General features: G+C 36.2%; 5 protein-coding genes and 1 long non-coding RNA gene across 9 annotated transcripts; 2 read left to right on the top strand and 4 right to left on the bottom strand.

Moving 5' to 3' along the window:
• Window positions 1-4,109: 4,109 nt before the first annotated feature.
• Window positions 4,110-5,861, bottom strand: LOC148869356 (MAPK kinase substrate protein At1g80180-like). Its single transcript, XM_088967641.1, has 2 exons — window positions 5,401-5,861; window positions 4,110-4,453 (listed from the first exon to the last, which is right to left on the bottom strand). The coding sequence occupies exons 1-2, from the start codon at window positions 5,717-5,719 to the stop codon at window positions 4,449-4,451; spliced, it is 324 nt and encodes a 107-aa protein (XP_088823767.1). The 5' UTR covers window positions 5,720-5,861; the 3' UTR covers window positions 4,110-4,448.
• A 1,134-nt stretch (window positions 5,862-6,995) lies between these two features.
• LOC148869355 (uncharacterized) lies at window positions 6,996-18,192 on the bottom strand. 4 transcript variants are annotated; one of them, XR_016106597.1, is made up of 6 exons: window positions 17,783-18,191; window positions 17,098-17,643; window positions 15,241-16,998; window positions 10,619-12,446; window positions 8,742-10,121; window positions 6,996-7,526 (listed from the first exon to the last, which is right to left on the bottom strand). It is a non-coding gene; the product is annotated as an uncharacterized LOC148869355 (long non-coding RNA). The 4 variants fall into 4 exon arrangements; XR_016106598.1 differs by lacking the exon at window positions 6,996-7,526 and having other exon boundaries at window positions 8,411-8,839; window positions 8,935-10,121; XR_016106595.1 differs by lacking the exon at window positions 6,996-7,526 and having other exon boundaries at window positions 8,411-10,121; window positions 17,783-18,192.
• Window positions 18,193-33,749: 15,557 nt separating this feature from the next.
• On the bottom strand, window positions 33,750-35,275 carry LOC148869354 (protein UNUSUAL FLORAL ORGANS-like). Its single transcript, XM_088968312.1, has one exon. It carries the CDS (start codon window positions 34,955-34,957, stop codon window positions 33,827-33,829), a length of 1,131 nt encoding a protein of 376 aa, XP_088824438.1. The 5' UTR covers window positions 34,958-35,275; the 3' UTR covers window positions 33,750-33,826.
• Window positions 35,276-42,687: 7,412 nt separating this feature from the next.
• Window positions 42,688-45,854, top strand: LOC148869353 (uncharacterized). Its single transcript, XM_088970912.1, has 3 exons — window positions 42,688-42,942; window positions 44,102-44,333; window positions 45,370-45,854. The coding sequence occupies exons 1-3, from the start codon at window positions 42,851-42,853 to the stop codon at window positions 45,664-45,666; spliced, it is 621 nt and encodes a 206-aa protein (XP_088827038.1). The 5' UTR covers window positions 42,688-42,850; the 3' UTR covers window positions 45,667-45,854.
• An 8,104-nt stretch (window positions 45,855-53,958) lies between these two features.
• On the top strand, window positions 53,959-59,886 carry LOC148869352 (uncharacterized). Its single transcript, XM_088970910.1, has 2 exons — window positions 53,959-55,360; window positions 59,353-59,886. The coding sequence occupies exons 1-2, from the start codon at window positions 54,635-54,637 to the stop codon at window positions 59,656-59,658; spliced, it is 1,032 nt and encodes a 343-aa protein (XP_088827036.1). The 5' UTR covers window positions 53,959-54,634; the 3' UTR covers window positions 59,659-59,886.
• Window positions 59,887-60,713: 827 nt separating this feature from the next.
• Window positions 60,714-62,810, bottom strand: LOC148869351 (exosome complex exonuclease). Its single transcript, XM_088970909.1, has one exon. The coding sequence runs from the start codon at window positions 62,177-62,179 to the stop codon at window positions 60,842-60,844; it is 1,338 nt and encodes a 445-aa protein (XP_088827035.1). The 5' UTR covers window positions 62,180-62,810; the 3' UTR covers window positions 60,714-60,841.
• Window positions 62,811-72,089: the final 9,279 nt, after the last annotated feature.

Raw genomic sequence — 72,089 nt, 5'->3', positions numbered from 1 at the left:
CTTAAATGCAATTATCCATGTTCTTTCTTTCACGCTTTCTTCAATTGACTCCAGATCTGCTGCTATCACAATCATGCACAATAGGTTACATTTTATATCCATGGTGAATTGTGATGAGGGGTGATTTGGCTCTCCATTGATATGATGACACATGATATTTCAAAATAGTCAGATGACATCTCAGTACCATGTAAGCAAATCTCAGGAGTGTCTCAAACACCTCACACCTGCCCTAATGACCTCGATGGACCGAATTGCGAACAACTCAGTAAGACATCAAGTTGGCATAAGAGCTGACATGCTTCCACCGATTTGACCCGAGTTCAGCTAGCGACCTGCCTGACGTGTCGGGCGACCTCCTTGTTCAGTGGATTATCATCTCTGACTTCCTCGGGATCATGACACCACATCGGAAGAGCCAGTTATCACCCTGCCCACTTCGGACGCAACTAGATAGACACCACCCACTTACGTGCAGTCCATCTCTGGGCGTGAAACCACCTCTGAACTAGATGGGTCAGAGATCTCGGACATACTTCGTGAGCCTTGTGACAACTAACCTATATAAAGGCATCCCCATTCACAGAAAAAGTACGCGCGATTTAACTCTCACATTTCACTAGTTCTCTTGCTTTTAGCTCTCTCAAAGCTCTTCGTTGATTTAAACATCAGCTCACCTCAAATAAAGCAACCCGGACATTGTGATCATCACTTTCTTGCAACTTGACCAAGCGACCTACTTAGTCTGGTGTCTAAGTTATCTGCCAACAGGGAGCACCAAACCACACACCATCACATGGAACTAACATAGACCCCACCACATGTGGGTTCTATGTATATGGAATGCTAGTGTGTTCATTTTTTATTGATTACATTATTATACATGTCTATCTTTGTTACAAATCCCAATGCTCTTCAATTCTACTCTTTTCCAAGATTGGCTTCAATAAGTGCAAGATCCATCCGAGCACTGTTCAAACAACCTTATTTACAACCTTACATTGAGAATATACTTATGTGCTTTATTTCATGGGGAGATATTCCCAATGCAAGGCTATAAAGGCTGTTTGAATGGGACTTGCACTAAATGAATCCGGTTTCTTCCACGAGGGATGCAAGCATAAAAATCCCAAAATGAGTAGAATGGTCTCTCCTAATGTAACGGGACCCAATAGAAATTCACTTTTGAGCATGTAAATACAGACCACATACTATATTTTATGGGAATTTGTATAATTGTATTTACACACTTGAAGGTGAATTCCTATCAAGTAGAGGTGTCAATTGAATTGGATTTGGACCAACCCGATCCAGTCCAATGTGAGTCCACTTACAAATGGACTGAACCCAATTCATCCAAATCCAATCCAAACCATTAAAATGTAAATGGACTATATTGGATCCAATCCAAACCGAATGAAATATAAAAAATTATATGTAAAAAACAGAATATATAAAATTTATAAAAATATATTAAAATAAAGAAATATGAAAATTACAAAAATATACCCTTTTTGTATTGAAAAAGCACTTTTGTAAAAATGCTTGTGTAAAAGTACTTTTATAAAAGTGCTTTATAAAAGTACTTCCATAGAAGTGCATATGGAAGTACTTTTATAAAAGTACTTCCGTATAAGTGCTTTTTTCAAAATGCTTTCGCAAAAGTACTTTTAAGTACTTTTGTTTAAGTGCTTTTATAAAAGTACTTTCGTAAAAGTTCTTTTGTAAAAGTGCTTTTATAAAAGTACTCATAAAAGTGCTTTTGTAAAAGTGCTTTTATAAAAGTACTGTCATAAAAGTGCTTTTATAAAAATGATTTTATAGTTCTTTCACAAAAGTGCTTTCGTAAAAGTACTTTTATAAAAATACTTCCATAAAAGTGCTTTTGTAAAAGTACTTTTATTAAAGTGCTTTTGTAAAAATGCTTTTATAAAACTGCTTCTATAAAAGTGCTTTTACACTTGTGAAAGTACTTTCGTAAAAGTACTTTTCATAAAATTACTTTTATAAAAGTGTTTTCATAAAATTATTTTCATAAAAGTGATTTTTATGCCACCTTCAATTTTGATCGGTTTCAAATTGGACAAGGGTTTGGCCTCATGATTGGATTATTGGAAATTTGGTTTAGGTCCAATTTAATCCAATAAGAATATGGAACAATTTATTTTGGATTGGTCGAATCCAATAATTATATGGACCATCCAAATCTGATTTGATAAGATTTGGACCGGATCGGATCCAACCCAAAACTAGCCAATTGACACCCCTACTAATGGAGCGCAATCCAGCCGGTCCTAGCTGTCAACGATCTTGCCTCTGGCTGGAGCAAAAGGTGACTGAAACGTGGAAGAAAGCGAGTATCTCCGGGGAGGAACCTAGTGAGAGTGCTCCGAAGCTCAAGTTAGTTATCTTCTCAAAGGCAAGATAATAAACCAGATGGCGCAAAGTTATCACATACCTCCTTCTGGGGGGAAGAGAGCCTTTTATAACCACTTCACGCATTCACTCCCAAGCTCCTATTAGGTCGGGTATCATTACTTCTGCACTTCTGCCAATTCGGGTGCCATCACCTCTGCTAAGGCAGGCAACCGCCACTGCTCTCTTTGTCGGAGTTGTCTCTGTGACTGGAAGTGGCCGTGGCAGGTGGCAGGTGGCCGTTGAAGTGCGGTTGTCAAGCGTCAGATCCTAAGTCAGTCAGGTGCATTGCCTCAGGATACAGACTCCTTTGGTGTCAGGTATGGTTGTTCAGTTTGACGGCTTGGAGACGAAGTGCTAGAGTGGTGTGCGAGGTGAAGTATTGAGTTCAGGTAGAGGTGTGGCCTGAACTGCTCTGGGGCGGGTCAATTCTGGTTGTTGCCCTTTGCGCTCCTCGTAAGGCTCGGGGTTAAAGGGAGAGTTTGGACTCCTTTTGGGGAGCTCGGACCGCTGGTTCCTTCTCTCGAAGCTCACGCCTTGAGCGTATTGCCGTGTCGAGCTGTTGCTTCTGCCACATGTGTGGTCAAGAAGTCGGGCCAAATCTTCCTTCATCACCTACTATCGGGCATCTAGCAAAGGATGCCACTGATAGGTCATCAACAAATCCGGGGTGATAATGACTTCAGATATCATTCCCCAAAAGTGCATCATCTTCATCATCATCATCATCATCGTCTAACTTCGTAACCATGTGGAGTCAGCTGCATGAATCTTGTTCCACCATTCTGTTCTATTTAATGCCATATCCATTGTTTGGATGGAGAGAGTTTCGAGCCATAAATAGATATTGCCATGGTATTAGGGTGAGAATCTGATAAATAATTCCAAAATGATCCAAACACAATGGTTTTCTTTAGAACTTGCTATTAGGGGTGAGCAAATGTTGTTGAGTATGGGTCTAATTATTGGAACCAACCCCCACTTGGGCTGGTTCTAGGGCCTAGGGGTACCCTACCCAAACGGACCCAAAGAACTGGCATTGGGACCAAGATTGCTTTTAAATAAATCTTAAAATACTTTAAGGGCATAAAGATATTAACCCAAGCACTTATGATTACAAAGACCTTGGTCTCACTTAATCATTGAATCAGTTAAGTGGTTTGATCATTTCTCTTTAATTTAATATTTGAATGTATATAATATGTAAAAAATAATATTTACAAATTTTAATTTATATTAAGTTTTGAACTATATATTATTGATAATCAAGTTTTTAAATAACATGTTGATTTTTTTTTGGGTGGGTAAAGAAAGAACAAATTGTACGGATATAGCTTAAAACCAATCTTAATTTTGATTCCAAACTGAATTGACACATACTTACCTCTACTTGCTATCGTCTAATTATTGCTTGGACTGAAGCAAGTCAAGGGGCAACCAGAGCCCGTCGTTTGGGAGGGTTGAATCTTTGGTTGAGTTGCTTTGAAGAATAAACCTTCAACAGAAAGAGAAAGCCATTTTTGGCTGAAAAACAGCTAATTTGACTTTAGGTTTTCGCCACAGGCTGTCTGGATGGGCCCAGCATCGCAATATCCAAAAGCTGCCGCGTGAAATCCCTCTCGAACGGGCACTCAACCAAGCCTTCCACACTCCATACCATACACTCGGATTTAAATGGGTCAACCCACGCTTAATGTGAAACTAGTAAAGTCAGGTTGAATGGGGTGGGCTTGTTAGGTTTGAATGGGCCCCTTTTTTAGCACAATGAGCTGTTGCAGCCCTCTAAAGTAGCCCAAGTGGACCACAGGTGTTCTTCTGGGTCAGCCCGGGCCCGATCCCAAACCCGCAAGACATAAACAAATTGAATTTACAGAGAATGAGAGAATTCAGAATTGCAGTCAATTTGGGTGCCAAGTTGACCCGATCCACGGACGGCCCAACAACCAGGGTCCCCAGTTCGATGCACAAGTCGGCTTCCTCCTGGCATCTTGCCTTTTCATGAGTATGATAGGTTGTTCGAAGGGTCCATCTTCTCAGCCTGAATATTTAAATCAATTACTTAATCAAATTATAGACCACTAACTAATCAAATGCATAAACCAAAGTTAGACGGAACCTCATGAGACCTTAAGACCACAGATTTGCTTCAAACAAGAAATGAAACCATAGACCCTACTAAACTACAGACCTGAACCATGGAGATCAGTGATCATCTTCTGCATGGCCCACATATTGACTAATTCAAAAGTTTTCCCATGATCAGATGGTTAAGATTCTTCCAACTTCTAGATTAGATAACCAACCAAAAGGGCAACTGGGTTTGATGAGTTGGTGGGCTACATAAACGGCAAGAGATGCTTGATGGGTGGCAGCTATTTGTGGGACTCTTAATGTGAAAGAAATATAATTATGAAAAGGAAGAATTTGGATGAAGACAAAAGGGGTTGACAACATCAAACCGTCACTGTGACAAATGCAAGCCACTTGTTTATTGTTTCCAATTTATAAGCTTTATTCATAAATTATGATTGTTATCAAATATCAACTCTCTCATTCACATTATCTAAAAAGTTCTTATATCCAAGAAGCTAATATGCGCCGGTGGCATTAATATAGTCAAACCCACAAGGAGAGAGAGAGAGAGAGAGAGGAAGGTAGGTCTAAACAGAGGCAGAATTGAGGTTTTTCTTTATACATGAAATAATTCTGAGGAACCCATAACAAAACATCAATATGAACAAGAGTTGCATGCAAACAAACTGTAAGAGAGCAAGAATTTGGAAGGAAATTCATATATGTATGTAAATTTGTATAAACTCTCCTGCATCTCCTTTGATGGAGATGGATTAACTAAACTAAAAGTTTATCTATGGATCATCCGGCATAGCTTGACAAGAAGATAAAAGAGGGAAGATATGTTAAGCCCATCCAGCCTGAGCCTTGAAAACACGGATGGAGGTATGGAACACTAGGACTTGCGCTTACTCGATTTGGGTCGACGGGTATTCGCTGGTTTTTTGAAAGCGCCACAGAAACCGCAGGCAGACATCTTGGGGGAAGGTGGGTCGATGGCTGGAGACACCTTTCCAGTCCGGTAACCCCGTCCTCCGTTGGACCTGCTACGTTCCATCGTCGCGGTTGATCCGACGCTCTTGCTTCTGGTCAGCTCTCTTGTTTCTACGCCTGCTTCCTCTTCCTTTTGCTTCATTTGATTCAAGTCCCCTGACAAGAACCTGTCCTCCCATACCAGGCCTGATGAACCTTGCCTTCTGAAAGAAATTGTAGACCTCTGCAGACCAGCCATGCTCCTCTCTCTCTCTCTCTCTCTCTCCTTCTTTGATGAAAATTGAATCTTAAATCCACATGTTTATCGTTTAGACTTGGCTGTACATATATATAGAGGTGGGGAGAGAGAGAGAGAGACAAAGGATGAATAAAGCGAGAGGCTATATTATAAGACGGCATCATGGCATTATATGGTTATAATTAAAGAAGAAAGCATAGAAAAGAAAAATGAGAAGCATATATGAGGAAGGTAGGAAGCATGTTCAAAAGTCAATTTCGAGACAAATATTATTATATTTTGTTGTTTTACTAATCTCTTGTCTTGTACTAGTTTCGTTTGTTACCCCATGTCTCCTCAGTCCTGACTGGTTACGCTAGCTGTGATAAACTAAAAAGCTTGAAATTTACTAGAATTTCTGAGTAAACGTGGTTGATTAACTGAGAAACCCAGAAGAAAAAATTTCAAGCAAATTCACTTTCAAACGATCCTTTCTTGGTTCTCCAATACAAAGTTGCAACTACTGTACGGTTTCCACCCAAGCATGGGAATGCCCATCTCATTCATAAAATTTGATAATAAATCAAAGTCATAGCTTTGAAATTTGAGAGATTTGAAACTCTCCACGCTTTCAATGCTCCGAAACCGGCGTACCAAGATACATGATTGTGTTTATTCACTTTTGGCCCAGTGTTTGAAGTCTCAGACATCATCCACTGCCACTATTAATTTGTAGTTCCATTTCTACTCTCTCATTTTCTGCTATTTCATTAAATTTCCAGATTTATTAGATATTACAGAAATAATGCCAGAACATCATAGAAAACTGAAAAATGGGTATGGGTCATCACAGAAGAAATAGTGATCCAGATAACGAGATAATTATCTGAAACCAAACTCTATGGTCTGTCATCTGTGGACGGGTCCATTCTCCATTCCATACCTTCATTTCATAACACCTGCATTAACAAACAGTTGCCATCCCTTGGAAATTGGAATGGTCTTTCCTACAACTACTCATTATTAATTAGTTAGATACAATGCCAAATAAGAAGAGCTATTAAGGCTCTTATTGGAACAATAGAACAAAGTCCACTGGTCCAGTATGTGACGGTCATCAAAATGAACAAAAAAAAAAAAAGGAAATGAAACCCTCTTCTTGAACAAATAGTTTGGTTGACTTCAGTATCGCATTGGTTGCTGTTTCTTAACTTATTCTTTGGCATATTCTAGGTTTTTAGATTATTAACTTGTTCAATTTGCTTATTATATTCAGAGGGCAAGGGTGGATCATAAGTTTTCTAATGAAGTTCCTTTTATTTAGACCAGTATCCTAGCACCCAATATCCAACGTGAAGTGTCCAAATCAGAATCATTATCTTGGAAATAGACAAGATGGCCTAAGAATTTTGAGCTCCAACTTGGTAATATCTTAAAAAAAAGGCCATTACCAAATGTTACTCGTCTTGAGAGGAGTTGACTGATGTATACTAACCTAACCTTCGCATTTTCTTGCATGAAATGACTCCTCCTCGGACTCAGATTCCATGTTCTCATGCTTGTTATCCCAGTACTTAACCATTTTACCAAGCAATGGGAGCAAAAGGTACACCATACTCACAAAAGTAATGTACCAAAAAGCACATTAGAACAGATTTTACAGTATTTTAGTTAACTAGTAAAGACCGTCTCAGGAGTAAACAGCTGGAACGGCAGGTGGTGATCAGGAACCCCATCTTCTGCATGTCTATCTTCAAAGTTCAAACCATTTCACCACTCTCTTGCGTGGCAGGTTGGTGACATGCACCATGCTGATGATCATGGCATTCTGCAAATATACATTTACAAACAATAAATACTTTAACAGAAGAAATGTTAAATTGTGCTCATACATGAATGTCAAGATGCATGAATGCAAATATGTGATATATCACATCCTAAAAGTAGATGTTTAACTGTATCTTTTACATTAGGTAGGTAAGTTAGTGATAAGTCGGTTTGGTATGAAAGTACAAATATATGGAAGGGATTGACCACACAGAATAAGTGAATAAGGACCAGAACAAACCTCGAAAATTCTATCCAAAAGGTTGGGTTTATATTTCCAAACATAACGATCTTCTCAGTAGACATACCATTAACAAATAGATTGATCAAAGTAATAATAGCTCATACTTAAGTTACTAGAATTTTTCTGCCTAAAAAATCCACCATAGTAGTTACTAGTTAGAAATGGCCACCGGGCGGGGCACCCCCTCCTCGTCCTGCCCCATCCCTATTGGCAGTGTGGGGCACTCACTCCCCAAGGAATTTCTGGATTTTTCCCACTCCGAAGTAATTACCTAAAAATTATGGAAATTTGGGAATATTTTAGGAATTGATTTACGACACTTAGGAAATACTTTAGAAATAAAATTATAGGATCCTAAGATTTTAAGAATTTAGGAAAATCTTGGAGAAATTTTAAAAACCAATCTTAAATCTAGAGCTATTTTACTAATTTACCATTGAGTTCGGAGAATTATATACAAAATCCGTCCCTACTACTTTGTCTCTGGTTTGGGGCAAAAATATTTTCTCCATCCCCACCTTGTCCCCATTTAAGGTTAGGGGCAAGGTGGGGCCCTGGTTTTACAGGAAAAGTTGCCACCCCTAATAGTAGAGTGATTATTTTAACATTAAAACTAACAATTAAACAAAATATTAGAAATGTTGGACAAAAAACTTAAAGGATTTAGAATTCATCCATGCAAAGAGCACAATATTAAATAGGGTAAATTACAAAGGCTCCCCCTGTACTATGGGGTCAGTGACAAAGATCTCCAGTACTTGAATTTGTGACAAAAGCCCCCCTGAACTTTAGCCATTAGACAAACACTCCCCTCCATTAACGTTCCTTCAGTTAACTTCGAAAAAGATTATTATCTGGTTGTTTAAAATTTTCTAAATACCCAAACTACCCTTTTCTAATTTATTTTACGCTTTTCATTAATTTATAAAATCATCATAAAACGTAATGGAGGGATTACGCCTTTCCTTGCACCTTTGTACTAGAGATGTATGCCTCGTGTTTCTGCATCTCTACACAGTATGCGTCCGGGCATCTTCCAAGTGCACGCTTGGGCACCTCCAGGCATTCACCTTCAATGCTTTCTAATACACTGATTAGAAGCACAATCCAGAAAGAAACCAAGTTCATGACAAAGGCAATTTCCATTAGGTTAAACGACGCTTACCATTACCATCTCTAGAAGATAATAGTGATCTGTCACTTCTAACTCCCCCTTTTCCACTTGCTTGAACCAGCTCGTGTCCGAGGTGACACTGAACTCAGTTTTCCATTAGTGGAGGATGGTAGAGAATGCCACTTGGTGAACCCATTCTTCTCAGCCCCATTATGACCAAACCTTGGGGAACCTTGTGCCCTGACCTTTGCCTTGGCAGATTCAGTTGTTGCTATTCTTTAAGCCATTCTCTGGGTAATCCTGCTTTGCTAGGAAAGAGGCTCTCCTGCTAGTTTCCCGGTTCTTATTGTTAGCTGGTTCCTCTTTAGAGATTAAGTGCTCATTTGTCAGATGAACATTCTCATCTTTCCTGTTGCTCTGTAAAAGTTCTAACTCAACCACAGGATGATCATTGTTTAGTACAGATGTTGGTCCATCTGGTGTCAATGGTTTCGGGCTTGTTTCTACATCCAGCTTTTTGGACTCTGGAACCATTGTATCTTTCTTTGTTTTCTCAGAAGATTTACTCATGCATTGATCTGAAACCTCAGGAGGCATAGAGCTTGGTGCCTTTCTCACACTGTGCTTTGGCTTTTCATTCTCAACCTCCATGTGATCAGGAACCTCTACCACGGAAGAGAAGCAGGCATTGTCTTCTCTGGTTTTGAGCTCTTTGGCTATTGCTCTCCTGCTAGTAATTTTGACCAAGATTTCAACATCACATGGGGCGGTTGTTGAACAAAGATATTCAACAATGGGGAGCTTCTGACTCTGTCCCTTGACAAGGCCTCTGGCTCTGGCTTCCAATCCAAGAACGAGTACTTCTTTGGTAAGATAGACATGCAGCTCAAGCGCGCCCCTTGAAACTTAGCCAGAACAGTCACAGTTTACTACTTATCATCTCAAGAGCAAACCCATGACGAGATTGACTCCAAATTCCTTGGCAACCTGAGCGGTGACCCATATAATTTTTTGATCATCAACACAAATTTATTCATTAAATTAAAGAGAAACAGGGAACAACAATTCTATCTCTTGTTCGATCCTACAGCAGACTTCCACACTTGATTCCATCTTTTGGAACCCCCAACACATCATCTTTTCTGTAGATGGAACACCCATCATAGAATTCAAGAACTTAGAATGCAATGGAGTTCCATTCTGGCGACGGTCACTGGTGAGATGGCAGAAACATTTCCCTGTGAGAAGCAATGAAGGTATTTTTGGGTCAGTTAGGTTTTAAGAGAAAATGGGCAAGAAAAAGAAAATAGAGAAAGTTTAGTGGGGTATTTTGGTAATTTAATGCTTTCCATCGTCTGACTTAATGGCTGACGGGGTATTTTTTGCAACATAAAAGTTCAGGGGGGGATTTGTTGAAAATTAAAGTACAGGGGGGTCTTTGTAATTTACCTTATTAAATATTCAACTAAGAATTCAGTATAAAACTTAGTCTAACAGCAACTGTTAGAAGAGTAGAAGCAATCATATCCACGACCAATCAAAACACAGTATATATGTGCATGTGTACAGATAGATGGGTAAGAAAGTGTGCATTTGTTCCATAATATCTATTAAAAAAAATAATTCTTTAACAATGAGTCAGTGACAATTGAAAATATTCATTAAATATAAACAAAAGAAAAGGAGGATATACATGATTAGAAAAAAGCAAATAAAAAAAACCATCAAAACTTACAAAAAGAACACTATGCATGAGGTCTCCCCTTATTGACCCTCAATCGCACTAATCCATCTGCAATGGTATTTAAGTCCCTAGCATCCATCTTGGATTTGATGTGCAGGAGCCCAGAAGAAATTCTTGTTTAGCTTATCTGAGAACAGCCATAATCTTCTCTCATAACTTTCCCCCATCTAATGGCCTCTTGGGAAAAAGTTACTTAGTAATAAGGGAAAGAAAAGAATGCAATCTCAGAGTCTAATTTGAAAACACCCCCCTCAATTGGAATGGTATAATCACATTTGAAAAAAAAAATGATATTTGTTCCCAAATAAGTACTGAGTTTTAATGGTTTGTAAGCAAATAGCTTGGAAAAGCTAAAGATTCATCTAAATAAGTAATTATCTCATAAGAATAATACCATTCTGGTTGCATACTCCTGTACTGAACAGAATTTGTCTAATGCACATTGCATATGAAACTGAAAAAAAAAAATTACTGTGGAACGCTTTGTCCCACTATAAACTCTTTCATGAGTTTCAGTTTGCACTTTCTTCAGCCTCATATGCATAGACCATCTGCTTTGCATGATATGGGACTGGCAATTTTGCCTTGGGCTCAGGTTCTGCAGCATCAATTCTTGTTCCTTCAGAAGGATCCACGGGATTGGTTTCTGGCACTGAGGTTGCTGGTACAACCTTATCTGACAAAGCAAGTTATGGACGCATTCCTCGGAAAGACGTACCATCACCGCCGGCAGCAACAGGAACCTGACCCACCGCCAGACTAGATTAGATCATCTTGCTTGTTCTTATCTTATTCTATTGCTCTTATCTTATCTTGTTAGTAAGTTATCAGATTAGGATTAGTTTATCTTATTATCAGATTAGGATTAGTTTATCTTGTTATCAGATTAGGATTAGTTTATCTTATCCTTAGCAAGATAGAATTGGAAGTCTCCCTATTCAGCAAGGAGACTCCCTAAGATTAGGACTCTTGTAATCTCCTATTTAAGGAGACACCATTATTGAATGAGGATATCGAATATTCAGCCAAGAAAGAGAGTAAAGGAGAGTTGGGTGATCTCTTGGACAAATCACCCACGAGATAATCAAAATAGGGCCTGTACGCAAGGCCAAGGGCAAGGAAAGATCTGAGGTTCCTGCGGGGGAGCGACCCATGACGCGATCCTACGCTCGAGCCCATAACAAAGCAGAAGACATCAATAGAAGATTTGGAGGGGGATAATGAAACAATTCAAGGACCACAACCCTATCAAGACAAATCTCGGCTGCAAGATTTTTTATCTGCAATAAAAAAGAAGAATGGACTTTTAGAAACTATAAAATCATAGCGAGGAAAACTGGATGACAAAACTACGAGTTTGTCCACATAACAAAGGACAAGTGATTTATGAATTATTACCATTTTTTTTAAAGGTAAAGTAATTTTATTGAATATTGAAAGAAGCTACAGACATAGTCAGTCCACAAAAGGACTGGCCAGAAAACAACAAGAGCTACAGACACCAAAGGATTGAGTCCTGAGTTGCTGGAATACATTTGTATGGTTAAATACTGGATTAACAGCAACCCAAGAAACTGATTTACTGACTGCATACTGCACAATTTCATCTGGACTTTTACTTTTTGTTACAGAATATTCTGTTATTCCTTTCAGTCCAAATGGACCAGAGTACAGCTGCTGGGATTGTCTTCCACACCAACTTTCCTTTTTTCCTTCAGACCCCTAATCTTCCAACAACATAAGAGCTCTTTAACAGACTTCGGCATAGCCCAGGAGATACCCACAGCAGTAAAAAAGCGAGACCACACCTCAGCAGAAACTGGACAATATAAAAACAGATGGTTAGTAGTTTCAGGCTGCTGTCCACACAAGCCACAAGAAGTGTCAACAGCATTGAGACTAGGGTGGGAGAAAATTTTTCTTGTTTTTGACTAAAGGCAGTAAATTGTGAACCATTAATCTTCTACCCTAATCCTTATAAATCAAAGCTTCAGAAACATATTTCCCCAAATTATCAGATAACTACAAAAAGAAATGCAAGTTGTCCCTAGCCCATGATGTAACAAGCCTGCTGTACACTTGCTAGCTGCTTCAACATGTAAGATGCATGAAGTCAGTAAAACACTACCTGATGATTGTTTCAGTCATGCATGATATCCTATTGAGCAGTTTCTAATCCTTCTGCAACATGGATATTGCACCGCATGGAAGATTAACCTATAGTGGTGCTATTCAGACACCTCAAACCGGAACACCAGCTTGTGTATCTGTGTAGGATATTTCAATTTTCAGTGTAAGTTACATATCCATGACTTGTCTGGATAGCATAGTTATCCATTTGGTTAACTTTTAGAATAGCTCTTTCCATATTGTATTTTTTACTGATTAGCTTTGTCTATATTATCCTTGTTGACCTCAGCTTCACATCCCACCATTTATTGCACTGCCCCCCCCCCCTAAATAACAGCCCTTAATTTCCTTGAATTTCCTATAAAGAACAAAGGCAAGAAAAACTTATCCATTTGTCATATATAATATAAGATGGCTATTGTCTTGAAAGCTGAGCAATGGCTAAAGCAACTATGGGAGGATATATTGGGTATCAATAACAGAAATTTATTAACTTCAATTTATGTTACATTTACAAGCAATACATTATAGTATAGGGGAATCATTTCCCCATCCATTAGAGACCCCCCAGATTACATTACAATTTTGCCCAAAACAACTGTTCCCTTTGAACACCCTGCTTAGCCAATGCATCAGCCATTCCATTGGCAGATCTCTTAACCTACCTAAAAGTTGCTCCCAATTCCTTAGCTAGGCTGCCACTGCCAATCTCCCTTAAAGTTTGACTGTATGACCAAACACCTTAACTGTTATTGCTCATCCAGGATATTACTACCTTAGAATTCCCTTCCACCTCCAAATGTTGGAAGCCAAGTTGTTCAGCTATTCTAGGTTGTTTAGTGAATCTAAATTATCCAAAAACTCTAAAATATGGGAAGATAGTTAGAACTCAAAAGGAATCCCTGAATTCCTCTCATCATCCCAAATTCATGCCACGGTTCAAAGTATCGACGCGTATCGGCTGATACACATTGTTCCGGCACCCCTCTGGTACGCCCCTACAGTGGGTGTATCGGGGGTCTGACTGGTCCAGGGGATGGAGGAGACCTAAACTGGCCCCCCTGAACCGGTTGCAGAAAAAAAAAGAAAAACATATAAAAAAGGGTATCGATTCGCCTGATACGCCCATACCGGCGTATCGGGCGTATTGATATTTTGAGGCGTATCAGGCGAATCGATATTTTGAACCTTAATTCATGCAAAATATTTCAATGCAAAAAACAGCATCATGTGTTCTAGATCAATGTTTTAGAATGCGGAGGTGTGATGCGAGGCGTTCCACTACCTAGAGGCGTGAGGCGTATAGTTTAGAACATAAGAGGCGTAAGCCTCCTTATGAGGGGGAGGAGGAGGAGGAAGAAGAGGAAGGGGGATCTCATTTTTCTTTATTTTTAATAAAAATCTTTTATACTAAAAAGAATGAAGATGAATATCACTAGTTGAAATTTCCACTAACCTATTCTTCCCTTCCCTTTTCTTTTTTTTTCTTCCCTTTTCTTTCTTTTTCTTTCCCTTCCCTTTCCCTTTCCCTTTTTTTCTTTTTTCTTTCTTTTGTCTTTTTTTATGAGGAGTGCATGAGGCGTATGCCTCTAGCACGCCTCATGAAAAGAGCATATGAGGCGTACACCTCAGAAGTGTCAGTGCCTCAGGCCTGCACCTTAGGGCATTTTGGGGGCCTCGCCTGGAGGTGCACCTCTAGGCGTATGCATCCCACAACTTTTAAAACATTGTTCTAGATAAGGACTCTTTTGTAGGAAACTTTTAAATAAAAATAATTGAAAAAATTAAAAGTCCATTATTTATCAAACAAAACTCCAATTCAAGGTTGGAATAGGGATAGAGTAGACTCTAGGATTCAACACATTGCCAATCTAGAGAGACCCCTATTTGATGAACAGTATGGATTGGCCATAGGATTTTTCCACATGACTAAAAAGGAGTAGGAAGTATAGGTAAGCTCCCTACTCAACCCAATTAGAAAACCTTTTTTTTCCTATGCGTTTGTGTTTATGGAAATGTAGGGAAGCTCCCTACTTGACTCAATTAGGAAACCTTTTTGTGTATTTGTGTTACAGAAATACATGCAGAAAAGCATGTGTGAATGTGTGTCCGTGTGATTCTTTGTCTTATAGATTGAATGGTCCATATCATCTGATTTCTTTAACCATTGGCTTCAGATATCTTAGAGGTGTGGGTAGCCACTCAATGGCAGAGCCAACTCAATTCATCTACACTTTGTCCCAACTATATGGGGTCAGTGTAATTGTATTAACTTTCAAAGATACACTATGCAGCCATGTTGAAAGGAGAACGCCTATCTGGTTGACAGAGTCTTTGTGTTTTTCATGCAACTGTATGGAGGTCCCAGGTCATCAGTTCTCTGACACAGCTACAGTTGGCACCAATGTGTGTAATTTTGAACGCTGAACACCAAAACACATTATTCTTGACTAGTACATAGATCAATATAAAAGCAAACTTACCCCAGTAACCAGCCTTTAAAGCTAAACCAACCGTCTAAGTGGCAATTTTTACGCTTTAATGATTCCTCTTCTTCTCCTTCTTCCCCCTCCTCATCAGACTCAACATCATTTTCTGTACTATCTTGAATTGAGTTAAGAATTCCTGAAAACTCATCATCACCCCCAAGTGCCTCTTACAACTCAAGTTCGAGTCTTGCAAGGTTTTCCTCACTTATCTCTTCATAATTGTCATCCACAGATAGATCATCATCTTTTAGATTTTCTTCCATCTGTTTAAAGAGTGCTTCAATAGAAAAGTTAGGTAGAGCAGCATGGAAAATACAGTTAGGTGACAAGCAATAAAGAGTACACCAATATTTGTGAGTTTCAGTTCTGTTCTAATCCAACTTAGACCAGCTCTAAGTTTGCATAGAGTAGGAGAAAGAAGCTGCAATAGAAAAGTTAGGTAGAGCAGCATGGAAAATACAGTCTAAGGCCCAAAGGTACAGCTACATGTTCCAACAAAAACTGGAGGCAACTGGAGCTTCTCCCAAGTACCAGTATTCATTATTGATTTGGCAGGGGATCACCACACTCACAAAGGAATTGGATGTAATTAGCAATTTAGCATTGCATTTGCACACATGGAGCATTGAGTACAAGAAAAACACCCTGAGAGAAGAGCTGATAGGGATGAGCTCCAGATCAAATAGCCAATTTTAAAGCAGTAGATTGGAGTATCCATAAAACAATTCTAAACTCTTAAGAAAATTTTTAATACTTATTTTGTGAATCATCATCGTATAAAAATTTTATATGATATATCCATGTACAATCAATCTAGAAATTCAATTACAGTTGGTTTGCAAATTGTAGTTCTCTTATGGAGGTTATCAAGTTGAAACTGGCTTAAAACTTGGAGGATTACACTAAACTACAGAACTCTTATGAGTTGGAGAGAGAAATAAGGTGCTTGAGTCTTTTCTTAAAATTCGAGGGAGCATATGGAGGGGGGAAATGACAGAAAGAAGAAGGAAAGGCTGCAGAACCTGAGTTTTGCATTACAAAGCAACACGACATATTCTTACTTCTTAGTGTAAGCTGCCTCTTGAACCATATCTATTTGGAGCATCTCCCCTCAGTTTCTGTGCATCTCGCAGTATGTTATATCACATGCTTCACAAAGCAAATTTGTGTCCAAAGTTTTGGCAAAAGAACTAAACCACAGTATTCATTTATTATCAGTTCAAACATATGAAACGTAGGGGAGGAAGAAATACCTAGATTTCAAGTATAGAGCCAATGGGAATTACATTCATGTAAATGTCATGGTTACTGGAGTATGAAACACCTCAGTTTGTGAGAATGAATAACACCAATGATGAACAAGAGAAATCATTGGAAAAAAAATAAACAGAGGGGGGGGGGGGGGAGGAGATGAAAACTCTTAGCATTTTAATCCCATTTTCAATGCTTCTAAAGCAGGTTCAATTATACTCAACATCAACAAGACAAATGATAACAAATAACAACCCACGGACAGAGAGAAAATCAAAACATTCTCCATCTTGTAGGGAGAAACCAAAAAACAAGACCAACCCAGACCAAATCCGAGTAATTGAATAACATAAGGTAATAGCTTCAAGAGATCCCACTGACAAGTTGCACTGTAAACAACGACCAAGATCATCAAATTTACTAAAACACTGTTTACTCAAGACAGATGGACCCAGCTACTTATGGTCAAACTTCGTTCCAACCACCTCCCGCAAACGAAACCTGAAATTGGATATTCCAAGTTCAAGAGGTGAGGCTCTTATTGAAAGATAAACCAAAATTTCCTTACTTTCTTATACATTTCTGTTGCGTAAATCTTACGTTGTGGTTTGAGGAAGGAAAATTTCAAGAAGCTATAGCCCGTTGAAAATGCCACTGAAATGCTCGTTGTAAAACTACACCTCTGGATATTTCCTCGGTCAGAGACCTCACCCCATCACAGATTCAGGCTACGGTAGCTAGGTATGTCCACTAGGTTCTAATAGCACCGGAGGAGGTACGGCCCGGGAGGATGATGGTAGCCACGAAGACTACGATGGTGGGTTCAATGTCGATGGCGGGTGGGGAAGGGAGATGCGAGAGGATAGAATCGTTGACGTTCTTGTCGGAAAACAAACACGGTTATGATGATTCGTCATTTGATGGGTTCCTGACGCATTATTACTTCCCGGCGGAAGAAGTGAGAGGAGGTGCGGGGCCGGGGGTGGAGGAAACTTTCTTGGGTGGCGCCATCGTCACATTTTATCGTAGAAGCTTCAGACGGAAAGTTCGATGAAAATGCCACTACAAAATACGATTACTTCCTCTTGGATCCCCAAATTACCCGAGAAAGCAACGAAACCAATAATTACGACTCTTCGTTGTTTGCTGCATATGAAATAAGCACTTAAAAAAGACGATTGTCAAATATAAATAAGTGTTTATTAATTGCTATTAGCCCTATTTTATCGTAGGATTCAAAATGCCACTGAAAATACGATTACTTCCTCTTTGATCCCCAAATTACCTGTGAAAGCAATGAAACCTCTGATTATGACTCTTCTGTGTTTGCTTCATGTGATAAAAGGGCACACACAGAGACCACCACCCATAAACTAAAAGCATATTTTGAAATTTTGAAAAAAAAAATGAAGGATAAAAGAATTACAAATGTTTATTGAAGAAAAAGATCACCAAACGCTCAATATAAAATAACTGCTTATTCTTTAAAGTAAATACTTGAAAAAGATGGGTATCAAATGCAAATAAATACTTATTTGAACAAAAGCACTTGAATAAACACTTATTTTAAATATAAACACTCTCATGATCATAAACCTCTAATGGATAAACTAATCACTATGTATCAAAATGCATTCACACCAAGTAAACAAATTCTTGACAATAGAGTGATCATTGCTTGAGAAGCTATGAATGCACTTTACCACATGAAAGGAAAACAGGGAGGTTCCATTCTTAACCCCGGTCTTGCCAAGGCATATGACAAGATATAACAGAGTTTCTTGACTTGGTCTCCACAACAAAGATGTTATTCTTCCCATTTCTGTAATCTGATTATGCTTCAAGATTCACACCGGAGGCGGAGAGGGGACTTGGTCAAGGTCGCTCCTTTTCCTGTACCTCTTTATCTTATGTAGTGTTTTATGTAGGACGTTGGATATACAACTTCAGGATGGAGAGCCCAACAACCTCAAATTAAGCCACTCATGTTCGTGGATGATCTACACTTAATACACACTTCATCAAAGTTAAAACAAAGTAAAAAAGACAATTGAGATCTATTGCAATTAGTTGGGTGAAGAGGTCATCTTTGAGAAATCGTCCATACACACTTTAGTCAAAACCTCCATCGTAGACAGATGGAATGAGAAGTATCTTGAAAGAACTTTTGATGCAGTACAAGAAAGTAGAGGATTGGTGGTTTCTGGTAGAAAAAAAGTCACAAACAAATTAAAGGGTTGGAAACTACAATGCCTATCCCATCACATGTAGACCATCAAAATTTGCAATCTATATAATGGATAAAATCGCAAGCAGTACATGGGACTTTGGTGGGGTATATTCAGGCCCGTTTGATTTGCGCGGAATAGGAATAAGGGTTTGGAATCTGAATTTGAGTGGGCTATTCCAATTCTAACTGTTTGATTGGATAGAATTGGAGTTTCATTTTCATTCCCGTTGAATGACATTCCCCCATTTGAGGGAATAGCCATTCCCTGCCCTTTCCTTGGAAATGAAAACATATTCTGCTGATTTTAATTCTCATTCTCATTTAAACACATGTGGATTTATGAGAGCAAAGAGCATGGGTGGCCTAGGGTTCAAAAAGTGCCTAATGATGAAACTGGCACGAGGTTTTTGGAGGAAAGAGAGAAAAATGTCCCAGGTTCTCTTGTCCAAAGCTCTTTCTAGAATGGGAAGGGTAACTCAAATAAATCAATTATTTGAAATTGTTTACCTGACTTGCTAAAAGGGATAAAAATTTTAGTAGGTGATGGTTGGGATACTCATGTTTTCAATGACCCGTGGATACACCCACACCCACCCTCGGCACAGTTATGCGACGATGATTCAGAAATTGAAATGGCTTATGATGAAGGAAGATTTGGCCTCACCTCATAGTTATGCGACACGTGGCAAAAACAACAGCTCGGCACAAAAGCAAGCTTAAGGCACGAACACCAAGGGGACACCAGCGGACCGAACTCCCTACTGGGGGCCCGAACTCACCCTTGGCCCCAAACCAGAAAGTAATCCGAACTGGCCTACCTTGTAACAGTTCGGGATACACCTCGTCGAACTGGCCAACCTTGTAACAGTTCGGGATACACCTCGCCGAACTGGGCAACCTTGTAACAATTCGGGATACATGCCGAACTGGCCTACCTTATAACAGTTCGGGATACACCTCGTCGAACTGGGCAACCTTGTAACAGTTTGGGATACACGCTGAACTGCCCTACCTTATCAGTTCGGGATATACCTCGCCGAACTGGCCAACCTTGTAACAGTTCGGGGTACACCTCGCCGAACTGGCCCGCCCTATACATACCTCTGAACTCAAGACTTCGCCTCGCTCACCACTCCGCATCACCTTCTGGGCACCAAAACCAAACAAGTCGTACCATGCCTGACATTGAGGAATTCCGTACCCGAGGGCGCCGCACCTGACTGACTTGGGATCTGATGCTTGACGGCCGCACTCTAAACGGCCACCTGCCACCGCCATCTCCAGTTAGAGAGACGGTTAGGTAGTGACGATTCTGTCCCAGCAGAAAGGACGACGACCGAATTGACAGATGCAAGGGTAATCATACCCGACCTGACAAGGGCCTCGGAGCGAGTGCGCGAAGTGATTATAAGAGCCCCTTGCCCCCAACGAACAAGGTATGTAAACTTTGCGCCATCTAGTCTACACTTTTGCCTTTGAGAGGTTACTGACTTGAGCTTCGGAGTTATCACACCGGGTTCCCCTCGGAGTTCTCTCATTTTTCCCATTTCAGCCTCCCCGGTGCTCTAACTCAGAGGCGAGTTCATTGACAGCTAAGACCGATCGAATTGCGCTCCATCAATTGGTGTCGTCTGTGGAAATGCTTCTAAAAGCCTCCCTCTAAATCTCTTTTACCTAACCCTTTTTTCAAAAACTCCAACACCGAAATGGCCTCCTCCAGCAGTGCCGGACGTGGAACCGAAACAGCCACTACCGGAGAGCAACTTCATGTTCCGGCGGTGTGCATTGGGCAATTCACCATCCCCTTTCAGTGGATGGGATCCCGAGTTTGAATGTGCCACATGCGGTGGCACCTCTTAACACTCCCTCGCTGAACATCCCTCTCCCACTCCCCATTGAAACGAACTTCGCAGAACCAACTGTTGTCCCACTGGCAGCCCGCTAAAACCATATAGATGATCTGATGCAATGCATGTGGGCAATTCAGGCCCAAATGCAGCAATTCCAGCAGCACCAACTCTAGCAACACCAGGTGTTGCACCACCTCTCCCAACACCATTATCAACAACAATTCCCTTAGCTACCCTTAAACCAGCCACTTCCCCTCCGGCACCCTGTTTCAAAGCCGGTCAAGGCCTCCCCGCAAGGTGGACGACCTCACCAAGGAGAGGCTTCCTGACCGCAGAACCCCCCTAACAGTCAGGCCTCATCCCTGTGCCGAAAGCAAAGAAAGATCACCCCCGCCTCGTAGCCCGCGGGTGGGTCAAGAACCTTGCCAACAAAGTCACCTCGGCGCTCCAAGCCCGAGTTCCCACTCACGGAGAACCGCTTCAGCGCCTTAGCAGCAGGCCAGCAATCCGGGCCCATCGAGCTCGGCAACACGGAGGCAAGCTGCGCCAGCACTAGGCCCACTCAAAGAAGGCGCCGACGAAGTTGCCGAACTGCTACTCGCGTGCTACCCGAGCTCAGAGGCAAGGAAGAAACGAGCTCGGGCGAGCTAAAAACCGTCCCCATTCTCTCAGTTCCTTCCCCCCTTTCAGCAAAACTTTTGGCAGTCCCCTTGCCTAGAGATTTCAAACTCCCTTCTCTGGACAAGTATGATGGGTCCTTCGACCCCAACGACCACGTCGACGCATTTCAGTCGCAAATGCACCTCGCTAGGGCAAGCGAGTCGTGCATGTGCATGGTCTTCGCCACCACCTTCAGAGGGGTGGTCCGCACCTGGTACCGGAACCTAGCTTCCGGGTCAATAAAAAGCTGGCCCCAGTTCGTGCAGATCTTCATTGCGCACTTTGTCACCAGCAAAAGGTGTCCCAGAACCGAGGAAAGTATCTTTGGGGTAATCCAAAGAGAAGGAGAACCCATCCGGAGCTACATCAAATGGTTCAATGAAGCATGTTTGCTGATCCCTCGGTTAGACCCTGCGGTACAGCTCGCCACGGCCAAAAAAGGGGTGACGCATAAAGATTTCAAATGGCACATGGTGGCCAGCCAGCTAGCAACCGTGGCCGACTTCCTCAAGCTCGCGGACAAGTTTATGAGAACAGAGGAAGAGATCAACCAGAGAAACGAAGGCGAGGTTGAAAAAAGAAAAAGAGAGGGCGAGCAGCCCTCCAACCCCGGTGACAGAAGAGGCCATAACCGAGAGGCGAAGCCAAGCCAGTCGTCTCGAGCTCCCTTAGCAGTTCGGATGGATTACACGCCATTGAACACAAGGCGGACCGAGATTCTGATGACGATCAAGGACGCGCCTTACGTAAAGTGGCTACCTCGCCTGAAGAGCAACCCCAACGAAAGGAACAAAAATTTATATTGTAGTTTTCATAAAGATCACGGTCATAGCACCGAGCAGTGTAATAATCTCCGCTACGAGATAGAAGGACTCATCCATTGCGGGTATTTAAGAAATTTTGTACATTACGACAATAGTAATAAAGCAGATCGGCAAGGGGAACACGGGAAGGATGTCCCCAAGCCGAGCAACAGACCGGCCAAAGCCTTGCAGCGACCTCCCCCAGAAGAAAGGCCAGTTCGGGAAACCATCCACGTGATAGTGGGTGGTAGGATGCACTTCGACGGTAGCAAGGATGTCAGCTCGTGAAGCAGCTCGAGAGGAGCAGAACCCTCCCAAGAGGCCGAAGAAGGAAGAACTGATCTTTTTTACAGAAGACGACGCGCGAGGTGTTCACTACCCCCACTACGACACACTCGTCATAAAGCTAAGGATCAGTGACTTCAAAGTCCGGCGCGTGCTGGTAGACTCAGGCAGTTCGGCGGGCATACTATTCAAATCGGCATTCGACCAATTGTAGTTGCAGAAAAGCGATTTGAAACCCGCTCACACTCCTCTGGTAGGCTTCAGCGGAGAGGAAGTCAGGCCCTTGGGAAAAATAACAGTACCTGTGGAGGTCGGCACATGGCCGTGCGCGGTAAGACTCAACCACGATTTCCTGGTGGTCGCGACCCCCTCCCCATACAACGCCATAATAGGGCAACCAATTATGCATATTCTACGTGCGGTGGTCTCCATCTATTATCTGGCAATGAAGTTCCCCACGGACTTCGGTGTGGGGGAAACGCGGGGTTTATGACTTTGACGAGAAGGGGGTTTATGACACCGAAGTGGTTTATGACTTTGAGGAGAAGGGGGTGGAAAGGAAGTCGCAACCTCGCAGCGAGCTGCTCACGAAAAATCACGATCTCATTAGGGCCATGTTCCCAAGGAAAGCTACCCGAAGGAATAAAATATGTATACCCCTCAGGCAGATTGTAAGACATAAGTATAGATTGAAGCCCCTTAGGCATCATGGTCGATGGACCAAACCTGTCTAGCATCCGACCTCGGCGAGAGGTAGACGCCAAATTGCCTGAAGAGGCTCGACCTACTGGTTCATAGTCCTCGAGTTCCACTCAGGATCACTGAGGCAGTCAGGGGATACGGCTCGGTTTGTAGAACCTACATCAGTCCTACTTGAAGAGTCGTCTGAGCTATCAAAACTAGACATTGAGAAAAAGAGGTGGATTCAGGAAAGCACTCACCGGAAGAAAGTTTTGAAGGCTCTGGAGACAGGAATAAGCCAAAAAAACCTTGGAGGCTATGTAACAGCCTAAACGCGAGCTGAAAAAACTTGGACCCGAGCTGAAAAGTTGGACGTGAGCTCAATAGGCAAACCACAGAAGTGGCAAATCGACTAGGGTCCCCCACTATTTATAGCTACAGTAACCAAGAACCGACCGTGCAGATCAAAGACGATCCGACGGCCCACATTCGCGCTGACCGCACATCCCCTGAGGTCGAGACGTGATTGGCACACGTCTTTCCGAAAAAAGCAAAACGTTAGCGCACGTCTTTTTGAAACCGACGTCGCGTTAACGCACGTCTTTCTGAAACTGACCGCGCCGCACGTCTCCCTAACAAATGCCAACGCACGTCTAGCAGTGGCGCGCTTTTTTCAAGTTTGAATGACCCGTTGTCACGTCCCAGCGGTGCGAACTTTTGAAATTCAAAACGCGCGCTGCACAACCATCAACATTTATGAGTAGTAGGCACGTTTCCCACCTTCTCGGAAACCGAAGAACCCTCGCAAAAGCAACTTGCGCAGTCAAGATTCAAAGGACGGGACAAATCCACCTACCACCTCGCAAAACTCCCCGCACCAGGGCAAGACCCTTGGCATGAGGAGTGGGGGGCAATTGATGAAGGAAGATTTGGCCCGACCTCACAGTTATGCGACACGTGGAAAAAACAACAGCTCAGAACAAAAGCAAGCCTAAGGTGCGAACACCAAGGGGACACCAGCGGATCGAACTCCCTACTGGGGGCCCGAACTCACCCTTGGCCCCAAACCAGAAAGTAATCCGAACTGGCCTACCTTGTAACAGTTCGGGATACACCTCGCCGAACTGGCCTACCTTGTAACAGTTCGGGATACACCTCGCCGAACTGGCCAACCTTGTAACAGTTCGGGATACACCTCGCCGAACTGGGCAACCTTGTAACAGTTCGGGATACACGCCGAACTGGCCTACCTTATAACAGTTCGGGATACACCTCGCCGAACTGGGCAACCTTGTAACAATTCGGGATACATGCCGAACTGGCCTACCTTATCAGTTCGGGATATACCTCACCAAACTGGCCAACCTTGTAACAGTTCGGGGTACACCTCGCCAAACTGGCCCACCCTATACATACCTCCGAACTCAAGACTTCACACCTCGCTCACCACTCCGCATCACCTTCTGGGCACCAAAACCAAACAAGTCGTACCATGCCTGACATTGAGGAATTCCGTACCCGAGGGCGCCGCACCTGACTGACTTGGGATCTGACGCTTGACGGCCGCACTCTAAACGGCCACCTGCCACCGCCATCTCCAGTTAGAGAGACGGTTAGGCAGTGACGGTTCTGTCCCAGTAGAAAGGACGACGACTGAATTGACAGACGCAAGGGTAATCATACCCGACCTGACAAGGGCCTTGGAGCGAGTGCGCGAAGTGATTATAAGAGCCCCTTGCCCCCAACGAACAAGGTATGTAAACTTTGCGCCATCTAGTCTACACTTTTGCCTTTGAGAGGTTACTGACTTGAGCTTCGGAGTTATCACACCGGGTTCCCCCCGGAGTTCTCTCATTTTTCTCGTTTCAGGCTCCCCGACGCTCCAGCTCAGAGGCGAGTTCGTTGACAGCTAAGATCGACCGGGTTGCGCTCCATTAGCTTACATTATTGAACAATAAATGGAAAGTGGAGGACAGATCTTGTCTCTCAGTGGCTGAATAAGGGCATCTTAGATATCATCACGCACATATCAATACGTATAAACTAGTTTGTTGTGTCTGACTCTGTCCAAATGTTCCTAGGGTGATACATGAATAGATTCATCCTCTTAAGCCCCCATTAGTTTTTTTTTTTTTCATTTATTTTGAAGGGGGGAAGCTGTTAATGAGATTATACGTGGTTTTCATTGACCAATTTATTTATATTCTTATTTTAAAAACATGTGGGATCTATGGTAAAATTGATTTTTCCACCCTTTTAAGACTTGGCTAAGTTGAATTTCCCAAGTAAAAGATAAATGAAAAAAAATTGTCAAAAATGTCTTTACAAGATTTATTTATCCGAATAAATTAAACAAAAAGGAACATTGGTATCTAAAAAACACTTATTCGGATAAGTGAATTAAAATGGAAAAATAGATTCGTGAAAAACAAACAAGACTTAAGAGGTAAGGTTGCAAAACAGATTTGAACAGTTAATCCAGCCAACATGTTGTATTTGCTAGGAAGTTGATGAAACAATGCAACATGAATTCATCATGTGTCCCGCGACGAGAGCTATATGGTTTGGGATCCTAGTATGTACCTCTAGTTGAAGCAGATTCTCCATGAGGGTTGCATGATTGGTTAGCTCTTTGGTGGAACAAATCAAAACAGTCACCCAAGGATTCCTTTTCCTTGTTTGCTGCCCCACCACCACCTCTCATTAACCTCTTGAAGTGATAAAAAAAAAAATGATAGTAACAGATTTTTATCCATACCTTGCATCTCTATATTGAAAAAGTGAAACTGCCAAGTTCAATCATTTTTGAATGGGGAAATTTTGTCTCAAAAGCTTATTCAATAAGGAAAAGGAAATGGGTGCAAAATAAAAATCATCATAATCTCTCATGCTTGATCTTATCTCCAATGGAATGTGTGACCCGAAAGACCTACATAGCTGAAAATAAAGATCCTGTATGGCACGTCTTTCCGTGCAATTTCTCGGCTGTTTACAAGTCAAGTAAATCGATTTTCGATCTATTCCTATTTGGTTTGCAAAAGACTTAACCGCCAAAGCCCAAAAGTTAGAGCATCGAAAAGACGCAAGAAGCCTATTTTGGGCTGATTTCGGGAAACTCTAAATGAAACTTTTTGCATCTTTCACGTTTTATTCTCGCACGGAAAGACATGAAAAGATGCATGAAAATACGCGATACTATCAAACTAACTTTGGACTGCTCAGATTTTCATGCAAAAGCTTAATGTGTCTTTTAACTGTTAGAGTTAACAAAAGATCTTCTCGAAGCCCATTTTGGACTGATTTCGGGAAATTCCAAATGAAGTTTTTTGCATCTTTCACATTTTATTCTCGTACGGAAAGTCATAAAAAGATGCATGGAAATACATGATACTACCAAACTAACTTTGGACTGCTCAAATTTTAATGCAAAAGCTTAATGTGTCTTTTTAACCGTTAGAGTTAAAAGAAGATCTTCTCAGAAAAGACACACCAAACGGGCCCAAAGTTAGAAATTGGCTAGTTAGAAAAAAAGAGAGGAAAGACGGGAAAAAGTTCTGACCTATTAAGTTACCTGATTGGAAGAGAGAGTCTATTGGCGGTCGAGGTTGATATATATAATTAATTCCTATAAACAGGATGTAACATATGTGGTAACTATATACTAAGTGGATTGGGATTTTTGAGGGTGTAAGTGTAACGGAAGGAAAGAGGAGGTGGTGTTATTTTGGTAACAATATATGGAAGTAGGTGGGTTGTGATCTAGGCGCACATGGCCCGAACCAATAGCACATGTGGCAGGTGGCAGCGTTCAGCGTGGACCCAATGGAGGCACGCGTAGAGTGAAGGTCGGCACATGATGCAGGGCCAATGGTGTGGCCACATGTAGCAACCTCGGATGACCATGCTCTTTAAGGCCAGACCACATCCTACCTGTCCGAGCCCACCTACCTCCAGGTGGCTTCAAATATAAATAGGGGCAACCCTCTCAAGGTAAGGATATAGAATCTAGACCCAAGACTGTTAAGAATTCTCTAGTTTCCTTTGTGGCATCGTCTGAGTTCTCTCGTTTTAGGCCTCGCAAACTTGGTGTTGCACCCATACTAATTTGATCGTCGGAGTCCTCGCCTCGGGTTAGCACCCGAGGCCTCTGACATTCTCTCTCTCACCGTAGGTCCAACCTACCAGTCCTCAGCCATAGCAGATCTCAAACTCCTCAGCCCACCCTCGGCTCCAAAGCGAAATTATAGTGTTGCCCTTAGCCTATTCTGACCCCCAATAGGTTGTAATGACGATTACTTTAAGGGCCATTTACTAGAACATCCTCTATAGTTTAATGGATTTACTTAAACCTACCCTATAGTTTTCATTTTACTAAAACACTCCCTACAATTTAAAACCTATTTACTTAATCGGTCTTTCACTAAGAAGTGTTTGTTTTGCCATATGAAAATAGTTATATGATCAACTAGACTAAGTGGAAAATATTCATGGGCATGGGCCCATGATTGTTTATTCCAAAAGTATCCCTAACACTTCATATAGAAAATAAAATTGACCAAATAAATTGGATGCTCATGTCTTATTAAGGGCAAATATGGTACTTTCATTTTCATTTGATTAAATTTATTCAAATAGATGTTAGGGTCCAAATTGTTATTTTCTATTATCATCTAATGAAAGGTCGATTGAGTAAATCAATTGCAAACTATAAGGAGTGTTTTAGTAAGGTTGTGTTTGGTTGCAATGCGAATTTATTTGCACTAATGCAAAATCATGATAGTGCAAATGATTTTGGTTCAAATTATGATTTACTTTTATTTCAAATTTACCTTATTTTGTTTGATTTCAGAATAAGTGAAGTAAAATTGGACCTAAAGAAGAATAAAGTAAAACCCTAAACAAAATCAAACCAGAATTTGCATTCTTTTCATTTGGACTCCCATGCATTTGGACTAGTTTAAATAAAATTGTACTGCAACCAAACACATTCTAAACAACAAAATTCAATATAGGTTTTAGTAAATCCATGAAACTATAGGGGTGTTTTGGTAAAGCAGAAACCTATTTTAGACACTAATGTTAGAAAAAAGTCCAAAATATCCCTTTTAGTTATTTAGGTCTATTCTATGTTGAGGATAGTATTGTAATTTTGATAATAAAAAAAAATAGTACAATTTTATCAAAGTGAGAAGTTTATATATCAAAGATCCAGGGGCATTGTTGCCTTTTAACTAAAAATATCCACACGCATGAGAAGTGAGAAGCAAGACTCCTTGTAACAAAACACTAGCGGGGACCCGTGCGATGCACTAGATTTATTAAGAGAAAGCTAAATAATAAAAATGGTCATACACTAAAATACCCCTTATAGTTTTATGGATTTACTAAAATCTACCCTATAGTTAGCATTTTACTAAAACATCACTTATAATTTGGAATGGATTTAATCAATCTTCCATTAAATGATAGTGGAAATGACAATGTTGACCCTAATGTTCATTTAAATAAATTTAATCAAAAGAAAATAAAAATAAAAATACCAATTTTGCCCTTAATAAGACATGGGCAACCACTCCTTAATGAAATTGTAGGCCTAAGGCCCCGACCTTGATTATGAAATTAACTCCTATCCTTGATCCCTGACGGGGATGGATTCCCCGTAGGGACCCGAATCCCCAAAATGTTTTCAGGTAATAGTATTTTTAAAATAAATAAAAATTTTAAATTATAAATAATGTTTTGATATATATAATATAAATAATATAATAGTATATTTAATATAAATAACATTTAATACACACATTCCCATTCCCAACCTTGACCTCAATCGGGGATTCCTATTAATCCTCGTCCCCGCTCTCGCCCCACCAAAACAATCCCCATCCCCAGCCCCATTGGGTCAGGGAAGTCAGGTCCCCATCAGGGATGGGAAAAATTGCCATCCCTAAAAGTGTGTTCTAATAAATGACCATAATAGAAACACATAAGAGTATACAATTGTTTTATATTTTTAACTTTCTAAATAATTAATAATTATTCATATTTTATATACTACTTTTAATAAATTTTTTATAATACAAAAATAACAATAATTAATTTCAATTAGGTTTATTTGTCAAACTGATGAAACCAACCAACCCAATTAACTCGACCCAAGTTAGTCGGTTTTCTAGTATTAATATTTTATATTTTAAATATAATTTTTAATATGAAAATGTGGGAATTTTTTCATATTTCTTAGTCTAAAATGTTTTATATCATGAATCTAATTTTTAAATTTATTACTTAATAATTGCACTATAATTTTTTAAATCAAATTAAATTTTTAAGTTTAAGTCTTTTGAACACACTAACCAAACCAAAAAATCAACCAAAACCAATACAACTTGAATGGGTCGGTTTTCACAAAAGGTTAGTCGGTTTCAACTAACAAACTCCCTAACCTGACCAAGTCAATTTGGTTGGCTAAATAGCCTATGACCGCACCGAACCAATTCATGAATACTCATAATTTCAGATAAATTAATAGTCTTATATCTAATAAATAACAATAGTTTAATCTCCCATATTATTGTAAATTTATAGCAAAAATACACAACTATTGAAAATATATTGATAATGAAAACTACAATAATTACAGAAATTACAAAAATACAATAAGTACTAAAAATATATTATTAACTTACTCAATAAATAGTATAATATCAAATGATAGTTTAATCTCTACTAAATATTAATCAATAACTTATAATAAAAACACAATAAATACAATAAGTACAATAAAATAAATTTAAAATTTTCAATAATAGTAATTTAATCTCCAATAAATATTGAAAGTTTTCTATTAAATAACTTAACAAAATATATTTATACATACTTATTGAAAATACATTTATCACAAAAAGGCAATAAATATTAATTTTAGTATATATAATTATATAATAAATATAGATTAAGAGTTTAAAATTATTAATAATAAATATTATTTTTTGAATTATTACTTGATATAAGTGAAATTAATTATTTACAATAGTATGTAAAAATATTAAATTATTATTAATTTCAATATTATGTTATAATTATTTTTCTACTTTTTAGATTTTTTTTATTTAATACATAATTTATTTATTTTGACTATTTAAAATCTATTTATGTTAAATATTTTTTATTTAAAATATTTAGTAGTTTAAATACTTAAATAATATGTAAAATATTTAAATTTTAAAATATTAATTATTTATTGAATTTAATTTCCATAAAATCATAATTTATACTATGATTACATAATTTCATTATTAAATTTGTAATATATTAAATTATTAATTTAAATGTTATGTTATAATTATTTTCTACTTTGATGAAATTTTTTAAATTTATTACATAATTTCGTTATTTTAACAATTTTTAATCTAGTTATGATAAATATTTAGTTAGTTAAATAATCTATAAAATATTTAAATTTTTTTGTTATTTGAATTTTATTTATTTAAATCTATTACATATTATTAAATATTTAAAAAACATTTAAATTGATAATCCAGAAAAAACATAATTTAAATTGTTAGTACATAATTTTGTGACATATTTTGTATAAATATAAAATCATTTTTTGTGTTTTAATAAATATTTTAAAGTTATTTATTTAATTTTGTTAGAATATTTAAATAATTCTTAACTTTTTTAATCCAAACTTTCTTTAGATAGATATAGATAAAAAGTATGGGAGATGATAAATAGGAATTAGAGATAATTTTGGAGAAAATGGGGGAGTGTGGGGGAGATAGTTTAGGAGTAATTTTAGGAGAAGAGATTATTTAGGTTATTGGGAAAGTGCATCTCATTGGTTGTTTAAAAAATGACATGGAATTAAAAAAATAAAAATTTCAAAAAAATGAGAAAATAGATAAATAGCTTCTCTCAAAGGAGAGACATGCTGACATGATAGGATCAGTTATATATATATAGATATATTTAGATATGAACCATCTCTCTCTCTGGGTTTCTAGAGTTTCTCTCTCTACTCTAAGAGAGCCTTAGTCTCAAGGTTTCCTTGATTATTTCTCATCGTCCACCCTCTATTGTCCTTCCATCTTGGATCGTTTTTGGGGTGACTCCCCGAGGGAGTTACCCCCATCCCCTTTCTTTTCTTCTCCCTCTCCCTTCTCTTCTTCGTTCTTCTCCACTTCTCCCTTTCCCTCACTCCTCTCTCTCTCCTTGATTTTCTTGTTCCACTTCTCATTCTTTCCTCTCACGCATTCTTCTCCTTTATCTTTTGTTTTTTCTTTATGTTCTTTTATGCAGGAATTTTGATACAAGAGGTTGACTCTTAAAGAATTTGGTATTGGGGGTGGCCTTCATCACTTCTTTGGGTTTCACCATTAGTGGCTGTTTCCAGAGTGTATTTCACTAGTGGTAACAGTTCTAGATGATTATAGTTCCGACAGTTAAAGTTCCGGCAGGTACAGTTCTAGCAGTTATAGTTCCAAGTGGCTCCAGTTTCTTGGCGCGAGTCGCTAATATCTTTATCCCTCACTTTCAGTGGTTGGAGATGTGCTCAGTTGTTTCTTCTATTGATGATCATGCTTCACCTTATGTCGGTTGTAGAAGTTTTCTTTTATTCTCTTTTATCCACAATTTATATTTTGTTCTTTCTAAGGATTTGTATTTACGCTTTTTTGCTTGGTATGAAATATGATTCTTCCCCATTGGTATTGGGCGGTGGCCTTCATCACTTCTTTGGGTTTCACCATTAGTGGCTGTTTCCAGAGTGTATTTCACTAGTGGTAACAGTTCTAGATGATTATAGTTCCGACAGTTAAAGTTCCAGCAGATATAGTTCTAGCAGTTATAGTTCCAAGTGGCTCCAGTTTCTTGGCACGAGTCGCTACTATCTTTATCCCTCACTTTCAGTGGTTGGAGATGTGCTCAGTTGTTTCTTCTATTGATGATAATGCTTCACCTTATGTCGGTTGTAGAAGTTTTCTTTTATTCTCTTTTATCCACAATTTATATTTTGTTCTTTCTAAGGATTTGTATTTGCGCTTTTTTGCTTGGTATGAAATATGATTCTTCCCCCTCCCCCCCCTTCTTGTGAGACTTGTGGTGAGAAACCCCTAAACTCCCATGCATTCCTTTTCTATTATATATAGATAGATTAACAAATAATATACAAATATACGTACATAATAGTATAAAATCCGCATTATACTGTGGATTAAATTGATTCTCTCGCAATTTATCGTTCATATTTAAATTTCATGGATCAGTTTACATTATTATAATAGATGCAATTATTTATATAAAGTATTGTAATAAATTCTCAATGTACTTTATAGATTTTTTTAGGATTTTTAGATTTACAATAATTCAATTTATAAATACCTCCACCTATAACACCCATACCCGCCCCTAAATTAACATCAATTCCGATCTGACACCTACTATTCCAATTATCTGATGAACTAAAATTTTAAAGGTGGACTGAACGGTAAAAACCTTTTTTTTTTTACAAAATTATATTTTTCAGTTTCAACCACTCCACAGTGGGGGCCTAGTAGCTAGATTGAGTGTGAATGGTGGAGTAATAATGGAATCATCAACTTGAATTTAAGCTTAAATAGCAAAAAGAAATTTGAATTTGAATTTCAAAAGTAAACAGCTTGTATCGCCTACTGTGCAAGGCCAATACAAAACCGTCATGGGAAAATGCTATCAGTATAGGTCATTCCACCAGTGCCGTGTACCGTCTATCAGGACATATCGTGTGATCAGTTGGGTTGGGTTGGGTTGAACCCGATTTTTGCCCACCCAATCAGGTTGAGTCAGGTTAACTCAACCAAAAATTGAGAAACCTTAACCCTTATTTGATTGCATCTTCTTGTACAAAACACAACTTTGTTCTTATATAGCAAGTATGAAACAATTCATCATGCAGTTTCAAAACTCTTAAATTAAAACCCTCTAATTTTCAACAATTATTTTAGAATTAATGAGATAACTTTTAATATTACATGATCACAGACTTTGTCATACCAGAGTGCGGCTATTTGTAAGACAAGTTTCAGCTCATACTGTTCACTCAGAGTGTCTGCAATATGGGACAAGAAAGTTTATTTCTCATCTGGGCAGTTTTGTTTTTTGTTGAAGAGTTACAACTTCAAGGCTTTGTTCTCTTCTGAATAGAAAATTTCAAGTTGTTGGATCCCAGCAGATATGGCCCGGTGGCCATTATTCTGAGGTCCCTACCACATTACTGGTTTACAAATGAAACAGCTTTTGAATATAAAAGCAGCAAGCTCAATGAAATTAAAGATATCTTTTAAAATGAAGATAGCTTCACTGCTACAGGTCCATGAAGATTTGGGTAAGCTTGAAATCAACTCAGTGTAATCACTCACAACAATTATGATACCCTCCTTAATTACAGTATTTCTGCCATTACTACAGTACAGCTTATCTATGGAATTTGGTTTGGGGAGAAGTTGATATTAGTACATTTTACAGGAAATAACCTGGAACGATCGAGCTCATCAAGCTTAACCAAGAGAGCTCTGAAATCTGAATTTTCTCCACCTTAATTATATTAACCCAGAATTCACCCTCTGAATGAGTGCTAGCAAGCTAGCTCTTGCTTTCTTTTTAATTTTTTAATACTTGAAATTCAACCCCACATGAAAAGCCTTAATTCTTAACCATCCAACCTGTGATGCCGAGGGTACACCAATCATGTCAGACAAATAGCCATGGAAAGAATATTTGAACAGTATTTGAAAGCTGAAAAGAATGTAAGACGGAACAGTACATTGATTAACTGGTATTTGTCAATGATCAAGAATGTAAGACGGATTTAGACTTGGTTGCAGAAGCATTCCTTTAATTGGGAATTTTGGAACTTCTTCTCCCCTGATAGAACCACAACCTTCAATCCAATCCCACTCCCATCTACCCTTCACTGCAACTTCTCTCCAGACCAACATTTCAGACCCAAGATCTCTATACAAGTAGACAGCCTCATCAATCCCCACACACTTAGTACTGCACCAATTTCGCTTGCCCCCTAAAAACCTCATTCCCAATTCCACCGGCACCATTTCCAGCAACATCCATTGATCCCCAACTCCAAGCTCCCATATGCAAGCTTCTCCCTTACAGTCTCCTCCCACAAGCGCTAGCCTTCCCTTCCGCCTGACCAGAGAGGCGAACTCGAGTTGATCTGCCTTAGGCACCTTCACCTCCTTCCACAGGCCTGTGCTCACTTGAAAGCCCATCACGCTATAGGCTCGAGCAGATGTCATCCAGTATAGGACCCCATCAGAGTATACACTCTCACTGGGAGTCCAGACAGTCAGTCTCACTGCAAATTCAATTGGCATCCATCCTAGGCTCTGCCATTTATCAACTCGTGAATCATACATCTCCAGTGTTGCTTCATAGGTGGTACCCCGGCGTGGGGTCGTGGACATGCCCCCGGCCACGTAAACTCTGAAGGAAGAAGGCGAGGCGTCATCTCGGGTCTTGTCCACACCAACCACGCCCACCGCCGGATTGGTGCGTGGGGTGGTTAAGCTGGGAAGAACTCTGTAATGTCTGGTGAAGAGGTTGCAGAGGCCCAGTTGGAGGGGAGAGGAGACGGCGGGCCTGTAGAGGAGGAGGCTGCCAATTGGAGCAACCGGGCGAATTGGGTCTGGAAGGAAGTCGAGAGGGAGCAAATGCCATCGATCAAGACTTGGGTTGTGAACATAGAATGAGAGCCCACAGTGGTTACGCGTATGTATGGCTAGGAACCATGGAGGGTGGCAGCAGCAGTCGGTCTCCACGGAGACTGTGTAGGAGGAGAAGGTCCTGGCGCAGGCACGCCAATGCTTGCAGGCTGCTGTGGCCCGAGCTAAGGAGTCTGGCGAGAGGAAGGAGAAGACCCTGGCAAGGAGATCCAAGGGGAGGTTGTTCCACATAGCAGATCAGCCACTGAAGAAATCTGTTGGGGTGGGGTTGAGACTTGAGAGATGTATACCGTAATGTAATGGTGAGGTGAATTATTGGAGGTGTATGGGATTGGGCTGTGTGCCCCACATAAACTATATCTGACCCACATGTGATTAGGATTTGTTTATATTTTCTGAAACCAAAATTTTGCAAAATTTTAATGATTTATTTTGGCAATAAAGAAAAGCATATAGAAATTAATTGGGAATAGAGGCGAGTTTAGTTAGTTTATTTGGGAAACGGCATTGTACTGAAGTATTGATTAAAAAAAAAAAAACTAAAGGATAAGATAGCATCAGATGCTGTAGTTCTATTTTGAACTTTGATAAAATAAATGATGATATTGAGGTCATGGTTATCATGGTGAACAAACAGTACAGTGAACAGATGACCTAAAAAATAGCGACATGTTATGCTGACAAATGGAGCTTGATTGAGACATTTCATCGAAAAGATGACATGGACGGTAATTTGTCATCAGCCTATAAGTTGTTGGTTTCGCTTGTGACAAGTTATTGTATTTCTTGTACGTGCTATTTGGCGATACCCAAATTTGAACCAGCTTCAATTTGGAAACAATTTGACCTAGAATGGCGGATTTCCCTAGTGCTAACTAAAGGGGCTTGAGTGGACCCATTAGGTTGCAAACCACAAGTGAAGCTCAGCTGAAGTTGACGCAGTTCACGAGTAAGAAAATCCTGAAAACAACACCAAGGAAATTAGCATTTGGTTTTGGGTGGGTTGGTTTAAAAACACTAATCAGCTATGAACAAAGCAAACCACTAGCCCTAATTCGAACGGAAGCTGGGTTGTGACTTATGAGTATGATCCAGAGAAAGAATAAAGGCTGAACAATCAAGAAATTTGCCAGGTGGCAAACTAATTTTAGGCCTAAAATGATTCAACACTCTATTCTTTATTAATGAGACAGTTGAGAGCAAGCCCAGAAACTATAACCACGCACCTTAACATAAAACATTTGATGGCCAAAATTACTTGTAGAACACACTCATATAAAAGGTGGGATATAGAGTTAATGCGGATAGGAGGATTGCATAGATAACCAATCCAGAGGCTCCACTATTGGTAGATGGCTTGTATTGGCCACATCATCCCTCCATGTGGCAAAAGTATGGCAGTTTGTGTAGAGAATTAGCTTCCTATTTCACCCGATTAGAGAATCTTTTTCCTAAAATTAAAGAAAGAAGCTAATCCCAATACCTTGTATTAATTCATCAATCTCTAAGCGGCTTGTTTTTAAATCAAATGATATATATTACTTTATAAAATTCTTCTGGGATGTGCACAAAATGTGTAAATATATCTGTCATGTTATAAACAATTGCAAGTATTAAGATAACAAACACATAGCAGTCATGGTGGGGGACCTGAAAGTTGGTTATTTGCCATTAAAATATTCCTAAAGGTTCCATAACTGATAGTCAATGAGGGAAGCTCAACAACCCTATTAAAAGCTGCCAGCTAACTTGCTTATACTGTTATTTTTATGGGTAAATCTTGCTTGCAAAGTCTGGCTGGTTATAGTAGCAAATATCTGGCTAGTCAGCTTTACAGTTTGGGTTGGCTTTAGCTTCACATTACCCATCTAAACAAGATTAGTTAGCCAATTGTGGCTCAATGCCCATTTTCCTTTCCTGCTGCATTTGGCTGTAGTGCAAATCTTGACCGGGTGCAAAATTTGCATCGAGTTCAATTTGCTTTTGTATGTTTGTACTTATGATCAGCATTCCTATTTGATACAATATTTGTACCTTTTATCTCCTTTGCACTCATTGGCAGTGCAAATTTTATATCTAAAAATTAATGCAAAAGTTATTCCACTTTCCTCTTACCTCAATTGTCTTGTATTTTTACCTTATTTCAAGACAGATAACCCTCTATAAAAGTGTAAATCACTTCAATTTACATCCCACAAAAAAATATAACAAATATTAAATTTGAAGCAAAATATACCTTTTTGCACTCTCGTGCATTTAGACCAGTGCAAATAAAATTTTTACAGCAACCAGATGCAGCCTTAAGCACATAAATTCCTTTTTCTTTTCTTTCAGCTCCATCTTTATCAAAGAGGCAAAATCTGGTCTTGAAGCCAAAAACAAACTGATTTTTTTTTTTCCGAGTTAAAACGTTGGATTGTCCATTTCTCATTCTTCCAGTGCAGTGCAGATTCTAGAAAAAATGGGGTTCATTTCATATAGATTTGTCAGACCTACTTATGCATAAAAACATCTATGCCCCAAAACTTGGCTGGTTGGTTTATCCTATAATTCTTCTTGATCAAATTCATGTCCTCCTTGGTCAGCTCAAAATAGAAAATTTTTAGGGATTGATAACTGTATTCCTTCAGATCCCTTAGTGAACAATCTGAGATTTTTTATTTTATTTTATTTTTATTTTTAAGCAAGACCTTTGAGTTTGAGGACTGGAAATTCAAAAAAGAGAATGAATCAAACCAGTGAAGATTGTCAACTGAACTCCATTTTTTATGAAAATTTTTTCTGTTGAGAGGGAGGGAAATAGAAGTAGGTAGAGCAAGAAATAAATTAAGAATGGTTGGGAAAATAAAGAAAGTGGAGAGAGAGAGAGAGAGAGAGAGGGAAATGGTTATAAAATTTGGGAAAGGATTGCTCAAGGGCGAGAAGATCATAAGTTTGTAATTGATCTTTGGAGGACAAGGAAGGGATTAGGGTAAAAAAATTAAAAAAAAAATAAAAGAGAGGAACAACATTATGATTTTATTTCTTTAATATTTTTGATAAATTAATAAAAGAGATCAAAGGCAAGACAACTGATGAACAATTTCATCCCTTCAATATGCTAAGCAGTTAGATGACGTGGCAAACAATGAATGAAAAAATGGTCCTTCTTCAATGCATCCGCATCCAACTTTCTCTGATTAAATTACCCTCGGTCAGATGGCATTTTTTTCCGGCTTAGTTTGGAATGAGTACAAATACAAATATGTAGAGTGCAAAACCTTGTATTTTGTATTATTTTGTAGGTATTTGTACTGTACATATTTGTATTTGTACTCCTTCCAAACTGAGCCCAAACACATGGCTTGCCTCTCACTTAAAAAGAAGGATATATAATTTTGTTGGTAGATAAGGGAGATATAAATAAATTTTAGTTCAAAATAGTCCAGCCCTAACTCAAAAATCATGTCTCTCCTTGCTTCATACCCCCTTCCTAATTTTTTGTTTTTTCTTTAAATTTTTTATTTTTTTGATTCCATATAATTATTCATCAAACCAATAAGGAAACGACATAAGCTTAACTATTTCTAACAACCATAAAGAAGCAGGGGCTTTCTTTTCTAATGTTTAGCCAAGTGGTACCACTTTCCTCCACTTCTCCTAAATTGTCTCTAATTCCTATTAATCTCCTAAATTATCTCTACCTCCTATTTATCTCTTAAATTATCTCTAATTTAGTAGAGAGATTCCCTCCTAAACTATTTCTAAATCCTGTTTATCCTCTCTCCCACTTTTTATCTACATCCATCTAAAGAAAGTTTCAATTAAAAATTTCAGAATTATTTAAATATTATGACGAAGTTATAAACTAACTTTAAAATATTTATTCAAAACTCAAAAATTAATTATAATAGATTTAATAATATTCATATTATTAATAATTCTATATTTTTACAAAATTCTTAATGAAATTATGTAGTAACAATATAAGCTATAATTTTATAAATTATTCAATTTAAATTTTATTCAAATAACAAAAATTTAAATACTTCAATAACTAAATATCTTAAATAAAAAATAAAAAAATAGCTAAATAATTATATAACAAAATATTTAATATTACATAATAACATTAAAATAAATAAAATTCAAATAATGAATATTCTCAAATGTATTACATATTATTTAAATATTTAAATAACAAAATATTAAACATGACTAAATTTTATATAGTCAAAATAACGAAATTATATAATAAATTAAAAAAATCTTAAAAGTAGAAAATAATTATAATAGATTTCATAATATTCATATTAATAATAATTTAATATTTTACAAAATTAATGAATAATTATGTAATAATAGTACTAATTATAATTTTATAGATTATTAAATTCAATAAAAAATAATATTTTAAAATTTTAAATAAATAATAATATTGTAGATAACTAACTTCACTTATATCAATTAATAATTATAGAAAATAGATTTCAAAAAAATAATATTTATTAGTATTAATTTTACAATAATAGTGTACATTCATTATATATTCATGTATATACTAAAATTATTAGTTATTTTATTTTCAGTAATTATTTATTGTATTTTTGATAAATATGTTTTCAATAATTATTTATAAATCTATTTTTATTTTGTTATTTAATAGTAAATTTTCAATAATTATTGGAGATTAAACAATTATTATTTAACTTTTGAAATTCAATATATTGTATTTATTGTATTTTAGTTATAAATTTATTTTTAGTAATTATGTACTTTTATAATTTATTGATTAATACTTATTAGATATTAAACTATTATTTGAGATTACACTATTTATTATATATTTTTAGTATCTTGTTTTTTGTAATTATTGTATTTATATTAATTATCTATTGTATTTTTATTATAAATTTATTTTTAATAATTGTCTATTTTTGCTATAAATTTTCAGTAATTATAGGAGATTAAACTATTGTTGTCTATTAGTGATTAGACTATTAATTTAGTTGAAATTAGGAGTGTTCAAGGATTGGTTCAATTCGGTTGTAGGCTATTTCACCAACCAAATTGACTTGGTTTGGTCATGAGTTTGTCAGCCGAAATGATTGACCATTATTGAAAATGTGCCAACTTTAATTGTATCGGTTTGGATCTATTTTTAGTTTGGTTTGTTTATTTAAAATATTTAAACTTAAAATTTAAATTTAAATTTAATAAATTATAGTGGTATTATTAAAAAAATTAAATTTATGATATAAAATATTTTAGACTAAGAAATATGAGATTTTTTTCACTTTTTTGAATTAAAAAATTTATATTTAAAACATAAAATATTAATATATATCTACGGTTGGGTCGGTTCAGTTTTGATCAGTTTACTAATGGCCAAATCAAAGCTAACCTTACTTGGTCGAGTTGGAAAATTGCTAAACTAAAGTGGATCAGAAATACTAGAAAAACAACCAATTTAGGTTGAGTTCGGTCGGATTGATTTAAAATATAAAACAATTATATACTCCTATGTATTTCTATTTTTTAACTTTTGCTTAATAAAGCCCGTGCATCACATGGGTCCCCACTAATTATTCTATAAATAAGTACTTCTATTAGAAAGGATCAAATGCTACAAGGAGTTTGATACTTTGATCATATATTAATTCTCAATGAAAAAGTTTCGGCTATGAAAAAATCAGTTCATATCCTAAATTGTTTGGCCCTAGATATCATCTTCTACATGTAGGACTATCTATAAGTTGATGGGAATAATCACATGATTGATAGAGTATTTGCTCTATGTGAACTAGCTTGTATAAACTATCAACACATTTTCTTCATTATTATTATTATTATTATTATTATTATTATTATTATTATCTTACTTAAAATAAAATTTGTTTATACTTATCTCTTTTTGAACTTGGTCCCTAGAGTAGTTATTGATTGAGAAAAAAAAAATCTAAACTACAAGAACATGTGTCCCATCCTATTTTTTAGAGCACTCAACTTTCCACATGTTGCCAAAAAACAAACAAGAACAAAAAAAAAAAAAAAAAAAAAACAAAAAAAACAAAAACTTTCAATAACGTTTAACTGGAAATCTCTATGAGTATATCTACAAAAAGTTGTGTACATGCACAACACATTGAGAAGATAATTTCATAACTAGTTTCCTTATCTAATTATCTAAAAGCAAGGATTAAAGTAATGGTATCTAGTGGTATCAGAAAACTCATATACGGATATGAATATGGATATGCTTTGAAAATACATCAATACGAACGAAAGATATATGAATTAAATGGTTGGATACACTGAAGAAATGCATACAAATCACATAAATATATTATTAACACTAAATCTAAAATTAAATTATATCTTTATTTCATTTTTTTTATAATTACAAATTTCAATTTTTGTTAACTTTGTTGGGAAAATTTATTTATTTGATATTTTATATAAATAATAAATCTATTTTTCAAATAATAAATATGCTTTCATTTTTAACATATAATTTATATGTAAAATAAAGCATATAATGTATATGTAAAATAAAGCATATACATCATTTAAGGTAGACGGATAAATTATTTCTATAATTGTTAATTTTTATTGAATTTTTACGGAAAATCAAAATTTAAATTATTTAAGTTTTTATATTTATTAAAGTAAAAAGTGATTCGAAAGCATTGAATATACAATTTCATCAATCTATTGGACCATATCCATTTGATACGACTTGATACAAGGCATATCATGCCAATACACACGATGCATGAGATACATACTTAGTTGCGATATATCACATATCGATGGTATACATACCTTCTATTAGGAATATCGTTTCGATTAAACATTATCTAAAGAAAAAAGATGTCATGTAAAACAAAGTGTCAAGATTCTAAATTGCTGCCCACTAGGACCTGGTGGTCCTTAAAGACCCTCTATTTTCCATTATGCATGTGTTGAACATTGATGAATGATGAGTGAATTGCCTACGGGTGATCCACTGATGCCCTATGTGTGAATTACCAATGGGCGTAGCCCATCTATCTCATCGGAAATCGGTGCTTGTTTGACTCCTTAGTTCAGAGAAAAGAGAGGGTTGCGCCTGGTGATTGCCAGCCGCCAATAAAACTAAAACCTTTTTCAACTCCGTCGTGTATTGGGAACATCTCCCGGTGATAGTATCAGAACCGGTGATATCATCATTGGGACATGTTCCCAATACACGGCGGGGATGTGTTATGGGACATCGTGGGGCACGGATGTGAACTCCTTTGGTAGAACTGACCTTAGAATTGAACTTACTTTGAAATAAATCTCAAAATATTTTTTAGGATGTGAAGATTTAAGCCCAAGCATTTATAATTATAAAAGCCATGGTCTCACTTGACCATCAAGTTACTTAAGTGATTTGATCATTTGTTTTCATTTTAATATTTGTATGTGTATAATAAATAATGTAAAATGTTTAATATTTATAAAATTTAAATTATAATGACAAAATTCCAACCATATATTAATATATTATGATAATCTATATATTAAATTGTTCAATTTAATCAATAAAAATAATAGGGTTTGACTATGGTATTGAAAAGATATGATATTTGAAATTTTTTTACCAATCAATTGGTATCACAAACATGCCGGTTAGGGGGGTTCGTCTATGATATGAAAAAGATATAATATCTGAAAAACAACTAATCAATAAACAAAAACCATAAACGTGATAGGGAATATGGTGTTATTTATCAAAATTCATGAATGGGGTTTAATTGGTCAAAACTCTTTCCACACTATATCTTTTCTGCATCATAGATTTTCCCATTATCATTATTAAAAATTAAGTTTTTGAATAACATGTTTCATTTTTTAATGGAGAGAGTAAAAAAAAAACAGATTCTATGGATAGACCATGGAGCTGATCCCGCGAACCGCCAAGACTAAAACCAACTTTCATAGGTTCGAGTTCCCATAACCCGAACCGACCCATGCGGTATAGCTCCCCTCTCTATCTATCTTTCTTAGTCTGTATTTTGGACTTTGGATTTTATTTACGACTTTAACCGTGAAGGTATACTTCCGCAGTCCCATCCCTTGTCTCCCTCCATCTCTGTCTCGATCTCCCTCACTCTCCGGATGGCTTCACCAAAGGGTTGGGCGAGCAATATTACCTCAATCGCTTCTCGCATTTATTTCCTCCTCATCATCCTTCAGATTCCTCTTTTCAGGTGAGTCTCGCTCGAAACCCCAAGAAAAAAAATGATGGATTATTTATTTAACACAGTATTTCATGAAATCTTTGGTATTGAAATCTGTTGGATTTCTACAAATGGGTACTCAAATCTATGAAACCGCTCTTACTCTTCTTAATTTTGTCCATGAAGCACTAAGATTCAATTGTGCAAATGGTTTCGATCATGTTTTAGCATCTTTGTTTACCCTTTTCTTTATTATTCTTCTTTTGATTTTTGCTTCTCTGAGCTTAAGCTCATCCAAGATTGCAGTGTAACAAGTAGTTAAGTTCAACTATGCAGACAATTGGTCTTCAATTTTAGTAGTTAAGTACAACTGTCATGCGTTGTCATTTGACCATAAATTTGCTTTACTTCATTCCATATGATATGGCTTTGCATTTGTTGGAAAATCCCACTTCTGTTGTTCTTATATTGATCCTGGAACTGACCAAAAAAGTGCTTATGCATGAAACAAAACCATCCATTTCGTTTCCCTCCATTTAAGGCATGCATTTTCTTTGATGTTGACATGTCCATCTGTAGTTAGTTCTTAATTTGATTGAACAAGTAGCTCTGAAAATATTTTTCACAAGACAACAGATTTTGCTTTTCCTGGTTGATCTAGGTTCCATGTTACACATCTTGGAATTTAACTCAAGAATATCTGATGAAACCTATGAATGGTGGTCCTTATTGATAAGCTTAGAAGCACACAACATAGTTGTGAACTTAGGCCATGTTTGGTTTGATGGAAAATAAGAAATTCTATAAGAAATTTCCCTCAATTTTCTCTCTCTCTTTTATTTTCTATCAAAACCAATCACAGCCTTAATGTTCGCAGAACTGTTTCTATCAAAACCAAGCACTTCCTCAATTAAGATGAAAAAAAAAAACTGTTTGTTGAACAATTCACATGCCTGCACTGTTTCTGTTCTTGTTACATGGGCTCAGTTTGGAAAGAGTACAAATACAAATATGTAGAGTGCAAAACCTTGTATTTTGCATGTATTTTCACTGTACATAATTACATATTTGTGTTTGTATTCTTTCCAAACTGAGCCATTGGTTGCAAATGTCAGGTGCAAAAATCATACAACAAGGTTCTGCTTATTTAGACTATAAATGAAATTCAGTTTTCTCTTCAATTTCACAGGGTCCCATGCCGATCTGGGATGTGCACAACACCAATAGAGGTGACTTCTTCCCAGTTGATTTCAAGTGAAATCTTCCCTGTTGTGGTGGTGAAGGCCTTTCTCTACCCTGGAGCAATTGCAAATGGTCTCATCAAGAACATGACAATTCCTCGCTGGGATAATCTCTTGGACATCTATAACTTAACTGATGTGAAAGAAGCCTCGGCAATGACTGATCTCCAGCGCCTGGAGGTACTGCATCTCAATTGCTCCTCTCCTTTTTTCTCCAATTTTGGGAATCTAAGGTACAGACTATACAAGAAAAGTAGCAAGGTGTTGCACACAAGTCAGGTTTTCCTATCGCATAATGGTCTGATTTTGGTCATCCTTTTCATTGAGAATTTTCACTATGTCCTAATAATGGTTGATTGCAATCATTTCAAATTACTGTTTTCCTTGGCCTAAGAGACCCAACAGATTAATAGGGGCCCTATTAATTTAAGATCTAGTTAGGGGCATTAGGCTTTTAGGGGTGAACAAGGGGCTGTGGGTGATTAGAGATGAAGAATGAACAAGAAAATATAAGAGAGAGAGAGAGAGAGAGGAACTCTTGATGTTAGGCTAAACAGCAAAGAGACAAATCACTTAGTAAGAACAAATGAGAGAGAGAGAGAGAGAGAGAGAGAGAGAGAGAGAGAGAGAGAGAGAGAGAGGAAGGAAAAGAGAAAAACTTCTGGAAACAACCAAAATTTACTAAACCAATCTTTATTTCATCAAATCAACTTTCCTTAAACTCTGCTTTAACTAAGACAAATCCATAAGTAACTCACAACAACACTTAAAGAAATTCAACCTCCTAAGCAACTCTCATAACACATTCCCAATCCTACTAAAGCTAACTTACTTTAAAGACATCAAAAATTACTAAAAAAAGTAACAAGTTTACTAAAAATAGAAATTACGATAATTATTATAAATGGTAAGTTTGAGAGTTACCATAAATAATGTTTTCAAAATAGTAAACAAAACCACATTCTTAAGACACCACCAACTAAAAATCTGAAACGGTATGATATCATATAACCCAAAAATTCTGAAATTGGTATAGGAATTGGAAAACTGACTTAATTCTCCATTGATTTTTTCCTTGCTTCCATATCTGTGTTAACTACAAGTGCAGTTTTGCCATTGGTAAACAGATTTTACTGTCTTACCTAACAGTATCTTAAAGTTCCTCTTTTTAATTCTCTGTCAGGTCATTTTATCTTTACTATGGTCTTCTTTCCAGGTTCTTGCAGGGAGCTACTTTTCTGTTGCAGGTTCACTCGTGGGACTCCTGAAACCGGGAAGGATGAGCATGTTTGGGATGCTTCTGGTCATTTGGGGCCTTGTCAAGGAAGGGATTCTTGGAAAACCTCTCAACACAGATCCTGCAAAAGCCATTTATGTCTACCCAACAATGTTTCTTGCACTGATATGTGCTTTCTCATCTGTAAAGTACGATGTAAAGAAGGTTGTCAGGAGTAGCCAAGCACGACCCATTGCCAAACCTCTACAAAGCTCTTCAAAATCAAAGCTGAAATAAGATGTGGATGTCACAATATGTAATGGGTTTTAATTTTATTGAAAAATATTCCTTTATTTAATCTCTCGTTTTTTAGCTCAAAGTTTGAACTGTTTTCTGAAAATCATCCATTACATTTGAGGGGTTTTTCTAATTTTCTTGTGTTAGGACACAAATTCAAGTTGAAAATGACAGAGCAAGTTGTTTTCTTTGAGCAGGTCCATTACATCCCTAAACTGTACTCAATAAAGCGTGTAAAAGAGGAAATAACATCTGCTGCAATACTCCCTTGCAACCCTCCAATGAAACATGGGCATTGCCCTCAATGGAAATTAAAAAAAAGTTAATGTGATGTTTCGAATTTATTTCCACTGCTGACATGTGTGTTTGCTTAGGGGTTGCAAGGGAGTGCTGCTGCCGCGGTTGGCAGCAGATTTGCAGTACATTCAGACAGTCTAGATCATCTGCATGACCCTTTCACATGGCAGAAATTGGTGGGTTGTGGAGGGAAGCTCCTTACTTGGCCTGGTTGGTAAACTTTTTTCCATGTATTTCTGGTAGGAGAGACTAAGCATCTACTTGGGCAGTCTTGCTCCCCCAACCTTCCAAGGTGTTTTTTTCAAAGCTAGTTCAGGGTTCAAGTTCACAAGATATGGATGAATGATTGGGAGTGTAATATAGTATTTTGTTCTGATGTGGCAGTTATTTTTGTTTGTAAATCAAAACCATGCATACTGGCCAACACCCTCTAAATACAAGGACTTTTGGCTATCCATGTTTGACGGCATGTGCTGTCCACAGGCTCTCTCCTAGTCTACACAGTCATGCTTTCAGCACTGTTATTATTGCATGAAATTTGTATTAACCAACATGTCATGCAGAGAGCCCCATTGACACAGCAAATGTGACACATTAGTTTTATACAATCATGCATTCATGCGATCAGCACTGTTACTGTTGCATGGAGATCATATATTCATATGAACAAACGAGCCTTGCAGAGAGAGCCTTATGGACAGCATAGGCTGTCAAATATAAACAGCCAATAATTTTCTCCCAAGTATATATTAAAAAATCGCTAATAATGAGAAAAGAACCCACTTGATATAACTTATTTATGCAGGCTAAACTTGAACTGATTTATCTGAAACTCCATTCAATGACATTTCTATACTTGCTACACTTCAAAATTTTAACTTATAAGTGGGAGACCTAGATGCATGTGTTTGATAAAGTAGAACACAATAACTAAGAAAGGAAATTAGGTAGAAAAATGTTTTTTTTTTTCATAAAATTAAAAGTGAATATCCTTAAACTTGATCAATTTACAAGTAATTTGAACAAGATTTGTCTTTACCATTAAACTTGTATTTTATTACTGACGTCCATTAGAGGTAAAAGAAAAGCTCAAATTACTACAATGCCATTGTAGGTAAAAGAAAAGGGTTGATAAGTTCTTATCACTATTCATTTTTTTTTTATACTAGTAATTAAACATGTGCATTGCACATGAGAAATTTTTTTCATATTAATTATTGAATTTTAGATATATCATAATAAAAATAAAAATTAAAAATTAACAAAAGTAACAATATGATTAAAAATAAACTAAAATACTTATAATAAATGTGCATGTGCATTGCATGTGGAAATTTTAAATTACAATAACAATTACTATTATTATTATTAAATTATGTATTCCATTAATTTTTTCCATAAATAAAAATAAATTTTATTTTAAAAATCATTTTTATTTATTATGATGAATATATAACATTATAAATGCTACCAAATGCGATAGAATTTTGTACATTTTCATTGTTTGTGTTCTATCTTTTTTAAATATTTATTATTCAATTATGACATCATGAGTTTCTTTGAAAAGTAGGATCATTGACCCACAATTTAGATAAAAAATAGCTTTATTTTTGGATTTATTTTAAATTATATATCATCTACATTATATAAATAATATTTATTTATTGTACTTAATTTTTGTTTGACATAATTAATATATATTTTTTATATATTATTTTGATTACTTGTACTTTTTATTTTTTAAAGATTTATTATTTAACTATCATATCATCGGTTAATCCATTTGACCCAAACCACTAACCCACAACCCAAAAAGGAAAATAATTTGATTTCTAGGTTGATACTAAATTTTATATTACATTTCCATCATTGATAATGAATGTATAACATTAGAGATGTACCCAATATTTATTTTTATGAATATGTAACATTAGATATGTGCCCAATTTTTTTCTATTTTTTGTTATTATTTATATTTTCTATTTTTAAAATTTTATTATTTTAGTATGACATCATTTCATTTATAGGTTGATTTTCACTTTGGCATTCCATTTTCATCATTAATAAAACTACTTTACATTTCATATGTATTTTTATTTAGTATAATGAATATGCAATATTAGAGATTTGCCTCATTCTTTTTTTTGTATTATATATTTTAATTTTTTATTATTAAATATGACATTATTTATTAACCCATTTGATCCAAGAAAATAGTTTTGTTTTCAAATTATTTTTTAAAATATTTATTTTTATAATATTAAAATTAATTTTATGGATTTAATGAGAGAATATACCTTAAATTTTATATTTGATTTCCATCATTAATATAAAAGTATTTCTTATTTATCATACTTATTATTGTTTAATATGTTGAATATATGATGTTAAAAATGTTTCCAATTTTTTAATTTCTATATTTTTTGTATTTTATCTATTTTTGAATTTCATTATTTAATTGTGACAACATGGATTGACCCATTTGGCCTAAAATGGTTTAATTTCTTATCACCGCCTAGATGAATTTTTTTTTTTCAGGTAGATTTTAAAATTATGTTTTTATGTTATTGGACTTATTAATTTATTATGTATGGATTTAATTAATAGAATTTAATGATGAGAAAAAATAAAGATGCCTTAAATATATGATTCAATGAAGGCTAATGCAAATTAATACCTTAAGTGTTGGATTTAATGAGAGGAAAGGGTAAATTTTATCAATAAATTTAAAATTGATTACTCTTTTGCCACCATTTTTTATCAATAAATTTAAATATGAAAGGGTAAATTTTATCCTCAAATAATTCCAAAAATATCAGTGAAACTATTCATGCTTTTAAAATAGTATAGATCTTTTGAAGGGCTACACAGCGGGGTAGTCCATCCCCCAACCCATAACCCCCCAAATCCAGGTGCAGGTGGGATTCAATCCCATGGCTTTTTATACGACCAACAGAAGATCTTACTAACCAGCTGGTTGGCACCTTGCAAAGAGAATATATGCGTTTGCGGAGAGTCGAACCCAATCACTTTTTTAGAACATAGAAAAGTATCAATTGATCTTTGACTCTTGGCAACAGCGCAAAACTGCAAATTGAAAATAAAAAGATGAAGAAAATAAAGGAAAAGAAAACCATTTGATAACTGTAAGCTTAGCTAGCATATAAAAATTAGATGAATTTGTTACTGTTTGAATGTTAGCGTGGTCATCTATTTTGATTTTGGAATTGAGGGACCCTTTATTAAGTTTATGGCCTACAGCAGATCCAAAGAATGAACATAACCATTTGATGGATGGAACTTCATGTTTATCTCTTCAGTTCTTCACCCATAAAAATAACCATAATAAAGATTCAAGTACAGGCAAATTATGCAGCTAGCCCTAGATTGGAGAAGACTGGAAAGGTTTAATTAGCCAACCATAGAACCACTTTATGAATCACCATCTCTCAAATATTCAATATTTTAATGATCTTCCGCCCTTATTGTTTGATATATAATATAAGCCCCATCAATACATCCTTAAAGCAGCCAAAACAAACACAAGGAGAAACAACAAAAATAGCCCTCCCATGTCCCATCCATCTTTTCCTCCTTGTTTTTGACTTGCTTTCTACATTTTGACTGGACAATTCAAGAAGCTGAAGAGCTTATCAGTTTTGCTTACAATTAAAGTATTGATTTGGAAAAAAAAAATCTCATCTGAAGCACATAGAAAGTCCAAATCGTATTATAGATGGATGACTAATATAATTATATAAAGAAAGAGCCAGCTAGCAAACTAAGTAGGTTGAGAATGACATGGTTTTGTAGCTACCCCATATTATTCTTGCTAGGTCATTTGTTTTTGGATTTCTATTGGTGGGCTGTCTTGGATTAGCCTGATTGGTTCCACTCCTCTTTGTCTCTAGAGAAATCAACTTGATCAATAATGGGGTTTAATAGTTTAGGTCATTAGCATGAAATGAAGACGACGACAAAGTGTACCATTGAAACTATCACAATCCAGGCATTAAAATAATGGCCAAGCTATAAGCTTATCATAAAACGTGATTCGATACAAAAGTTTGTTGGTTGTGAGACAATCTAATAATTAAGTGCCTATTAGGCGTGTCTTTCTATGCGGTCTTTCATTATTTATAAGTTGGGAAGATTGATTTTTGGTCTATTCTTGTTTGGCTTACGGAAGATCTAATCGCCAAAAGACAATGCGTCGAAAAGACATGAAAAGCCCATTTTAGACCGATTTCAGGAAGCTTCAAATGAAGCTTTCCGCATCTTTCACATTTTAATCTCGCATGGAAAGACGCAAATAGACACATAGAAAGATGCACGTCTACCAAACTGTCTTCGGGCTGCCCAGATCTTTGTCAAAAGCTCAATGCATCTTTTGACTGTCAGAACTACAAGAAGATCTTCTCAAAAAGACACACAAATAGGCCCTAAGCTTTTTCACTTTACATAGCTGTTTTATTTTGATTCTTACATAATTGCCGGCTTGGGGCTTGGCAGGTCCAAGCACAAAGTGCTACCCTCTATGACCAGGTTTGTATGGATCGAAACCTAAAAAGCTGGATGCTTTTAGGCAAGTTAATCAAAACTAGTTGGATGCTTGGATCGCATGATAACTTATTCACACCTACAGAGAAGTTAATTAAGCTTCAGATTGAATGATGCATCAAACTCTCTTGTCTTCTCCCAACTCTCAAATTTTGTACTATCTCCCTCCCTAAAGTTTTATTGTTTTTCTGTGCTAATGAGTCTTGGGGCTAAGCCACCCCCACCTTGTGTAGCTCATCCTCCTGTTTCTTGAAAAAAAAAAAAGAAAGAAAAAGAAAAAGAAAATCCCTAAAAAGCTAATTCTCTGGACTTGACAAGCATCTCTAGTCTTCAATTGTATGGGGCAAATTTCAATATAATGATACTCAATATTGGAAAAATAAGAGTATTTACCCAAAACCCATCAAGTATTTATTTCTTTTTTTATGCATTTTTTGAACACAATCAGTTTAGTTTTATGAACTAATTATATTTTATATTATTATCATCATCCAAGCCTTTTCTTAACTATATGATTACATGAATTCTGTTTAGTGTTATATTCACATTGTTGTGGTGGATCACTTTCTGAGTGAAGGCTCTAGCATATATAATCACAAAAACGCAAATAAAAATTCTTGATCATAAGAGTTTGGCAAAAGTTTGTGTTAGTTGTGAATCTGATGCAATTTACCTCTTTTATCTGAATTTGTAACCAGCAGTATAAGACAAAGTCACACTGGTAGGCTTTGATTATATTATTAATTCAATAGATTGTATTGCTCTTTCGGATGTATTGTAATTTATAAACAAATTTGTACCTATCAATTTAAAAATACTATATAGAAGGTTTTGCATCTTACATATTTGCATTTACACTCTTCTCAAGCTGATCAGCCTAAAAGACGCTACGAGTACAATTTCAAACTCATCACTACTCCTTTTTAACAGTAAGTTAATCTCTTTCATCATGTAACTATTGAACTAAGAAGGTGGTTGCTAGGGCAAGAAAGGAGTGGGTCAGACCTGAGATTAGGCCTGCTCCATATTTTAAGATGGATTGGGTGGGTATAATTCAAAGCTGGGAATCCTAACCAGATTTTGGGTAGGATCTGAATCCACTAGGCAGGTATATAAATATCCAAACTAAATGGTTGGATATGAACCACCTTCTTGGTCCCGAACCAGATCCTGTAAGGGCTTTGCCCATCGGAATCTGCACCTGGAACTAGCCATCTAGATCCTTCCAAAGCCTCCCATTTCACGGCTCCAGACCAAGCTTGATGGTCATAAAGCCTCCCATTTGTTTGTTTGTCTGTATGTTTGGTGGAGGGCCACTTCTACAGTACAGGTCCTAATGAAGGAAGATTTGGCCCGGTCTCTCTATTACGTGACACGTGGCAGAAATAACAGTTCGGCAAAAGGGGTCAAACTTAGGCGGGAACAAGGGGATACAAGTGGACTGAACTCCCTACCGGGGCCCGAACTGATCCACCTTGTAACAGTTCGGGATACACTTCGCCGAACTGACCCACCTTGTAACAGCTCGGGATACACTTCGCCGAACTGACCTGCCCTATAGATACCTCCGAGCTCAAGACCGCCTCGCTCAACACTTCGCATCACTTGGCACCCTAAACGGCCACCTGCCACCGCCACTGACACCGCCATCTCCGGTTAGATGACGGTTAGGTAGTGATGGTTCTGTCTCAGTAGAAAGGACGACGACCGAATTGACAAGCACAAGGGTAATCATACTTGACCTGACAAGGGCCCCGGGACGAGTGCACGAAGTGACTATAAGAGCCCCCTGCCCCCCGACAACGGACGTAGGCAAACTTTGCGCTATCTGGTATTACCTTATTTTTGAAGGATTCTAACTTGAGCTTCAGAGCCTCTACACCGGGTTCCCCCCGGAGCTTTCCCATCTCCTCCGTTTCAGGTTCCCTGCTACCCCGTTCGGAAGCAAGGCAGCGGACAGCTAAGACCGACCGGATCACGCTCCATCAGGTCCCATCCAAACGGATTGCAAAATTTGGACCGAAAAACTCCTCCAAAAAAAAAAAAACGTTTATAGGTTAAATGCAGTAAAATGTAATACCTAGCAAAAAGTCGATTCAAAGCCCAAATCCAACCTGACCCAACCCAAAAAAATAAGGTTAGGGTCTCCAACCTAGTGACCCGAATTAGAAGACAACAATACAACATGATCCAAACCGATTCTAAATTCTTTTTGGGTCAGGTCGGGTTGAGTCACAGGATATCGTCGAGTCACCTCATTTCATTCCAACATTTTCAAACTTGTTCACCTGGAGGGTTGAACTGTTTAAATTAGATGATTAAACCCGTATTTTTTTTGTAAAAAATTAATTATTGACTTGGTCAAAGACCAATTGAGCTGGTGGTTGAACCATTGATCCACTTAACCTGTGGGTCAACCCTAACATGAATATTTAAGATTAGGGCATTGCCTTTGACAATCTAACCCAAAACTTGGACCAACACGAACCCGGCCCGGCTTGACCCGATTGCAGGTCTAGCTAAATTCTAAGGGTTATAAATTATAATTTTTCGTGCATGCTCACTGCTGGCCCAGATGATCTGCCTATGGGGTCCGGTCCATCCACTGGTGGATTCAAATAGTTTAAACGTGGAACAGGTGGCAAATTATGGGTCCCCAGACGGCCAGACTCATTTACACTTCCTGTGTCCCCACATCCAGGCTTTGCAAATATTGGGTCATGCCTTTGTCGTTTGTACTATCCAGTATCCACAACCCAGAAAACACACCTTAATTTGGATGGACTGACTGGCCAATGGGAACTATGTATTTTTACTGTTCTAAGCCCTTCTTGGGGACAAGTCTTGCAGTACTGGTCCAAACAGAACCCCTTAAAAAAAGTTAATATGGAAATGGATATTTTTTTGGTGAAGTTGAACCGACAGAAGATGTTCCAGATCTGTGGTCTAAAGTCATGCAAGAAAACAAATTTGTATGCTTGAAATCTAACTAAAGGCTGCCACTTGAGCGTATCAACAAATTTGTATTGCAAAAGATTAGGTGCTAGTGGTCATTATCACACTGATCAGATATTTCAGACGACAATCCTGTCATCCAGAATGAAAATCATGTGTGTCTTGTCTCAGAACTGTACTGTTGAATGTTTATCAAGTTGTAAAGGTTGCCCAGTAACCATAACCCACAAATGTTAGTGAATTGAAGATAATGATGGTTGTTGTTTATGGTTTTTAAGAGTTAAAGATCAATGCAGGACAGTGGGGGAAAGAGAATTACAGCAACCGGTAGCAGGTGCAGATTATTATAAAGATTAAAAATTTGGACACACTTACAGCAGACTGAGGGGTAATCTCTTACCTTCAATTATTTCAATCTCCAGGATTAAAAATTGCAAGAGATGGACAAAAGAATAGCAAAGGGAAAGGTAAGAAATCTCTGTCTCTTGTTTGTTTTTTCTTCCCCGTTATTGCATTCATTTATCTTTCAGTGGTAGATATCATGAATATATTGGTCTTGAAAAGTGACAGAGAAACAAACGTGTAGATTCCTTCTGCTTTCGATGATTAGTGAGTGATAAACACTGAAATGCATATAAAAAACCCTTAATCTGGGAGGATGATGTCCTCGCTTGCTCTTATTCAATCTTCTGGGTTTTACTTTTGGGCCTCATTTGTCTAGAAAACATTTGAGATTTACTAGTTTTGTACTGAGTGTGGGTTGGTAGTTGAATTTCAGAAGACTCGACAACTTTTAGAGTTGGGATCCGGTGCTTAGAAATGGAAATTTAGGAACCCAATCTAAGGTTTTTATGTTCTCAGCTATAGGACTGAAAATTCGAAAGCTTATGAAGGTATGCGGGCAACTTTGAGATTAGAGTCCTGGAATCCATAAGATTTAGTAGCTTTTAGAGATGGGTTTAGGGTTTTAGGGGCTGAAGTATAGATATATTACAAAATTTGCTACTTTCGGTGGTGAGAATTTTGTTCTTGAGGGGGCAGAAATTCAGGATGCCCAAGAACTTACTGGTTTAATGGGATCTGGGTTCTAGGTGCTGAATTTCTGACCACCCGCACAGGTTTTTCTAGCTCTCAGAGGTGGTTCAAGGTGTTGAGAATGTTTGATGGAAGCATAGTAATGTCTTTCCCCACATTGAATTGCCCAACATATCTGGTATGTAGTGTAAACAAATATAGGAACCAGTATAGAACCAGGGCATATCCAGCTCTGGCCGTACAACCATCTTCAATTCTCTTGCACACTGATGATAATGGTAATTGGGTTGAATGTAAGAGGAGATCTGGTTCACGTTCAGCTCCATCTAGCAATCAGACATCTAGTCCCTTGCTCAGCCAAGCCAATACAGTAGGTATAATCGGAGGGGTGTCAGCTGTTTCTACACTGAATTTCTTGGAAAAACTCATCTTTTGGAGTTCAAAGGATGGAGAAGAGAACCTTCCTTTCGTTGTCTGCAGCGATCCAGTGTTAAACAAGGAGCTTTTGTCCCATGAGAGGAGTGGTTTTCCTTATCTTAATACCAAAACTGCCCCTGCTCAATTGGATCATACTTCTGTTGTGGAGAATTTGCAACATAAAAGGGATTTTCTTGAGCACTCAGGAGCTCGTTGTATTGTTATGCCTTGTCATATTTTGCACAAGTGGCACGGAGAGGTCTCTCAAGGTTTCTCTATACCCTTCCTTCATGTAGGTGAGTGTATTGCATTGGAGCTCAAGGAAGCAAACTTGAAGCCAGTTGAAGCTGGGAGTAATGTGCGGATTGGGGTCCTTGCCACGGATACAACTTTAGCAGCTGGTTTCTATCAGGAGAAACTTGAGACTCAGGTATTTCTGTCATTTTCAATTCAGGTGTATTGGTATATTATGCCTAATTAAGAGTTCTGAATACTTGAAATATTTATTGCTTGGTGAGGATGACCATTGAGCTATTGAAAACCCAAAGACATTACCAACTCATCAAGATGTCTACTCAGTTTAAAACATTTCAGATATGTTCATGACCAGTTCTTGTTATTATTCTGTAAGCAGATATAATTTGTACAACTATACTCTTCTCCCATAGAAACTTGTATATTGTGTCTGTTTAGACATAAGATCTACTTACTTTGCAAAATAGTTTATTACTTACCCACAAAAAATATTTCATATTGTTGCCTTTATCACCCTCCCCTTGTTTCATATCATGTCTGTTTAGACATAAGATCAGCTATTAAGGCCCCGTTTGGGAAGAGTGCAAATGCCGGTTCAGTGCATTTTATGCACTCTGGTTCAGCTTTGCTGGTGTTTGGTAAGAATGCATTTATGTACTGAAAGTGATGGCTTCACAAATTTCAATGTATATTTGCATCCAAAATGAGAGCAAAGTTTGCATCCAAAAAATGGATGCTAACTTTGCACTAAAAGTTGATCAATGTTACAAAGGTATATTTCAATCTCAGGATTTGTGTTTGCATCCATTACAACTAAAAATTGTTTGGCAAGAAAGTAAATTTATCAATGCAAAACTAAACCAACTTTGCATTTACAAGGACCAGAATGCACTCTATGTATTTGCACTCTTCCCAAACAGAGCCTAAAGGTAAAAGTTATAGGTAATTCTTAGCTTTCAAAGTAAATTGATGGAAAGTGTGCTTGTATATGCAAATTCTTAAACTTATAATGTAAACAGTAGATGAATTGGAGGCTCTGTTGAAGGGTTCCATTCTAGTGTAAATGCTTATTTTGTATGGTTATAATACCATTAAGATATTCTGTAAGAGAAGGTGATTGTCAAACTGTAATCTGTTGGATGAAAGCCCAAGGAAAATACCTTGGAAGGTGGGATTGTTGGTAAGGTAGGCACACTCTCTAGGTGCAACCTTGAATGTCTCGTTCAATTGAGTGCCCACAAGTGCTAACATGTTGACAAATGCTCTAGCAAGAGCTAGGGTAGACAAGGAACAGATAGAATGAGGCTGTCTAGGGCTGGGCTGCAGCTTGTAACAGCTTCTCTTTATTTTTTCATGTTTGTGTTGGGCTCCCTATGACAGGGAGCTATACTATGTAACTATTGGCTTGCTTTCTAGTTGGGCCTTAATAAAATTTTCCAGTCAATTATCAAAAAATAATCTGTAGGAGGAATGGTATATGACAGTTTGTTGAGTGGAAGCTTCCCGCTAGTTAGGAAATTTCATAATCTCTGTTTTTTCACTTATGTTTTGTCTTGGCTTGTATTGAATAAATTGTCAGATAGAAAGAAAATTATTTTACAAAAAATGTGGGAGGGCTCAACACATGATACTAGATATGACTATTTGATGACACTTCATATCAGACTGTATCCTTTAAGTGTACTTAATAATAGTTATCCATGCAGTCCTGTCTAATGTTGTAAACTTCATGAAATTTTTCATGTCAAGCAATTTTTTTGGTAAAATGACTGATGATTGATAATGAACTTATTTTATAAGTTACAGAAGTTAGAAACAAGAGCTGTGAATGCCAAGGGACTTAATTTTACCTGCTTGATGATGCTAATTTTGACCTGTTGCATGAAGACAGTACAGGGCTTCAGGTTTCATGAATTGAGTTCTTTCCAAGTCCTTAACGTTAGATGATATTCATTGTGTGCTATCTTATACAAGTATGGAAATGCCATGTAGTCTTACAATTTAACTAGAAAGGTAGAATAAGGTTTGTCACCCCTCCCAGAGCTCCCTCAAAATAAATGAATAAGTAAAGACCAAACCTTGAGCTTGTAGTTTTAAAACTTCAGGAAGCAAATTGCAATTAGTATGACCGAATCCTCTTTTCCTGAAAATTCTTTTTATCGACAATCTCCTTAACATGAAGATTTTGAGTTAGTCACATGGGTATAAAGACACCTCCTCCCCTAGGAGGGTGTCTGTTAACATGTATGATATTGTTTTAGGATTCAAAAACAACTGCCACATCAATAAAACACAATAAGATTATGTTGTATGGCAGTTGTTTTTATTTTGAAAAACAAAATCATACATGTTGGCAAACACCCCTTAGAAGATTTCCTTAGGGGGATGCAAATGGATTAGATCAAATCAGATATACCTGTAGCCAAATTTTCTTTGTTAATATTTGGATTCCAGTTGAATATGGATTGCAATTGGATATTGAGCAACATTAACAAATTAACCTAAAATGATCACAATAATATAGATGATTAGTAAAATGAACAAAAATGACTTTAATGTTGTATATTATGAACAAAATGAATTGGAATGAACTCATATGAAGCTTGAACCAATGACTCCTTAGCAAAAATACAACATGCAAACCAATTTTACTAAAAGATGCAATGTGAATTTTAAGTATATATAAGCACATATATTTAGATTGAATTGAATTGGATCATGTAGGATCTGATAGGAGTGGAACCATATAAAATCCAATTATAAATGGATCAAATTTGGATCACCTGACTGGACCTGAATTTGGACTCAAATTTGGAAAAAATGGATATAATTTACAGCTCTAGTAGTAGTTTCTCTGAAGGTTATGCAAGAATATGCAGGAGTTTTTGGTTTCTTGGGCCATTGGAGAAAAAAATCATAGAAAATATGAGGTGACAGTGGGATTTGACCCTAAGTCTCTGCTACAACCAGCCAGAGAACTTATCAACTAAGCCACCATCAGTTGGTCTACATATGTACTAATTATGCTATACGGTAAAAGATATTGACTAGACTACCCTTGTGTAGGGGTGCAGCTTGGGTGGACCTAACCCATGCCCAGACCAACCCAGCTTGCAATTATACATGGGTGGTTTGGATTTTCGATCCTCAGGATGGGCATGGGTCCAAAAGTTTGGGCTTTTTAATTTTTTTGGGCAGGGCTTGGGACTAGCCCTTAGGTAGCCCAAACCTGGCCCAACTTTATCCCAACCCGAGCCCAGCCCAATTATACACATGTATATATGCGTAATTTTACATATACACAAACATGTGTATATAGACACATATTTTCATGCATACATTGCATATATGCGTAATTTTACATATACACATACATGTATATCAATTTTTTAGTGTGGGTTGATGGACCAACCCAGGCCTGCCTTCAACCTGAACCCAACACGAGTGCATCAAATTTTAGTGCAAACTGGACTCAGGTTGGATAATTCAGCCTTGACCTTGGGCTTGGGCTTGAAGTCCAATTCTTAGGGTTGGCCATAGGTTGAGCTAAAACCCGGCTCAGCCCACCTAACTTGCCCCTACCCTTGTGTTAATAATTATAAGATGTAAATATCTAAGCACTATAGTGAAAAAAGAATAGAAGGAATAAAAAAGTTTTAGTTCCATAATAATTAGAAACAAAATGAGTGGCTTCTTTTTTTATTTCAGCAAAAAAAGTATTTGGAGAAGACTCCTATCCCAAGGTTTGGGTCGTCATTAATAAATTGTATTTCCTATCCAGTAGAATTTCAAGTGGATATTACTAGCAGGAAGAAAGGGTAAGCATATGGTAAAGTATTGTGGATAGGAATTGAGATGATAATAGAAAGTTTTGAAATGCCAATATGCCATCTGTTATGATCCAATCTCAAATACTCCCCTAGCACCTCCCCCCCCCAATAAAAAAAAAAAGTAAATGCCGTTTTACCTGTCCAGTGGGTGTGTGATTTCATGTTCACCGTTACCTGGTGATGTTCCGCAACTAAAGAGCTATTATTTTAGTTGTTTCCCAGAAAATGAAGCTAGTTTTTATGGATTAATTCAACTGATGGTATTCTTTTTAGAGGAAACAGAAATCAACCCATGATCCATATTTTTCCAGTTTCATCCTATTCCTGTAATGCACAGGGATTTGAGGTTGTGCTGCCAGACAAAGCAACCATGGAGCACACAGTCATTCCTGCTGTTGAAGCTTTGAACAGGAAGGATATGGAAGGAGCAAGAAATCTCTTGAGAATTGCGCTTCAGGTTCTTCTGGTGAGAGCTGTGAACACTGTCATCATTGCATCTGATGACATGCAGGGTCTTTTGCCTCAGGATGATCCTCTTCTGAAGAAGTGTATAGATCCAATGGATGCTTTGGCCAGGTCAACCATAAAGTGGGCTAAATCTACTGGGAAGATGCACAAGGACACTTTAATGGAACTATACTGATGTTCTGTGAATGGTTGCTGCTGATAATCATGAGACGGTGTTTTGGTGGGGTAATCTTCTATGTATAAATAAAATCAATCATTGTTTCATATAGTTGTATCATTTAATCATTATAAGCACAGCCAAATAGAAGAAAGCACAAATATGATTGCCGCTTCCCTGTATATGGGGTTTCTATCCCCTATTTGTATTCCTTCCTCTTATTGGTAAAATATTCTATTTATTCAATTGGAAAATGCAATTAGAACCTTAATACATGGTTGAAAGCAACATGCTTTACCAGATGAGATTAGATTTTTAGATGAGACTCAACGGGATATAAAAAGGATAACAAGAAAAGAAAATTTTAATTTATCAAATATAACAATGGAGAGAATAAAACAAATCAGTTAAATATCAAATAAAAAATGCTCCATATACTAAGTAAGATATGTGATAATATTGTATTCCTCAAAGGTTTATCTTGTCTATCTGGAGTTGCCTACACAAATTCTGTCCCACCATTCCCTTAATCTAGAAACAAATGCAACTTTTCTTGTTATGAAGTTATCTCAACCAATGCATTCTAGGTTGTTCTTTCGCCCTTCAAGATAGGCCTTCAAGAAAAGGAAACTGACAAAGAAAAGGGGCACCCTGCCCTCTAGTATCCTCAAAAACTACATTTGTAAGACCAATGGAAGCCTCTCAACCCAAACCATGCCATCAGGGAGGTTTTGACTAGCCAAAAATAAAGCTGCTTTGTGACTTTTAGATTAAGGGAATGGTGTTAACTATTAACACAATTGAACAATGATCTTGCTAAAGACAGATATCCTCGACTTATGGTGTGACTTTTAATTGATGAGCCTAAAATGGCGTCAATGACCACTTTGGAGTTACCCTTCAAGCACAATATGCTTTAACTGTCTGATCTTGGCCAAGATAATGCTTTCCCTAGCCACCCAGCATTCTGTCTTTGGAATAAAGGTTTTGCTGATAGCATATGCATTGTTACATTTACTTTCGCTCATGCAGTCCTTAGTTTTCATGAGTCAAGTATGCATTGGTCTTCTCAATAATATAATGAGTGAATAAGATGCCATTACTTGAAAGAAAGTTGATGGACATAGTCGTGTTGGTTCCAAAATTGATTGTTCTTAGGTTAAAATGTTCTGTCAAAACTCCTCTAATGACATTTCATCAGTCAGATCCTAATCCCATGTAGAAAAAACACATTTCCTCTGTATGTAAGTGTCCTGTCCTCAGCCCCAACACACCACAAGTGGCCCTGCAACTCCAAAACCTCTTTAATTCCTGCTGTTTCCCAAACAAATCTGAATAATCCAAGAGCCCGATCCAACTGTTTGATTCCACTTCGTACCATCTTCTCCTCATCTGATGTCAAAATCTTCCCAATGCACACGCAGAAGCTACCCTTAACACTACCCTTGTAAAGCCCTCCACAAACTTCTATTTCAATATCTCTAATACTCCCATATAGATAATATTGCAAGAGAGTGAACAGGCACTGGGATGAGTGGCCCAAGGTTTTTGTAAGCTTCTTTTGCACTAAGCTTTCTTGATGGCGGGCCTCCTTGTATCCGAGATCTTTGTCCACTAACACATCCTTTATTTGATACATCCCTTCTTTCATTGCCTCAACCTTGGATACGTGATACAATATTTCCTTCTCATTCCTGAAGCACTTCATGAGGTCATTTAACATCTCAAGCGCATCTCCCCATCGCCGGGAAGGTGGTGGGGAATCAATCTTCTTTGATGGGGTGAGTCGCATCCAGGAGATGGAATCAGGGTCAGACGATGTTGTTGAGTCGGCTAAAAACTTTAAGCAACTAGAAACAATCTGCTCAGCCATCTGGACATCTCGTGTCAGAATTCCATAATTCAGTGATTCCATCTCAGATTTCAAGCCCTTCAGTATCTCCTCAAGTGCACCCGTCCATATACGCTGCAGAGTAACCTGGGGGCATATGGTGAGACGCACAGATTTCCTTTGTTGTGCAGATATGTTCAGGAAGTTGCACACCTTGGTTAGAGTGTTGAGGATCATGGGTTCTCTTTCATTCACACTACCGAAACAAGTGTCAGGTATCATTCGAGTAGCTGCTGGCGAAGTCACTGCCTTCATCTTCAGTGCTTCCTGCACTGAAGGAGACCCAAGAAAGGCCCTGGAGAGCGACTTGAAGGTATGCATTTGGCGTCTGATATTGTCATCCATGATGTCTAATCCGTTTTCAACATAAACTAGTCTTCCATCAATCGAATCAACATTTCTCAAGACATGGGACAATTTGTTCAACTTCGGAAAGGCCGTCTTGTACCATTCAGAGGAGGGAAGTTCCTCATTGAATTCTTCTGAGCAATGATAGAGCAGCACGTTCAAATGCCGAGGTCCAAAGTGCTTAGCCTTCAGTTGCTTTGGGCCATAAAAAAGACTCCATGCACATTTGTGGCGTATAGCCAGAGAACAAATTCCTGCCAGAGGCTTTACACGGTTAGCAATGCCTTCTCGGAGCACCATGAAAGCAAGGCGCTTGTTTCCCAAATACTGTCTTCTACTATTGAATTTTTTATCACTGCTTCTTTAATTTTGAATTCGGGTATGTAGGCAATATGTTCTTTCCCCTGCGCTGTCTGAAACCCAACCATGCAACAACAATTATGGTAAAACCTCTTAGGGGCATTCCTTCGTACAGGTTATGCGCATTTTCTCCCTATTAGTAGGTGAATGTCTCTGGCTTTCTAGTGCCGGAGATTCCAACAATAGTGGAATAACTCTTGAGGGCCATTCTTTCATATAGGATTTGCAGCTGAGAAGGGCTCTTTCTCTGCGCGTGGGGTGGGGGGCTTTAAATTTGCGCTTCTGGTTCACCTTTTTTACTGCTGTTTCTTGTGCCTTCGCATGTTATCAGTAAAGGCCAATACTTAAGTGGACTCCGAGTACCAATTTGACAGGTGCTTCTTTCGCTGTTTAAAAAGAAAGCCGATGCATATATCGATGTGAACAAGGCAGATGATGAGATGTGAACAAGGCAAGAGGCCTGGAAACCGACTCTGAAAACAGAAAACTTAACTGTGGTGAGATTCTTGAGCCTGTAAATTCATCAGCTCAAAGTTGGGGCCTTGGGGGTGTTGGATAACATGATTGATTTTGTTTTATGAAAATAAAAACAAGGAACTACAACAAAATAATATGATTTTTTGATGTAACATTTATTGGGTTGGGTTTATATACAAAAGCCCAAACTTGGTCCGAAAAACAATCAGGCATGTCAAATTACACGGCCCATGAATTGCAAATTAGAGTTAATGGGCTTTTAAAGAGCGTAGATACCTATAAACACCTTATCACAAAATTTCATCAATTTATCATATTAAGATTTTAATTTGGGCTATCTCATTAACCAAGATATTCATTTGTTAAATGTCCTTGATCATACCATTTATGGACCAATCAAACCCCACCAAATGATCCAAGAGACAATACCTCTAGAAACCTCATAGTCATCACCTGATTTTTGTTCAATTCGTTGTCGAAACCCCAATTTACCTTGAACACCTGATTAGACTATTCGAATCTTTCCGAAGTACTTAAAAATCTCCAAACACCATCATCAGACCTAGGACCTCCTAAAATATCTTCCCCTGAAATTTCAATCCAAGATTCCCCTTCATTTATTCTTTTATCAAACCAATATTCTCTTTCGAACACTCACCCACAACCCTCACCCACAACTCAAATCTCCTTGATACTGACACTTCTAAATAAATTAGACTATACAATTGAAACTTAGATACACCAAAAACATTTATTTATAAATTTTCAACCTAAAATTCTCCCATTTACCCCATCATCGAATGAATATTCCATTTCAAATGCTCTTATTGAACCAAATTTCCATGATTTTGGCCCTTCAATATCAATCAGATGTTTCCATAAGACCCTACACACTCTAAAATCCCTGCCCACAAAAATTCAGCCCAAAATACCTTTGTTTGCCCCTTAATTACACCAAGATTTTGTTCCATAGCTTCGTGTTGAATAGATCAAGTCCTTTTTTAATCTACCTAATCTCGGCACAATTGGGCCAACCTGACCCTACCAATCGATTCAAAATGCCTAAAAACCCCGCCCTATAAAATTTTAGCCAAAAATACCCTTGTTCGCCCTCCATATAAAAATATTCCATTTCGGCTAATCTCATTGGCCTGTATCATGCAAAACCATTGTATATACCCACCATTAGATTAGAATTTGTTTTGGCCTCCTTAGACCCTAATATACTAAAATACCCCACCCCCCTCAAGCTTACCAAAATATCTAAATTAAATAAATAAATAAATATCATAATTAATTATGGTATTTTTAACGATATTTTGTTATTAATTATAATATTTATTTAACTAATAAACAGTATTTATGAAAATACTATTAATTAATTAACAGAATTTTGATATAATTTATTAATAATTCATTAATTAACAATATTTTATTAATTATGGTATTTAATTAAATAAATAACGTAATTAATTAATAAATACTGTTAAATAATGTATTGCTAATACTGTTAATTAATTAAATAAATTAAATAATTCATATGAGAGAGGGAGAATGAAGTGATGAGGTCGATTCATGAGAGAGCAAGAAAGGCTAAAATGAAGAGTGTCTAAGAGTTCTCAATTGAGGTAAGGGAGAAAGCTTAGTCCATGACATGGCATGTTTCTACTTTAGTATATAGATAGATAGATAGATATATTGAAAATTTTCTATTAAACAACAAAAACAAAATTGTAATTATACATAAATATTTAAAATATATTTATCACAAAAGTACATTAAATAATTAATAAAAATACAATAAGTATAAATTTTGGTATATATAAATATATATTAAGATTTTAAAATTAATAAATATCCATTTTCTGATAGTTATTTTCTAGAATTATTAATTGATATAATCTCAATAATGTTATTATTAGTACATTAATAATTGCAAATATTATTCTATTTTTTAATATCTACTAAAAACTTTTTTTTGAAAGTTATTACCTATTTTTGTTATTTGAAAGCTTCAACACCTCTAAATTATTTAATCTATTTTTCATTATTTCAATAATATTTAAAAAATTAAATTATTTATATTTTATATTCATATCATCAACTATTATTAATTCTATTATAATTACTTTTTGTTTTTTTATAAATGTTTTAGGCTATTACATAATTTATTTGTTTAATCTATTTTATTTCTTTTCAAATAATATTAAAAATATGATTTAGTTAGTAATCTTTTAATATACAAAATATTTAAAAATAGTTATTTACAATATTCTTCATCTATTTAAATAATATCACTATTTAGTTATTTCAATATTACTTATTTATTGAATTTCATAATCCATAAAATTAAGTTATACTATTATTACATAATTTTGTTATTAATTTTGTAAAATATAAAATTATTATTAATTCAAATATTATGAAGTCTATTTTAATGATTTTCTACTCTTAATAAAATTTCTAAGTCTATTACATAATTTCATTATTTTATCTATTTAAAATTTTGTTGTTTCATTATTTTAACTATATAAAATTTAGTTACATAATTTAGTTATTTTAACTATTTAAAGTCGTTAACTAGTTTCATTATTTAAATTTATTTAATTTAAAGTTATTACATAATATTAAATATTTTTAATATTTTTTTATTTATAATATTTAGTTATTGAAATTTTTTATATTTTTTTAATTTTTATTATTTGAATAATATTGAAATTGAAAAATTTATAAAATTATAATTTATATTGTTAGTACACAATTTTGTTATGAATTTCATAAATATATAAAATTATTAATAATATGAATATTATTAAATCTATGATATTTTTGTGTTTTTAATAAATATTTTAAAGTTATTACATAATTTTATTATAATATTTAAATAATTATTAATTTTTTAATTCAAACTTTCTTTTGATAGATATAGATGAAAAGTGGGGGAGAGGATAAATAGAAATTATAAATAATTTAGGAGAAAGTGGGGGACATTGGTGCCACTTGGTTATATTAGATTAGATTTTGGTAGAGAGAGATTTTAGGAATAGTTTTAGGAATGGATATCCAAAGGGATAAACATAGATGTAAGAGAGGTGGGCAAAGCATGATGAGGTGTCATTATGAGAGAAGGAGAAGGGAGTGATGAGGTGGCATCATGAGGGAGCAAGGAAAGCTAAAATGAGAGGGGCTAAGAGTTCTTCGTTGGTGTAATATAGATACATAAGGCATGTTACTTAGGCCATGACGTGGCATCATTCTACTTTAGTATACATATAGATACATAAGGCATGTTACATGTATATACTCATTTATTATTGGATTGGCTTAAAAAGAGAAAAAAACATTTATTGTTGGATCAAATTGGATTTTAGCAAACTAAATCATGGAATATGATCATGGATCTTATATTTTAATTCGGTTGGTTTGATATGTTTCTGCTAATGAATATCCAAATCTTGGTTTTGAATTCGAATCATATTGCAAAAATAATAATCAGAATGTAGAATGCAGAATGGAACTTATCGCTTTCACTTTCCAAAACCGAATTGCAACCGGGTGAATGCAAATTAAGCATTGTAGTCAGTAGGAGGGTTGAGTCTTGCCACTTGGTCATTCTCCTTAAAACGACATTTGCCCATATGGTGCAACCGAGTGAATGCAAATTGATCGCCAAGATAAAATAGCCCACAGGCTTCTAACAAGCATGCACTCGCTTACCAAACCTCCGCGAACCACTAGAGATAGTGCTCAGAGAAGATGAACAAAGGAGAGAATGTGTTATGTGTGTTTTGTGTCACTGGGTCAACCAACACTCTATTTATAGAGTGCTTTCAGTCACCCGAATAGACATAGAGATGTTCGTTTCCAAACAAAGAGATGTGTCTCTAAAAGATAAGCATCAATTCTAAGAGACAAACAGAAGAGAAAGAAAACATTTAAAAATTAAAATCAAACTTCAATTCAATTCAAACCGGTTAAAGCAAATGGTCAAACAATAAAATGATAAGATGTGGCATGCGCACACGCACATGTACACTTGTACTCATGCCCCGATCCGGCCCGACTTAGTGTGCGCATATGTGAAAATCACCTCCAACCTCCCTCACTTGAACTATGTATAATGCTTTCCTCCTATGGGTCTCTACCCACAGAGAGAGCAAGTATATAGATATACTCAAACTAGTTCTTTTCCCAAGCAATATGAGACAAAAGGTCTTCACATGCACTCAAGATGAGAGAAGAGGAAAAGACAAAAGCCAAGAGCAAAAAGGAGGGAGGTAGATTCTTAAAAATTTGAATATCTCTCCAACAATCTCTTACAAGATTCAAAATTACAAGAATGACCGGATAACATGAGCACTGAGATGAGAGATAGTGATGTCTTTTGGACTTCAATCAACACTTGGGTGTAACAAATTATGTTACAGAGCATGAGTAGAGTCAGACTCATTCAATCTTTTCTCTTTGTTGTAACTAGCTAATTTGCCAACCAACTCAATTCACCAATTACTTAGTGGCTTTTTTTTTTTAACATTTTGGCCTGATTCCTCTCTTAGAATCATGAGTATTTTGTAGAGTCAACCCTTAGAGCTCTCATAGAAATGGTTGATTATCCAGTGTGCACTGCACACACTATTTGTAACTGATTAAGAGTCTTACACAAAACTTCCTCATTTTGTAATGAACACTATCTTACTTCAGTATCCATAACTAGACACAAATTGATAGTGTTTTCCAAGTCATGACTCGTTCTTACCCATTCAATCTTATTCCAAAGATCTCCTTTCACATAGGTTTGATGCCCATCATCAATGACTTATATAAAGGGCTTTAGCTCCATTCCTATTGATGCCTCATAAACTATTTTAAAAGTTTGCGGTTTGGTCAACGAATCTACAAGATTCTTTTAAGATACTACAAAATTCAGAACAATAGTACATTCGCTGAGGTAGTCTTACCAAGTTGTGTTTTAGGTGGAAGTGCCTTCTCTTACCATTGTAAATTTTGTTTTTTGCTCTGGCTATTATTGCTTGGTTGTCATAATAGAGAAATATAGATGGAACTAGTTGTGGCCAAAATAGTATATCTGCCAAAATGTTCCTTAGACACTTTGCCTCAGACCTTGCTAATTGTAATGTAATGAATTCAACCACCATTGTTGAACTTGTATTATATGATTGCTTTATCGGTTTTCACGATACTAGTCAAACCTCATAGGGTAAAGACATCCACTAGTGGAAGTACTATCTTTTGAATTTGAAATCTAATTCGCATTAGTAAAGCCTTCTAAAACAGGAGGAAAATCTAAGTAACACAAACCAAAATTTATGGTTCATTCAAATATTTTAATAATCTTACTAAAACATTGCAATGTTCATATCCGAGATTATGAGTATGTGGACTTAGTTTTCCTATAACTGTTGCTATATTTGATCTTGTGTAGGACACAAAACCAATTATGCTTGCATATTCCTTTTGTGAAATAGGTTATGCTACATGTTTTCTTATTTGAATACTACTGTCAATTGGTGTCTTAATAAGTTTATAGTCATGGTGTCCAAACTTTCTAAATATACTCTTTGTATAGTGTGACTGGAAATGATAAAATTTCCTTGTTGTTTATATATTTTAATCCCTAGGATTACATAAGCCTCACCAATGCCTTTAATGTCAAATTTGGACATGAAATTTGTTTTGTTTCTTTCATTATACCTAGACTTGTTTCCATTATCAACATATCAACAATAGGGGTGAGCAAAAAATTCGAAACCGAACAAAAAAATTGATTATCAACACATTATCGGAATCATTTTTACTATACCCATTTGTAATCAACACATTATCAAATTTTTTATTCCATTGTTTGGGAACTTGTTTTAAGCCATATAAAGACCTAATTAGTTTACACATTTTGTTCTTTTGTCTTGGTACTATAATGCCTTCAGGTTGCTTAATGTAAATTTCTTTTTCTAATTTCCCATTTAAGAAAGTTTTTTTAACATCCACTTGGTGAACCACCTATTTGTAAATGGATGTTATAGCAAATAAGATTCTAATTGTAGTTAACCTTGCAACTAGGGAATATGTCAAAGAAATCCATATCATTCGTTTGTTTGTAACCTTTAGCAACTAATCTAGACTTAAACTTATCCATTGTACCATCTAACTTTAATTTATTTTTAAATGTCCACTTACAATCTAGTGCCTTAGTTCCAGGTGAGTGATCCACTAACTTCCAAGTGTGATTAGTGATCCAAGAATCTATTTCACTTTTTATAGATTTCCTTCCAAAATATTGCATAAGGAGGTTATTGCTTCTTGATATGTTACTAGGCCTTTTTCTACAAAAAAAAAAGTGAACATTCCATCACCCAAGTTTGTTTCTTTACTTTGTCTTTTACTTTTCCTTAAGTATGGTTCTTGATTACTAGAATTAATATTTTCTTAACTAAGTGAAGTACTAGTTTCTTAAATATTTAACTCTTGTTCTTAATTTTTATTATAAATTTGGGATGGTTCCCTATTTATTATTTTCTTTTTCAATGGGAAGATTTGTTCAAAGAATTCTGCATCTCGGGACTCAATTATTGTATTGTATTCTACAATATTTTATATTGTTTTAATTATAAGGAATCTATAAGCTATACTATTTTGTGCATACCCAATGAATACATAGTTATAGGTTTTAGGTCTCAATTTCTTTCTTTTAAGCTCAAGTATACCAACCATTACTAAACAACTTCAAACTTTTAAGTAAGTTAGACCAAGTATTAAAGTATCGGTATCGGGTATCATATCAGACCACTTGGGTATGGATATAGATATAGATACGCTTTGAAAACGCATAGATACGGACAAAAAAATATGGATACGTCGAAAAATGCATATAAATTCCATAAACATATTAATAACATTATTTTTAAGATCAAAATAGCCATAAATAATGTATTCTAAAGGTATATGTAAAGAAATATACTACAATTAATATAGTGGGATGCATAAAAATCATAAAATTTTATTAATATTGTATCAATCAAGAATCTTGAAACATATTATATATATATATATATATTACAAATTAATACATGCACAAAGCTATTATTATGTTATTTTCTTTTCAATTTCAAGGCACAAAACATATGCAACTATAATATGTGGATTATTATATTAATTATTTTCTATTTTTATAATTTTAATTTTTAATATTAATCAAAAGTCAACTAAAAATTAATTCTCAAATGTTTAGTTAACATTTTTTTTTTGTAAACAATGAACATGTTATTATAAAATGTAATTAAAATATAAATTAAAAATTTATAAAGATAAATAATATTAACTTAAAATATATCAAATATATTAAATTTTCTAAGATATATATCATATGCAAATTCATAGTTTTTAACTACTAAAATAATTATTCCATTATTAACATTTTTTTTTTCATAAATTTTGAGATAAAAATCATTTTTTGATATAAATGTAGATTAATTGATTTGACAAATTCAATTTATATTATATTCTCAAGGTTTTTGTAAATAATATTTTTATTTTTATAAATAATATATACTTTTTTTTAGTTCAAATTAAAATATTAATTAATAATTTATAAAATTTTAAGATGCATATCATGTTCAAATTTATAAAAATTAAGTACTAAAATAATTATTCTATTATTAATATCTTTTTTCATATAAATTTCTTGAGATTAAATAATTTTTTTATATAAATGTGGATTTAAGAAATTATTTATTCTATTAGACAAACAGTAAGTTGATGTACTATATGTTCATGCATATTGATAAGTATTATTTAATTTAACATCATTTTAAATATTATTATTTATTTATTTTTTGACGGATTGGTTCCAATGAGGTTCACTTTATGAGATATATTTGTTGATGTTATTGAATCACATGCTTTATAAATAAAAGAAGAATTTACAATTATTATTGAAAGTTGCGTAAAAGTTGTGCATTATAGAGGTAACTTTATATTTTGATATATTTAAAATTAAAAATAATATAATTTTCTCTTACATTAAAGAATTTGACAACAGGACAAACTATAACGATTGTAAAGAACACAAAATTGTCTTTCAATTCCTTCACTACAGAGGATGAATTACTTCGATCATGATAAATAATATTTAATAATAATTGATATAGTTGAACTATTTCTATGAATTAATTTAATATTTATTTGTTTACCTTACAGGTTTGATGACAATGAAAAAGCAGTCAAGATGGTTTAACACTACTATAAAATGTGGAGAGTTTAAAGTAGTCTTTTTTCATAGAAATTACATTAATAAAGTCTATTATTTTGTTACATTAATTACACTAATACATTAGTGATATCTACTTTTTTTGCTACATTATTTTATTTCACTTTTTTACCAAATTCCATGCATCTCGCGGGTCCCTACTAGTTAACCATAATATAACATAATTCATAATCTTATAACTACTTATGAAAAGCTTCCACTCAAACTCAAGGCTGGCTTGTTGGTGTGTTAACTAGTTTATTACAGCGTTGATGCTGAAGCATTGACACAGAATCGAATCCCATAGCCAGCACTTTAGGGAAAAAATGATGAAGGGGAAATTATCAATGGCATGGCACCAAATACCAAAAAAAAAAAAAAAAAAAAAACAAACAAACAAACTTGGCTAGTTGGTTCAACCTCTTAAGTGTTAAAACTAGGAATGAAAAACTTGGCTAAATGGTTCAACCTCTCAAGTGTTAAAACTAGGGATGAAAATGAATCCAGTTTTTCACATGTTATTTGAGGCCGGTTTATGAAAAGTTTAATTTGGCTTAGTCTAAATTGAGTTTTGAGTTCAAGTTCGATAAAGTTTTGCAAGCCTAATCAAGCTTGTTTATACATAAATAATCTTTATTGTATATACATATATATATATATATATATATATATAATGATACTTTACTATTTAAATAATTTATATAATTTTTAAATATTTATATGTAAAATAGAAAATAATTTTTTATATGTATAATTTTTATTTTTTATGGGAAGCTTATTTCATATTCGAGCTTGAGCCAAATTTAAATTCAAATCTCTAGCTTGAATCGAACTCGAACATGATGGACTTTTGGCAAGCCGAGCTCAGAATGAATCTGTCCACAGTTAAAACACTTAACAACATACTAGGTTTATAAGCAAATGGGCTATAAAAAGGGGGTTGGTTCATCTCAACCCTGGCAATGTTGGGCTTCGACCCTAGGTCTTGGACCGACATGGAACTTTTACCATCAAGCAATGCCTTATTTATGGTGGTGCATTGGGACTTGGGAGACGATGAGAGAAATGGCATGGTAAATTGGTTAGAGAACCTGGGTTTCAGAGGTTTTG

The sequence above is a fragment of the Nelumbo lutea genome, chromosome 2 (genome assembly GCF_056320005.1).
Source record: "Nelumbo lutea isolate HS-2025 chromosome 2, American lotus-T2T, whole genome shotgun sequence".
NCBI classification, from domain to species: domain Eukaryota; kingdom Viridiplantae; phylum Streptophyta; class Magnoliopsida; order Proteales; family Nelumbonaceae; genus Nelumbo; species Nelumbo lutea.
This window is presented reverse-complemented; position numbering and strand designations above follow the sequence as displayed.

Excerpts from the sequence above, each read along its gene's own strand:
- LOC148869356 (XM_088967641.1), bottom strand. The coding sequence starts at position 5,719 with ATGGCTGGTCTGCAGAGGTCTACAATTTCTTTCAGAAGGCAAGGTTCA.
- LOC148869354 (XM_088968312.1), bottom strand. The coding sequence starts at position 34,957 with ATGTGGAACAACCTCCCCTTGGATCTCCTTGCCAGGGTCTTCTCCTTC.
- LOC148869353 (XM_088970912.1), top strand. The coding sequence starts at position 42,851 with ATGGCTTCACCAAAGGGTTGGGCGAGCAATATTACCTCAATCGCTTCT. Across the intron at positions 42,943-44,101 it reads CTTCAGATTCCTCTTTTCAG|GGTCCCATGCCGATCTGGGA; the intron begins GTGAGTCTCGCT and ends TCAATTTCACAG. Across the intron at positions 44,334-45,369 it reads CTGATCTCCAGCGCCTGGAG|GTTCTTGCAGGGAGCTACTT; the intron begins GTACTGCATCTC and ends TCTTCTTTCCAG.
- LOC148869352 (XM_088970910.1), top strand. The coding sequence starts at position 54,635 with ATGTTTGATGGAAGCATAGTAATGTCTTTCCCCACATTGAATTGCCCA. Across the intron at positions 55,361-59,352 it reads AGGAGAAACTTGAGACTCAG|GGATTTGAGGTTGTGCTGCC; the intron begins GTATTTCTGTCA and ends TGTAATGCACAG.
- LOC148869351 (XM_088970909.1), bottom strand. The coding sequence starts at position 62,179 with ATGGTGCTCCGAGAAGGCATTGCTAACCGTGTAAAGCCTCTGGCAGGA.